The sequence below is a fragment of the Bos grunniens genome, chromosome 5, assembly GCF_055505025.1.
Source record: "Bos grunniens cultivar Pamir isolate PY7600 chromosome 5, Bosgru_T2T1.0, whole genome shotgun sequence".
Taxonomy (NCBI): domain Eukaryota; kingdom Metazoa; phylum Chordata; class Mammalia; order Artiodactyla; family Bovidae; genus Bos; species Bos grunniens.
The window spans coordinates 56266367-56338455 of record NC_141169.1 but is presented as its reverse complement, the minus strand read 5'-3'; the positions used below and the strand labels follow the sequence as shown (position 1 = coordinate 56338455).

The 72089-nt window shown below is 41.7% G+C and overlaps 2 long non-coding RNA genes across 2 annotated transcripts; both read left to right on the top strand.

The window, feature by feature from the left end:
- Nucleotides 1-45083: 45083 nt before the first annotated feature.
- LOC147371959 (uncharacterized) lies at nucleotides 45084-54357 on the top strand. The gene is made up of 2 exons (XR_015164846.1): nucleotides 45084-45272; nucleotides 54211-54357. It is a non-coding gene; the product is annotated as an uncharacterized LOC147371959 (long non-coding RNA).
- Nucleotides 54358-58236: 3879 nt separating this feature from the next.
- On the top strand, nucleotides 58237-59583 carry LOC147371958 (uncharacterized). The gene is made up of 2 exons (XR_015164845.1): nucleotides 58237-58317; nucleotides 58480-59583. It is a non-coding gene; the product is annotated as an uncharacterized LOC147371958 (long non-coding RNA).
- The last annotated feature ends 12506 nt before the right edge of the window (nucleotides 59584-72089 follow it).

Sequence of the window (72089 nt, the reverse complement as noted above, 5' to 3'; positions counted from 1 at the left end):
GAATACACCCCGTGCTATTGGGTGGCTGTTTTTTTTTATGTTCAGATGGTTTGTGCTGGGTGTTGTTCCTGGTTATAAGCAGTGGATGGAGTTTTTAGGCCCATCAGGACAGAGGCAGCAAAGTCTGTGCAGACGTCAGCCAGAAGGAGGAAAAGAGGAATGGAAAGGCCAGTTGCTGTTGAGGATTTTAAAGGCTTAAAATATTGCCAACTGAGAAATGAGTTGTGCTGCTGCCCAATTATCCTTCTACCTTCTTTGGTCCACTGGCTCCATGGGATCCGTGCACAGAGAGAAACAAATGATTCTCGGGCAGAGATTTGGAAATCAACCTTTAGAACTGTTGACCAAATTCTAACATTAAATATGCTGAGATCCATCCCTCTTCAGTTTCTGGAGGCGTCTCTTTGTGTATTGAGCACCTTGTTTAAATGCTTTTATAAAACGGTGACATAAACACATTTCAGATTCCCTTCTGTCTCCTAGATCAAACAAATATGTATTGTTCCCAAACCTTTCCCTTGCCAGGAGGAAAAGAAGAATCCTATCTGAAAAGGAGAAAAAAATATTGACTCTAAGATCCTGCCTAATTTAAACTGTGCTTGTAAACGTCTGTCAAGCAGGTCTCTGGAAAGAACAAACGTTAAAGTGCTTAAAGGCTTCTGTGTTCCTAAAGAGGCATTTGGAGGTAAACCGGTGAGGTATTAATCGAAGCATTGTTGGCTTGGACGGGCAACATGCAGGACTCATTTTGTGGCATTGCTCAAGTCAGGGCTGAAAGGAGAGAAGAGTTCCCACAGAGCAGAATTGAAACGAAGTCAATGATCACAGCCTAGAGACAGGGTCATTCAGGCATTCCAGGGAAGACTTCTGGTGGGTTCCTTCATGGGGAAAAGACACACCCCTTGGAAATCCCTCACTTCAGAGAATTTCTTGGTGGAGCCTCGTCGTTTTTAGTCTTCAGAAACACCAGGCTGAGGTGTGTGTGTGTGTGTGTGTGTGTGTGTGTGTGTGTGTGACACATAGGAGAAGGTGGGAGGATATAAAAACTTGAACAAGGAATTGACTTTGTTGTCCTAAGAAGGAGAAAGGACTGAGCATTTGCTTTGCATTGGCTATATTTTTGGTGCTTTATATGTTACTGTATTAATCTTCATAATAATCTCTGTGGTGGATATTAAGCAATCAGTTCAGTTCAGTTCAGTCGCTCAGTCGTGTCCGACTCTTTGCGACCCCATGAATCGCAGTACGCCAGGCCTCCCTGTCCATCGCTGACTCCCGGAGTTCACTCAGACTCACATCCAGCGAGTCAGTGATGCCATCCAGCCATCTCATCCTCCATCGTCCCCTTCTCCTCCTGCCACCAATCCCTCCAAGCATCAGAGTCTTTTCTAATGAGTCAATTCTTCGCATGAGGTGGCCAAAGTACTGGAGTTTCAGCTTTAGCATCATTCGTTCCAAAGAAACCCCAGGGCTGATCTCTTTCAGAATGGACTGGTTGGATCTCCTCACAGTCCAAGGGACTCTCAAGAGTCTTCTCCAACACCACAGTTCAAAAGCATCAATTCTTCGTCGTTCAGCCTTCTTCACAGTCCAATTCTCACATCCATACGTGACCACAGGAAAAACCATAGCCTTGACTAGACGGACCTTTGTTGGCAAAGTAATGTCTCTGCTTTTGAATATGCTATCTAGGTTGGTCATAACTTTCCTTCCAAGGAGTAAGCGTCTTTTAATTTCATGGCTGCAGTCACCATCTACAGTGATTTTGAAGCCCCAAAAAATAAAGTCTGACACTGTTTCCCCTGTTTCCCCATCTATTTCCCATGAAGTGATGGGACAGGATGCCATGATCTTCATTTTCTGAATGTTGAGCTTAATCATAAGAAACTTAAAATATTGATTTATTTACTTTGGGCCGCACTGGGTCTTTGTTGTTTTGCGTGGCCTTTCTCTAGTTGCCGTGAGCAGGGGCTACTCTTTGTTGCGATGTGCGGGCTTCTCATTGTGGTAGCTTCTCTTGTTGGCAGAGCAGGGGCTCCAGGCACGCGGGCTTCAGTAGTTGCGTCACACAGGCTCAGTGGCTATAGTGCTCTGGCTCTAGAGCATGGGCTTAGTTATTCTGTGGCATGTGGAATCTTCCTGGACCAGGGATCAAACCTGTGTCCCCTGCATTGGCAGGCAGATTCTTTTCCACTGCACTGCCAGGGAAGTCCCACAAGAAATTTTAATATGAAACTAGAGCTGGAAGTGAATTTGATAGATGGAAAATTTTCTTTTCCTCTTTCTCCATTTCCCCTAAGGACATTAGAGCAGAATGGCTTTACGTAGCTATGTATAGCCTGGTATTGGTGGAATGCCTGTTTGTTTTATCTTTCTGTTGCTCCAAATAATTTCTTTAGGAAATCCTTCTTATTTCTTAACAAAAACCTCTTTCCCCATTTCCCTAATAGGAACCAGACTCACTAACATGGAAAATACAGGTAACTGCCTTCTTTAAAGAACAATGGCGAATGTAAATTGGTTCTCTTAAATCATGGGCTGTCAAAGAAAATAACTCCCCTGGACAAGACACCCCCAGGAACCTCTTTTCCTTCCCATTTTATTATATGAGTGGTTGAGAAAGGGTGTTTTCTCTGATAAGACTGGGAAAATATCATAATGTTCTGGATTATAAAACCTTTGCGACATGGCCTGACTCCCAAGGCTGGTCTTTATTCTTTCAATAAAACCTAAGATTCTTCTTGACCAAACATTTTTGTCTGTCTTTAAACCCTCAAGGACTCTGATAGCTGAAGGTGGGTCTAAACCCTAGAGCTATAAGTATTATTTTGTAGATGCAGAATTTGAGGCTCAGAAAGTATACAGTATTAGTTTGCTAGAGCTGCCATAACAAAGACCACAGATAGGGTGGCTTAAGCAGCAGGAATTAATTCTTACAGAAGACCAAGATCAAGGGGTCTGCAAGTGTGGTTTCTCCTGAGGCCTCTCTCCTTGGCTTTTCGATGGCTCTTTCCTCCGTGTGAATGTGCCCCTGGTGTCTCTCTCTTTATAAGGACACTAGTGATCCTGCGTTAGGGCCCACCCTGATGGCCTCTTTTAAGCTTAATTACCCCTGTCAAGGCCCAAGTACAGTCACATTCTAAGGTATGAGGGATTAGGGCCTCAACATGATTTGAGGGGAACACAGTTCAGTCCATAGCAGGTAGGTAAAGTGGCCACTGGTAAGGGATGGAGCCGAGGCAAGAACCCACATGTGTGTGACCATGGAACCTGCCCTTTTAATACCACCCTGAGGTTGTAGGGTCATTTCAGAAATGAGGCATTGTGGGTCAAAGAAGCTGTATTAATGTAGGCTCCTAAGTCTTTTTACTTCATTCTCCAGCAAGTTTTCAGAATTTGTGAAGTGTTTTAGAGATAATCAAGATGTCTTCCTGTACTTCGTTACTTTGCTGGTCTGATTCTGATGAAGACTGTGTCTAAACCCACCTGACCCATATAATCACTGCCCCCCACATTCTCCACTCGCAAATATTATGTGAATTCAGTAAGTACAAATCTAATAAAACTCAGCTGACCTTAGACATTTCACTTGTTATACTTGATTACAAATAACTTGTTCCATCAAACCAGTATTAGTTCTCAACAGCTGGGTAACACTTTACCTCAAAACCCAAGTCTTAAAACAATGATGAACATTTATTATATTTCTCAGTCTCAGTGAGTTAGGAGTTTGGAGTGTGTTGACTTTGCGGGGCCAAACTGTGTCCTTCAGAATTCCCTTTCTAGTATGTTTCCAGATAGGGTGGGCACGTAGAGATGCTGTCTTGTGAGAGCTGGAGGATAGAGAAGAAGCATAAGCATTTTGTAGCATGCATACACCTCCTCCCAGTTATTTAATAGAATGAATCTGGATGCTGCTGGGGAGGGATTTTGCAATGTAATTAAAGTCTTTAATCGGTTGTCTTTAAATTAGGGAGATTATTTTGGGTGGGCCTGACTTATGCAGTTGGAAGGGAGATTATCCTTTCCTTTGTGGGCATGAGTCAAACAGTTGGAAGGCCTTTTAAAAGAGGCTTGGGTGAAAGAGGGCTGGGAGGAAAAAGAGAGAGTGTGCCCACATGAACACAAGAGAGACCCTTCCGTCTGTAGGTGACATCCCTGCCTGCATCCATGGAGCTCCACCTTGCTTGCTTTGCTCACTTGCTATTTGCTTTTGATCTTCTCTTTCTGCCTGTAAACGAACAGCTTCGGTCTGTGTGCCTGGGATTTCGGTCTGCTTGTGACTGTTTCTTCCTGATTGGCTGCCTTCCCGATGGACTTCAGACTTGCTAAGCCAGCCCCCACGATTTCATAAGCCAATGCCTTGTTTTAAGTCCATATATTGCCTACTGATTCTGCTTCTCTGATTGAACCCTGACTTATATATAGAATGGTTTCAGTTCAGTTCAGTTCAGTCACTCAGTTGAGTCCTACTCTTTGCGACCCCATGAATCGCAGCACGCCAGACCTCCCTGTCCATCACCAACTCCCTGAGTTCACTGAGACTCATGTCCATCGAGTCAGTGATGCCATCCAGGCATCTCATCCTTTGTTGTCCCCTTCTCCTCCTGCCCCCAATCCCTCCCAGCCTCAGAGTCTTAGCTGGGCTGTTCTGGCTTGGGGTTTCTTCTGAGGCTGTAGTCAGAATGTTGGTCAGTGCTACAGTCATCCAAGGCTTGACTGGGACTGGAAGATCTTTTTCCAAGATGGCTCATTCATACAGTTGGCAAACTGGTATAGGCTGTTGGCTGGATGCCTGGGTTCCATGCTGTAGAGACCTCTCCATAAAGCCATTTGAGTATCCTCAGGACACTTAGAGTAAGTGACCCAAAGAGCAACGCATAAGCAGATATGTCTTTTATTATCTAGCATTAGAAGTCACACAGCATCACACTGTTTCTGTTGGTCACCCAGACCAACCCTGAAACAATGTGGAAGCGGAATGGGCAAGGGTGTGAGTACCAGGAAGCAAGGGTCAGTAGTAGTCATCATGCAGGCTGGCAACCACAAAGTTCTCAATTCCCTTTTTTGGTGTTATGTAGCCATGGGTATAATAATACAATGGGTAAAAAGCTGTAATAAAAATTTAAATGTTTAGCTACAATTTAATACATTTTAAATAATTACTTAATTTAAAGATAATTTAAATAAAAGTATAAATATGTATTTTAAATAAAAAAGTAAAGGATTAGTAAAGTGAAACTCATATACTTATTGGCCAGATTCAACAAGTATAGAAGTGGTCAATTTTGCCTCATCTATTTCCTTTACCACAACTTTTTTTTTTTTTTTTTGGCTAAAGCATTTTAGAGCAAATTACTGAAATCGGGTCATTTCACCTGTACTTTCATTTGCATTTCTAGTAAGTTTATTTTATTTTTAAAATATAACCTCTGAGCTATGATCACACTCAGTAGAATTAGCAATTCCTTAACATCATCGGATGTCCAGTCTGTATCCAAGTTGTCCTCATGTCTTCTTGCTGTTGGTTTGTTTGAAATAAGGGCTAAGCAAGGATAAAACAGTGCATTTGATTGTATGTTCACAAGGTTTCTTTTAACAAATACATTTCCTCCTCCTTGTTTCTCCACAGCATTTCCACTTTTTCACTGCTTCCTAGCACTGGTGAGTTTCAACCCATTACCGTTACCATTTTTCTGATTTCCTTTAAGCCAGTGGGGATGCATTTAAGGGCTTCTATTTACCTGTGATGCACATTCATTCATTGTTGAAACTTCTATCAAAAAGGTCTTCCTGGAATGAGTAATTTATCCAAGAAGCCCTTTTCCTTTTAGTGGGGAATGGTAAACAAACTGCTTTTATGGGTGCTCATCACTACTGCAATATTTTGGAAGGTTATTTTATAACCTACTCAATAAGGCAGCAAATAAAAATAGCTGGATGTTCCATTTCTAATTTAATATGATCTGACATATTGTAATACATGTTAAAGAAACAGAGACCACTGAACTGAAATTTCAGAAAGGAGGTCTCGAAGGTAGAGTGGGTTACTACCAGGTGACATTATAGATAGAGTTCTTAGAAGTCAAACTCAAGTGAAGGCCCACTCGAGGCAAAACTGAAGCTGACGTCATTCTTTTTGCTTTTGTTTTTTTTTTTTTAAATATTTATTTATTTGGCTGTGTCAGGTCTTCACTGTGGCATGCAGGATCTTTGTTTATTGCATGAGGGCTCAGTAGTTGCAGCTTGGAGCTCAGATCCTGCGGCATGTGGGATCTTAGTTTCCCCATCAGGAATCGAACCTGCATCCCCTGCTTTGGAAGGTGGATTCTTAACCATTGGACCTCTAGGGAAATCCTGGCCTTATTCTTCTGACACCTCCCAGCCTCCTTATCTGTGTCCTTTCACCTTTTCCTGTGTCTTCATTTCCTCTGACTCAGTGTTTTCATGTACTGATTTTTTTTCTCTCACTTAGGAAAACCCCTCGACCATCCTCTAATGGAAGCAGTATATAGTAGGGGAAAAGTGCAAGAGTGTTGCAGCAAGGAACTGAGTTTCAATCCTGGCTCTCCTTTTTGCATTTTACAAAAAGGGCACTCAGACAGAGACTGCTGAACCCCAAATAGCACATAATTAATGGAGAACTTTCAGGCCTTCTGAAGGAAGACATTTTTAGCTTGAGAGTACCTTCCAGATGTCTCCCAAATTCTACCTTTTAATTATTTAATTCTGTTTGATAAGAACTCTTCATCAAGTTTTGCCCCAGGAAAAAACCCCTTCCATAAGTATTAAAAAAATCTTAAAAATTTTTCCCAGTGTAGAAAGGCTTTTTGCAGAAAGACTCAGAAGATGGAAAACCATACATCCCATGATTCCAGGGGTTAAAGTGAAAAGGACTTTTTTTTTGGCACCAGAATAAATATGTCAAGTACAGTTATATTTGCATATGTTGTATTTTAAAATCATGCTTAAAATTGCCTCCTGTATTCTGAATCTGGCAAGTGGAAGGCAAGGAGGTCACCTGTACAGCTGGTGCAAGTAATGGAATTCCCCCAGGCACGTTTAGAAACTCCAAACTAATATGACAGACAGAACACTCCATCTGTTGGTTGCCCATTGAGATGAGCACCAGATCTACAGACACTTTAATATGGGCGGTGTGTCTTGAGAATAACCATTTATATTAAGTATCTTTCATTTTTACTTCCTTCTCATCTAAGTGTTTTAGAAGTAGTCACAAATATGAACTCCATAGGCATACATGTGCTGGCGAGTGAATATAATATTTCAATCTTAATTATACTACATAAAGGAAAAGTGGGAACATATTTTGACACACGTTGCTTTATAAATCATGCCTACTGAAAAGTGTTTAATAAAAGCTTGGTGGCAGTTAATTCATGATATTCAAAATAAGTGTGAGCAGCTCCATGAAGAATGTTTGAGATAAGAAAATGTAATAAACTATTTCTGAAACATGCTGTCCTTTTAAATACTTTGGATCACTGAAGGAAAAACTTAGGTAGTTAAACAGAATTTTAAAAGTGGACTATAAATTATAACAACTGAATATAGGTGATAGGATAAGTAAGGTTATTGCAACTTCCACTAATAACACTTAGCATCAATATTTTTAACTGATTTCAGTGTCCCTCACCTGGAGCAGCACTTCGCCTGCAGCAGTTCCCAACAGAGATCTGTCCTTTGTGAGGTGGGTCACAGGCAATTTGTGATTAATAATAATTCCTATCAAAGTTCTGGTAAAAGTTTTGAAATGAATCACTCACTTGGAATTAGAGCAAACTCAAAGTGATCTGTACAACGAGGTCATACAGGGACGTGGGACTCACTATTTCTTCCCGTGATGATGTGAGCTGGAGGAGGGTGAATGTAAACCCTGTGTAGCATATTCCATCTGTGCCAAAGCCCTCACTCTTGTGCTCCCGTGAAGGTCATCCGTAATGGGTGTGGCAGTGGGTATAATAAGGCTGGGAACTGCCAGATGCTTGTTGAGCAAAGGTTGATCAGGGCGCTGGAGACCCTTTGTGGGCTGGACTCATACAATCACCCTTGCTTCTTTCTTAGCTTTTAATGGTTCTCCAAAATAGATGATGCTTAATATTTTGAGAGGCCCTATTGTTTGTCAACTAAACCTCTTTCTACAGCACTTGTATGAAGTGTACTCTCAAAAGAGAGTGCTTGGCTGCCCAGAAATGTATATTTTCTTGGACTATTGAGTAAGGATCCAGGAGAAGCAAAGTGTGACATCAACAAAAGTAAAAAATAAAGTCATAAAAAGTAATAATGGGCTCTTTCTTGAGCTCTTTCTAAAATACACAATGTCATACATCCATTAAATGCTTTGTGTATACATTTATCCTTACAAGACTCCTCTGAGGTATTATTAAGAGGTTTTATTATCTACCTTTTACAGATGGGATAACTGAGCCTGAGGGAGGTTAAGACCCTTTCTCAGGGTTCCAGCTGGTAAGTGACAGAGCCAGGTTTAAACCCAAGTCTTCATGACACCAATGGCCATAGTCTGGTTACTCTGTTCTATTATTGCCAAGTAGGGGCAAGGGTCCCAGTTTTAGAGATGCAATAAAAGTGGTAATTCTATACTAACATTGATTTACACTTTTAAAGCTTATTACACATTACAAAACTTTTCGCACATACTGTCTTTGTTGTTGTTCATTTGCTAAATTGTGTCTGACTCTTTGTGACTCCATGGACTGCAGCACACCTGATTTCCCTGTCCTTCACTATCCTGGAGCTTGCTCAAACTCACATCCATTGAGTCGATGATGCTATCCAACCATCTTGTCCTCTGGCATCCCCTTCTCCTGCCCTCAATCTGTCTTCAGTTCAGTTCAGTTGCTCAGTTGTGTCCGACTCTTTGCGACTTTATGGACTACAGCACACCAGGCCTCCCTGTCCATCGCCGACTCCAGGAGTTTACTCAAACTCATGTCCATTGAGTCGGTGATCCCATCCAACCGTCTCATCCTCTGTCGTCCCCTTCTCTTCCTGCCTTCAATCTTTCCCAGCATCAGGGTCTTTTCCAATGAGTCAGTTCTTTGCATCAGGTGGCAAAGTATTGGAGTTTCAGCTTCAGCATCAGTCCTTCCAATGTATATTCAGGACTGATTACCTTTAGGATGGACTGGTTGGATCTCCTTGCAGTCCAAGGGACTCTCAAGAGTCTTCTCCAACACCACAGTTCAAAAGCATCAATTCTTTTGTGGTCAGCTTTCTTTACATTCCAACTCTCGTATCCATACATGATTACTGGAAAAACCATAGCTTTGACTAGATTGATCTTTGTTGGCAAAGTAATGTCTCTGGTCTTTAATATGCTGTCTAGGTTGGTCATAACTTTTCTTCCAAGAAGCGAGTATCTTTTAATTTCATGGCTGCAGTCACCATCTGCAGTGATTTTGGAGCCCCCCCAAATAAAGTCTTTCACTGTTTCCCCATCTATATGGCATGAAGTGATGGGACCAGTGGAGAAGGCAATGGCACCCCACTCCAGTACTCTTGCCTGGAAAATCCCATGGACAGAGGAGCCTGGTAGGCTGCAGTCCATGGGGTCGCTAAGAGTCGGATACGACTGAACGTCTTCACTTTCACTTTTCACTTTCCTGCATTGAAGAAGGAAATGGCAACCCACTCCAGTGTTCTTGCCTGGAGAATCCCAGGGACAGGGGAGCCTGGTGGGCTGCTGTCTATGGGGTCGCACAGAGTCGGACACGACTGAAGCGACTAAGCAGCAGCAGCAGATGGGACCAGATGCCATGATCTTCGTTTTCTGAATGTTGAGCTTTAAGCCAACTTTTTCACTCTCCTCTTTCACTTTCATCAAGAGGCTCTTTAGTTCTTCTTCACTTTCTGCCATAAGGGTGGTGTCATCTGCATATCTGAGGTTATTGATATTTCTCCCGGCAATCTTGATTCCAGCTTGTGCTTCTTCCAGTCCAGCAGTTCTCATGATGTACTCTGCATATAAATTAAATAAGCAGGGTGACAATATACAGCCTTGACGTACTCCTTTTCCTGTTTGGAACCAGTTTGTTGTTCCATGTCCATTTCTAACTGTTGCTTCCTGACGTGCATACAGATTTCTCAAGAGGCAGATCAGGTGGTCTGGTATTCCCATCTCTTTCAGAATTTTCCACAGTTTGTTGTGGTCCACACAGTCAAAGGCTTTGGCATAGTCAATAAAGCAGAAGTAGATATTTTTTCTGGAACTCTCTTGCTTTTTCTATGATCCAGAGGATGTTGGCAATTTGATCTCTGGTCCCTCTGCCTTTTCTAAAACCAGCTTGGACATCTGGAAATTCATGATCTAATAGTTCATGGTTTAATAGTCTTACTGACTATGAAAGCAACTGAAGAATACCTGCCTATGTTTAAGATCTGTGTATGTATGTATGTGTGTTTTGAGAAAGAGAAAGTGCATTCTATTCCTTGTTACTGAGAATCTGAAAACAACATGAGAAATTGTTAAAGTTCCAAGATCCTCATTTAGATTGACTTGAAGATAGTTAGATATTTCCTCATAAAATAAGAAATAGAACCTAACCCTGACTCTTTAGACATGACCCAATTCTTAGCTTCTTTTCAGTTCTTGATTGATTGAGCATTCCTGAAGGACCAAGCTTGTGCTCCAGTTGGTCCTAAGTCTAGCATCTGTGAACCTTAACCCTCAGGTGATGTTGCCCCTGACCTGTGGGCAAAAGGCATCAGTGGGCTCTGCTCTAAGGACCTGGGCTGGGAGGAGAAGCAGAGGAAACATAGGGGAATGACAACTGGGAACTTTTCAAAGTATTACTTTAGGGATCATCCATTAAGTATTCCAAAAATATTAGTTAGGCCCTTGTGTATCTATTAACCATTTTGGGGAACAAGAGATAAGTTCCATGAGCTTGACCTTCAAAGATTGAGTTATAGAGGCTCCTTGTGTTAAATACTTACATGTAAAATAACTTGAAATGCTGGACCACAAGTTTAGCTTTCCTTTCTTTGTGACTACTCACCCATGCATCCCCCAAGTCCATGCCCATGATACTTGTCAGATTGAGCCAAAATGACTGTACTCTGAGAAGAGCTGGCTCAACTTCCTGCCTGGAGGGGAAAATATAAAGCCATCTGGGAGAGGAGGAAAGCATTCCAGAGGGCAGGGTTCATGGAATGTTACATGAGGCACCTGGTCCCTTCCCCTTTCTCCCTTTTGTAGGGGTTCTTGACCTGTTCTCTCTGCAATCCCTGCCAGCCTAAGGGTTCCCAAGAGTGGCACATGGGGTCTGAAGGGTGATTCTAGAACCTGAAGCTCATGCCTACTTCTTGGCTGGAGCTCCCATGAAGACTAGGGGCTTGCAGATGTGCCTCACCTGAGTATGAAAGGGATGGAAGGGGTGCTGGGTCCCCACCACCATGTAACGTGGCAAGGATGCTTGAGTTTTTCTATGGGCCCAGAGCTCACCTATGCAAGTGAGTGGAGCAGTGGCTGGCTCGTTTGCAATCTTGCCTTTTAGGTGTAGAGTCAGAGGGTGGAGAAGGAAATGGCAATCCACTCCAGTATTCTTGCCTGGAAAATCCCAGGGACAGAGGAACCTGGGGGGCTACAGTCTATGGGGTCGTAAAAGAATCAGATACGACTTAGTGACTAAACCACCACTACCACCAGAGTCAGAGGGTAGGAAAAGAAGGAAGCTAGAAAAGAGACTTGGATGATATTAACCGAGACAGTAATTCCTGAAGTGGATTAGAAGAAACTGCTGGACTGTGCAAAGTTTGGTGGATTGGACTACATTTAGTTTTCTTACTGTCAAGTGGGAGTGGAAGTTTGTCAAAGAAAAGTGTGTAAAGACATAAAAATGGACAGAGTACCATGTTTTCACACAGATGATTTGTCATTGTCCAGTTTATAGCATTTACACTAGATTTGTTAAATCTACAGTGATGCAGTTATTGAAAGCCAGGCTTGGTTGAAAAGAACATCCTTTCTAAATTCTAGAAGCTTCCCTTTAAATATCACAGGCCCCAGATTTGGAGGGTTGCCCTTAGTGCTTGGAAGGAGCAGTTGGAGAGGACAAGTGCAAAGGAGTTGGCCCAAGGGCCTTTGTCCACCTTCTGCCATGATGGTTGAGAGTCTCTAGGGAAGTAATGATAGCGGGGCTTCCCTGGTGGTCCAGTGGCTAAGACTCTGCACTCCCATGCAGGGGCCAGAGGTTTGATCCCTGGTCAGGGAGCTAGATCCCACATGCTGTAACTAAAAAGACCCCGCACACTTCGTCTAAACATCCCGTGTCCCACAACTAAGACTCAATGTAGCCAAATAAATAAGTAAATAAATAAACATTAATAAAAGTAATCAGAGGTCTTTAGGGAAATCCTGGGCAGCAATCCCATCACTGGGAACTAGGCTCTAGCGGGTCTTGAGATCAATGCTAGGAAATAAATGGAGTTACTTCTTCGTTTGATGTTTGAGTCTTAGTGTGGTTGATGTTTTGGCTCACAGGCTTGCAGTGACCCCCCTGAAGGGAGGATTAAGCAGTCTCGCCCTGTTAAGCTCTGGTACCGCCATGTGATTCACTTTGACAAATGAAATGTGTGCAGAAATGGAGGGGGACTCTTTCGGGCTGAAATGTTAAGAAATATGACTGGTCATGCCTAAAATTTGTTATTATTATTATTTAATTTTATTTATTTGTTTTTATTTTTAGCTGTGCTGGGTCTTTGTTGCTGTGGGCAGGTTTTCTCTAGTTGAGGTGAGCGCAGTTCCTCTCTAGTTGCAGCACACGGGCTTCTCGCCGCGGTGGCTTCTCTGGTTGCTGCTCACAGGCCATGGAGTGCACGGGCTCAGTGGTTGTGGTGCCTGGGCTTAGTTGCCCCGAGGCATGTGGGATCTTCCCGGACTGGGGATAGAACCATGTACCCTGCATTGGCAGGCTGATTCTTAACCACTGGACCATGAGGGAAGTTTCTTAAAATTTTTTTTAAAATTAAAAAAAAAAAAAAAAAAAAACCGCTACCTCTTATCCCTGTGGAAGCATGTGTTGAGATGGAGCTCATGTCAAGTGACCAAGATGGGCAGAACTCCCTTGTGAATTTATGGTGAGTGACAAGGAGACTTCCTTCTTAGAAGTTATTGCAACTTTTGGCTTGTCACGGCACTATAAACTACCCTTTTCTGACCAATATATAGTGTGAAATTTTATCCCCATGATATAGTCTATATAACTCTATTAGCAATAATTATCCTTAATTTAAGCTGAAGAGTGTAGTTGGATTAAATTTCCAGTCTAAGGAGGAAGCATGTAACCAGGGTTTCCACAAGGCTTATTTAATGCCTTTTTAATGGCAGTAAATACTTTCTACTCCTATTACAGTTGTTGATAATACATTTTAACTCTTTCACTAGGAAGATTCCTTGAGGAGAGGAAGCAAGTCTGTGTCACTTCTGAATGAAATTTCATTCTTGGCAAAAATCATGTGAGGTCTTTGCAAAAATCATAGTAGAAATGATTGATAGAATCTTGGTTCATCTGAAACCACTGAAAACAGAAGCACAGCAGATGTTTTGGAGGTAACGGTTTCCTAAAATACAAATTCTTCTTGTTACATTACAGATATAACTATTAAGTAGAAAAGAACCTTCCTCAAGCATGCTGAATAGAAGTTTTTGCAATTATAAGCTCTTTAGGTAAAGGGAAAAATAAAAAAAATATCATTCAGTTCAGTTCAGTCATTTAGTCGTGTCCGACTCTTTGCAACCCCATGAACTGCAGCACGCCAGACTTCCCTGTCCATCACCAACTTCCAGAGTCCACCCAAACCCATGTCCATTGAGTCGGTGATGCCATCCAACCATCTCATCTTCTGTCATCCCCCCTCCTGCCCGCAATCTTTCCCAGCATCAGGGTCTTTTCAAATGAGTCAGCTCTTCACATCAGGTGGTCAAAGCATTGGAGTTTCAGCTTCAACATCAGTCCTTCCAACGAACACCCAGGACTGATCTCCTTTAGGATGGACTGGTTGGATCTCCTTGCAGTCCAAGGGACTCTCAAGAGTCTTCTCCAACACCACAGTTCAAAAGCATCAATTCTTCTGTGCTCAGCTGTCTTTATAGTCCAATTCTTACATCCATATATGACTACTGGAAAAATCATGGCCTTGACTATATTGACAAAGTAATGACCTTTGTTGACAAAGTAATGTCTCTGCTTTTCAATATGCTATCTAGGTTGGTCATAACTTTCCTTCCAAGGAGTAAGTGTCTTTTACTTTCATGGCTGCAATCACCATCTGCAGTGATTTTGGAGCCCCCCAAAATAAAGTCAGCCACTGTTTCCACTGTTTCCCCATCTATTTGCCATGAAGTGATGGGACCGGGTGCCATGATCTTAATTTTCTGAATGCTGAGCTTTAAGCCAACTTTTTCACTCTCCTCTTTCACTTTCATCAAGAGGCTCTTTAGTTCTTCTTCACTCTCTGCCATAAGGGTGGTGTCATTTGCATATCTGAGGTTATTGATATTTTTCCTTGCAATCTTGATTCCAGCTTGTGTTTCTTCCAGCCCAGCGTTTCTCATGATGTACTCTGCATATAAATTAAATAAGCAGGGTGACAATATACAACCTTGACATACTCCTTTCCCTATTTGGAACAAGTCTGTTGTTCCATGTCCATTTCTAACTGTTTCTTCCTGACCTGCATACAGATTTCTCAAGAGGCAGGTCAGGTGGTCTGGTATTCCCATCTCTCTAAGAATTTTCTACAGTTTATTATGATCCACACAATCAAAGGCTTTGGTATAGTCAATAAATCAGAAATAGATGTTTTTCTGGAACTCTCTTGCTTTTTCTATGATCCAGAGGATGTTGGCAATTTGATCTCTGGTTCCTCTGCCTTTTCTAAAACTAGCTTGAACATCTGGAAGTTCATAGTTCACGTATTGCTGAAGCCTGGCTTGGAGAATTTTGAGCATTACTTTACTAGCGTGTGAGATGAGTGCAATTGTGAGGTAGTTTGAACATTCTTCGGCATTGCCTTTCTTTGGGATTGTAATGAAAACTGACCTTTTTCCAGTCCTGTGGCCACTGCTGCATTTTCCAAATTTGCTGATATATTGAGTGTAGCACTTTCACAGCATCATCTTTTAGGATTTGAAATAGCTCAACTGGAATTCCATCACCTCCACTAGCTTTGTTCATAGTGATGCTTCCTAAGAACCACTTGACTTCACATTACAGGATGTCTGGCTCTAGGTGAGTGTGAGTGATCACACCATCATGATTATCTGGGTCATGAAGATCTTTTTTGTATAGTTCTTCTGTGTATTCTTGCCATTTCTGCTTAATATCTTCTGCTTCTGTTAGGTCCATATAATTTCTGTCCTTTATTGAGCCCATCTTTGCATGAAATGTTCCCTTGGTATCTCTAATTTTCTTGAAGAGATCTCTAGTCTTTCCCATTCTATTGTTTTCCTCTATTTCTTTGCATTGATTGCTGAGGAAGGCTTTCTTAGCTCTCCTTGCTATTCTTTGGAACTCTGCATTCAAATGGGTATATCTTTCCTTTTCTCCTTTGTTTTTTGCTCCTCTCCTTTTCACAGCTATTTATAAGGCCTCCTTGGACAGCCATTTTGCTTTTTTGCATTTCTTTTTCTTGGAGTTGGTCTTGATTCCTGTCTCTTGTACAATGTCACAAACCTCCAACCATAGTTCATCAGGCACTCTATCTATCAGATCTTGTCCCTTAAATCTATTTCTCACTTCCACTGTATAGTCATAAGGGATTTGATTTAGGTCATACCTGAATGGTCTAGTGGTTTTCCCTACTTTTTTCAATTTAAGTCTGAATTTGGCAATAAGGGGTTTGTGATCTGAGCCATTAGCTAACATTAATATTTACCTTAGGCCAAATATTGTTCGAAGCCTTACATCCTCAGAAAACCCCCACAAGCTAGGTGTTTTCATGTTTCTCAATTTCCAGATAAAGACAATTAAGAGCAGAGAGGTTAAGTAACTGGCTAAAGGTCACAAAGTAAAGTGGTGAATTTGAGATTCAAATCTAGTCTGATTCCAGAAATCTTGCTCTAGGCCCTGTCTTGGACTACTTAGCACAGAGCAGAAATGTTTGTTATGTTTCTGACCATAACAAACTTTGACAACAAAAGCTAAATAGAGGCATAGTAGTGCTTTTCTTAATGTTTCTACATTTCTGTTAATTACCTTTTTAGTCATATAAATGGTCTACAGCAAAAGAGCCAACTCTAATTAAAGTGTGAATTAGCTGGTCATTCTGGCATGTGTCAAAAGATAGAAGTTACACAGTAGATTTGCTTAAAGTCAGTTCTCCTTCAGGATGTCATTTGAATACTATTACAATAGAGACTATTAAAAAAAGTCTGGGACAACCCAAACAAGAAAATCATCTTTTTTTTTTTGTTAATTCTATTTTTTTTATTTTTTAACTTTACAATATTGTATTGGTTTTGCCATATATCAAAATGAATCCACCACAGGTATACATGTGTTCCCCATCCTGAACCCTCCTCCCTCCTCCCTCCCCATACCATCCCTCTGGGTCGTCCCAGTGCCCCAGCCCCAAGCATCCAGTATCGTGCATAGAACCTGGACTGGCGACTCGTTTCATATATGATATTATACATGTTTCAATGCCATTCTCCCAAATCATCCCACCTTCTCCCTCTCCCACAGAGTCCAAAAGACTGTTCTATACATCAGTGTCTCTTTTGCTGTCTCGTACACAGGGTTATTGTTACCATCTTTCTAAATTCCATATATATACGTTAGTATACTGTATTGGTGTTTTTCTTTCTGGCTTACTTCACTCTGTATGAACCTGGGTCTCCTGGTGGCTCAGAGGTTAAAGCATCTGCCTGGAATTCAGGAGACCTGGGTTCGATCCCTGGGTTGGGAAGATCCCCTGGAGAAGGAAATGGCAACCTACTCCAGTACTCTTGCCTGGAAAATCCCATGGGTGGAGGAGCCTGGTAGGCTGCAGTCCATGGGGTCGCAAAGAGTCGGACACGACTGAGCGACTTCACTTTCACTTTCACTCTGTATAATAGGCTCCAGTTTCATCCACCTCATTAGAACTGATTCAAATGTATTCTTTTTAATGACTGAGTAATACTCCATTGTGTATATGTACCACAGCTTTCTTATCCATTCATCTGCTGATGGACATCTAGGTTGCTTCCATGTCCTGGCTATTATAAACAGTGCTGCGATGAACATTGGGGTACATGTGTCTCTTTCAATTCTGGTTTCCTCAGTGTGTATGCCCAGCATTGGGATTGCTGGATCATAAGGCAGTTCTATTTCCAGTTTTTTAAGGAATCTCCACACTGTTCTCCATAGTGGCTGTACTAGTTTGCATAGTTTTGGAAGTTTTGGCCACAGCAATCAGAGCAGGAAAAGAAATAAAAGGAGTCCAAATTGGAAAAGAAGAAGTAAAACTCTCACTGTTTGCAGATGACTTGATCCTCTACATAGAAAACCCTAGAGACTCCACCAGAAAATTACTAGAACTAATCAATGAATATAGTAAAGTTGCAGGATATAAAATCAACACACAGAAATCCCTTGCATTCCTATACACTAATAATGAGAAAATAGAAAGAGAAATTAAGGAAACAATTCCATTCACCATTGCAATGAAAAGAATAAAATACTTAGGAATATATCTACCTAAAGAAACTAAAGACCTATGTATGCTGTTGCTGTGTCGCCTCAGTCGTGTCCGACTCTGTGCGACCCCATAGACGGCAGCCTACCAGGCTCCCCCGTCCCTGGGATTCTCCAGGCAAGAACACTGGAGTGGGTTGCCACTTCCTTCTCCAATGCACAAAAGTGAAAAGGGAAAGTAAAGTTGCTCAGTCGTGTCTGACTCTTCTCGACACCATGGACTGCAGCCTACCAGGCTCCTCCACCCATGGGATTTTCCAGGCAAGAGAACTGGATGGGGTGCCATTGAGAAAACTATAAAACACTGGTGAAAGAAATCAAAGAGGACACTAATTGATGGAGAAATATACCATGTTCATGGATTGGAAGAATCAATAAAGAAAATCATCTTTAAGGAAAATCTTAAAACTATTATTTCCATGGACATTGGGGTACATATGTCTCTTTTGCTTATGGTTTTTTTCAGGGTATATGCCCAGTAGTGGGGTTGCTGGGTCATATGGTAGACGTGTTCCTAGTTTTCTAAGGAATCTCTATACTGTTCTCCGTAATTGCTATATCAGTTTACATTCCCATCAACAGTGTAGGAGGGTTCCCTTTTATCCACATCCTCACCAGCATTTATTGTTTGTAGATTTTTTGATGATGGCTATTCTGACAGTGTAAGGGGATACCTCATTGTAGCTTTTTCTCTTATAATTAGTGACGCTGAGCTTCTTTTCCTGTGTTTATTGACCATCTGCATGTCTTTTTTGGAGAAATGTCTGTTTAGGTCCTCTGCCCATTTTTTGATTGGGCTGTTTGTTTTCCTAATATTGAGTGGTATGAGCTGCTTATATATTCTGGAGATTAATCCTTTGTCAGTTGTTTAATTTGCAATTATTGTCTTCCATTTTGAGCCAGAACATGGAAGCAACCTAGATGTCCATCGACGGATGAATGGATAGAGAAGATGTGGCATATTTATATGATGGAATATTACTCAGAAATAAAAAAGAATGAATTTGAGTCAGTTCTAGTGAGGTGGATGAACCTAGAGCCTGTTATACAGAGTGAAGTAAGTTAGAGAAAAACAAATATAGTATATTAATGCATATATTGGAGAAGGCAATGGCACCCCACTCCAGTACTCTTGCCTGGAAAATCCCATGGATGGAGGAGCCTGGTAGGACTGCTCCTGCAGTCCATGGGGTCACTGAGAGTTGGACACAACTGAGTGACTTCACTTTCACTTTTCACCATCATGCATTGGAGAAGGAAATGGCAACCCACTCCAGTGTTCTTGCCTGGAGAATCCCAGCGACAGGGGAGCCTGGTGGGCTGCCATCTATGGGGTCACACAGAGTTGGACACGACTGAAGTGACTTGGCAGTAGCAGCAGTAGCAATGCATATACATGGAATCTAGAAAAATGATATTGATGAACCTATTTGCAGGGAAGGAATGGAGACACAGATGTAGAGAAGAGACTTTAGGACACAGTGAGGGAAGGAGCCAGGGGTCAAATGGAGACAGTAGCATCAACATAAATACACTACCAGGTGTAAGGTGGTTAGCAAGTGAGAAGCTGTTGTGCAGCACAGGGAGCCCAGTCTGGTGCTCTGTGATGACCTGGAGGGATGGAATGGAGGCAGGGGAGGGAGGCTAGGGAGGGAGATGTATGTATAATTATGGTTTATTTGTGTTGTTGTATGGCAGAAACAAACACAGCATTGTAAAAATTAAGAAAAAAATATTTAAATAGAAAAGACCATAATTTTATACATTTTTAAAATGAACGACATGACCACTAAGCTTTGCCAGGCCATGGTCAGTCATGGATGCTAAGTGGTTAAACCCTGCACTGCATTTGTCATATTATGTGAATTATGGGATGCGAAGTGACAGAATTTATGCAACCTTATGAAATATTCCAGAGCAGTGTAGCATTTAAGTGAAGATATTTTAATGGCCCAATTTGTTCAGACTGCTTAAGGATAAAAAGTGATTTCACAGGATTTGTTACTATTAATCACTGCAACCCTAGTATTTAGTAGATGGTGGGCAGGTGTTTTTAGGATTATACTAATAACAAAGGAAAACAACAGATAGGTTTTAACTAGTCTAATTATAATTAGACACAATTAATGTAGCATTTAAATTTAGAATAAAAGGGCAAGGTTAACATATTATAAAATAATGTGTTAAATGTAGACACAATAATCTTCATTTTGTAATTAATCATTCTGCTTACTGTAAGTCATTAGTAACAGATTCAAACTAAGCTCTGGAGAAAATGAAAAGCGTCATTGCTGAATTCCTGGTGTCTAGAAGGAGACAGGATGAATCATATTTTAAGAGACCTCTGAAAAAAGTCCGTTTTAAAAAATGCCAAGACTTGGGTTTGTTATTCTCCTGGGGCACACACTTTGAAATGGTATTTTCACACAAGATGGAATCAAATTTGAATCCTGTCATAGCCACAAAATGCAGAAAGTCCAGATCTCACAAGGAGTAACATTTAAATATTAAATGTTTGTGTCCGAGGCAGAGATGACAAGAATAAAAATCATCCCGTTTCAAGTGAAATCTCTGTCCACTTTGTTTTTTAAACTGGGTTATATTAGCATTTCTGTTCAGGTTGGCCTGAATGAATACAAAGTAAATATGATAAGCAGCAAAGAGTTTGAAATTATAGGGTTCACACAGTCAAACTGTTTCTCCATTTCATGGAAGGCTCTTCTTTTCATGGAAGCATAGGATTGTTATTTATAGGCTGTGGGACCAAACTGACTGATGGGCCCATCAGTCAAACTGGGTGCTTAGTGCAGTGAGAAAGACCAAAGAGATAATTAACGGAATTTTTTACTTTCTGATAAATTGTTGGCATCAGATAAGTAGTCTTAGGGTCTTCACTGTTCAGCCCTTTCCTCCATTTTAGGACCTATTTCTTACACATGTCAGATTATCTTACACGTGTCAGTGGGGGTCCTGAAGAGCTCCTGCTTCAGGGAGCTACCCTTTCCTTATACATTTAAATAAGAGAAGCCAGAGTCTCCGCATCCCGTATGTTAGAGTATTTGAGGAACATACAACAAAGAGTCCATTTTTCCTTACTTAAGTTCTAAATTAGTGGAGTAAAAAAACCCAAATGATTGTGTATCATGTGTATATTCAAGTGACTGTAGAAATAGGCCAAAATATCCCTTAGCAAAAAAGAAGTCTTTGTAAATAAGTCCAGATTGCTGTGTAGGGCACTCTGCCATGTGATCTAATGGGTCCAATGGTATCTGACATGTCTCTGTAGATCAAAAAGTGATCTACAGTGAAAGTGAAAGAGTTTTACAGTGAAAGTGAAAGAGGAGAGTGAAAATGTTGGCTTAAAACTCAACATTCAAAAAACTAAGATCATGGCATCCAGTCCAATCATTTCATGGCAAATAGATGAGGAAACAATGGAAACAGTGAGAGACTTTATTTTTGGGGCTCCAAAATCCCTGCAAATGGTGAGCGCAGCCATGAAATTAAAAGACGCTTGCTCCTTGGAAGGAAAGCTATGACCCACCTAGACAGCATATTAAAAAGCAGAGGCATTACTTTGTCGACAAAGGTCTGCATAGTCAGAGCTATAGTTTTTCCAGTAGTCGTGTATGGATGTGAGAGTTGGACTATAAAGAAAGCTGGGCGCAGAAGAACTGATGCTTTTGAACTGTGGTGTTGGAGAAGACTCTTGAGAGTCCCTTGGACTGCAAGGAGATCCAATCAGTCAATCCTAAAGGACATCAGTCCTGATTATACATTGGAAGGAATGATGCTGAAACTCCAATACTTTGGCCACCTGATGTGAAGAACTGACTCATGGGAAAAGACCTTGATGCTGGGAAGGATTAAAGGCAGGAGTAGAAGGGGACAACAGAGGGCAAGATGGTTGGATGGCATAGCTCCGGGAGTTGGTGATAGATAGGGAAGTCTGGCGTGCTGCAGTCCAAGGGGTTGCAAAGAGTCAGACATGACTGAGCGACGGAACTGAACTATAGATGAAGATGTATGTGGCACCTTGGCAGCCTCTACAGGTGAACTGCAGCATATATTGCCTTCAGAATTTTGGAGCAAAACTCTGCTATCTTTTGTAGATGACTGTTTTTCTTTGGAGAAACAGCTTATGGCTTATAACTAGGTCTTACTAGTGACTCAACACTTAACTATGGGCCATCAAATGAGCCTGAGCTGCCTGTTATAAACTGAGTGTTGGCTGTCCCCCCAGATCATAAAGCTGGGCCTGCAGCACAGCTTGAGAAGTCCTGAAAGGACAGGTGAGTTGAATGAACAGGTGGCACAGATGCCCATGGCCCCCACTCTTGCTATCTTGCTTCCATTTTCTCAACTCACATGAATAGCCTCATAGGGAGTTCCCCATGACTAATGTTGACTGAGGAAGAATAAAATTCAGGCCTAGTTTATAGATCTGTATGATATGTGGCCCAAACCAAAGCGGATAGCTCAGTAAGTACTACTAGCCCCCTCTGAGGTGGCTCTGAAGTACAGTAGTGAAGGAAAGTCTTATTGTTGGACAGTAATTCAAGGAGTACATCTAGTTATTTCCCTGGAAGAAGAGATGCCTTGAGATATGGCTCTTTGCTGATCCATGCATGCTAAGTTGCTTCATTTGGGTCTGATTCTCTGAGACCCTACGGATCTCTGTTCATGAGATTCTCCAGGCAAGAGTACTGGAGTGGGTCGCCATCCCCTCCTCCAGGAGATCTTCCTGACCCAGGGACTGAACTTGCATTTTTTATGTCTCCTGCATTGCTAGTGGTTCTTTACCACTAGTGTCACCTGGGAAATCCATGCTGATTCATAGACCATGGCTAATGTTTGATAAGATAGTCAGTGTTATGGGCTGGAATGTGTTTGCCTAAGAAGCAACACAACTGGAAAATTGATGACAAGGAGAGGTGTGGATAGATCTTTCTGAATGGTCATAGGGCATGAAGATGTGACCGTTCATGAAAGAGCAACCTCAGTAGAGGAGAATCTTAACAATCAGATGGAAAAGATGCCCTGCTCTGTGGACGTCAATCAGGTTCTTTCACAAGTCAATCCATCCTTGCCCAATGGGCTCATGAACAAAGTGGCCATGGCGTCAGAGATGGAGGTTATGTATGAACTCAACGACATGGACTTCTGCTCACTAAGGCTGATCTGTTTACAGTCACTGCTGAGTGCCCAACCAGCCAATAGCAGAGACCAACTCTGAGCCCCACTACATGGCACTAGTCCCCAGGATGATGAGACCTAGTGATGGGTTGATTATTGTACATTGGACCACATCCATCTTGGAAGAGGCAGTACTTGGTTCTTACTGGAAGTGACACTCTTGATATGAATTTGTTTTCCTTGCTGTCAATGCTTTTGCCAAAACCACCATCTGTGGAGTTACAGAGTATGATTCATGTCAAGGTATTCCCACAGCATTCCTCCTGACCAAGGAACTCATTTACTAGTAATTGAAGTGCAGCCGTGGACTCATGCTAATGAAATTCACTGATCTTACTGTGTCCCTCGTTGACCAGAGGTCACTGGTCTGTTAGAATGCCAGACTAGCCATTTGCTGATTTATTTTCCATGCCAGCTGGATAGCAACACCTTGTAGGTTAAGCAACAGCTGGAGAACAGCTGGAGAACACCAACCCTCCAGGGTGTGGTGTATGCTTTAAATCAGTGACCAGTGTATGATGCTATTCCTTGTATTACTAGGATCCATGGGTCCAGGAAAACACTGTGAAAGTTGGGAGTGATTCCTTTCAGCATTGCCCATCATTGTTGTTGTCACTCACTAAGTCATGTCTAACTCTTTGAGACCCCACCAACTGTAGCACACCCAGCCTCCCTGTCCTTCATCATCTCCTGGAGTTTGCTCAAACTGTCCTTTGAGTCGGTGATGCCATCCAATCATCTTATCCTCTGTTGCCCCTTTTGCTTCCTGCCCTCAATCTTTTCTAGCATCAGGGTCTTTAGCCACCAGTCACCCTTGGATTTCAGGCATGCTGTCCCTGATCTATTGGCACATCTTGGTAGTACAAGGCAGCAGCCAAACCCATAGCTCCTCCAGCTCCTGCTGGATCACCTCCTTCAGTTTCTTGGAATCCTGGGCCAGGTGTATGTGTGGTTCTGTATGTGTGGTGAAGAGCACCAGCTCCTTCTGTAGACCACCTATGTCACTGAGGTCAGAGGTAACAAGGCATGAGGGCTCCAGTTTGTCCTCGCTCTCCCCTTTTCATGCCCAGCTCTTCCTCCCAACCGATGGTTCCGAGGCTCTACAGAGACTTCAGGCCCACAACAATCAAGGAGACCAACAGCCTTCCGCAGAATTCCTCAGCAGCTCCCACTACTGTATAAGAGGCGATCCCCATAGTAAATCCCACATGGCGGTTCTGCTTGTCTGACAAAATCCAAGTGACACAGCATCCCTCTGACAATTTCCAGGGGAGAACTTGGTCTTCTTAGTCATGTATTGGTCTATTTCCTGCTTCTCAGAATTTTCAAATTCACTGTTGTCTCGACTCCTGTGTCTGTCCTCTTGTTTATGTCCTGAGTCAATCAAAATGCAGAGCATGGGGACTTCTCCTTCATCTACCTCAGACACTGCTCACAAAAACAGGGAATTTCATAAAAATTTTATGGTTAAAAATGAGGATTGCATTGAAACAAAATACCTATAGCAGATGACTTAAAAACTGCTTATTTTTCCTTCTTGTTTTGAAAAGTCCAGCACCCTGGCCCTCTGCCAACTGCCAGTTTCCTCTCCTCCTTCTCTCCTCTCTTTGCCTCTCTAATCTGCAATTCCCTCCTTGCTTCTGGCAACTCAACATTCCTTTCACTAAAATGTGTGGAACAATTCAGCTCTCTCATTGTCTTGTCCTTGATCACCCTATTGTGTGCTTTCCCTTTCATAACCAAAGAGCCCATCAGAGAAAAGCCGATTTCTCCTGAAGAGGAAGTTTGCTGCCAGTCTGTGCCGCCTGTGCCCCCACCTCCGTATGGTGAACTCTCTTACATTAGCTCTCAGTGGAAAGGGACACCATACTCTGTCATCCTATCACAGGTTTACTCTACATCAATCCTATAAACCAAAACCTTAAAAGAAAGATTGGCAAAATGATTGCTTTAGATGTAGGTCCTGCGAAGGAAGAGCTTTGAGAACGTTTTGAATTGCAGGCAGTTTGTAGCAGCTGTGGGTTGCAACCATTTTTACCCTGGTGGGTTGTTTAGGAGGTCATTATGTTTAAATTTCAAGCTACCCTTCTAGAAGCTTTCACTTAGAAAGTTAATATTTCACTTTTTTAAGAGTAGAAAGGAAACCCCAGGCTGTGTTTTGGCATGTGAAATTCTGTGCAAATTGTAGCATGTCTTTCTCCCCTTTGGAGATATATGTATTTACCAATTTAAAAAATACAATTTAAGAAAGCAACAGAAGTATAGCAAGGTGGGTATTTAAATATAAAGAAGGAGGTGAAAAATACAGAAAATTGAGGAAAGTGGGAGAGTTATTATTATTTTTTTTATTTTTTAACTTTACAATATTGTATTGGTTTTGCCATATATCAACATGAATCTGCCACAGGTATACATGTGTTCCCCATCCTGAACCCTCCTCCCTCCTCCCTCCCCATACCATCCCTCTGGGTCATCCCAGTGCACCAGCCCCAAGCATCCAATAACGTGCATTGAACCTGGACTGGTGACTCATTTCATATATGATATTATACATGTTTCAATGCCATTCTCCCAAATCATCCCACCCTCTCCCTCTCCCACAGAGTCCAAAAGACTGTTCTATACATCAGTGTCTCTTTTGCTGTCTCGTATACACGGTTATTGTTACCATCTTTCTAAATTCCATATACATGCATTAGTTACTGAGCCTATTATACAGAGTGAAGTAAGCCAGAAAGAGAGTTATTTTTTAAATTTATCCAAACTTGAATATAAGCACCTTATTTTAGCAAAAGCATGACTTGTTGTAGCTATGATGAGTTTATCATTATATTATGAATTTTTATATGGCCTCACAACTTTCCAGGATATTTAAAAAAAGACTCTCCAAACTGAGAGACTGATAATGTTTCAGTGCCTCTTTACTATTTTTGTGCTACAAGTTAAGTTATAATAAAGTTACATTAAGGTTTTGAAATTTTATTTTGTTAAATTAAAATATAAAGTGAAAGGGAAACTTAACCTCTTTTTGATTGGAGAGATTTTAATCACAGATTTTTATGCTCTCAGTGTGTGATGTCTTGTCTACCTCTTTCTTCCCCTACATTGAAGAGCAGAAAGAGGAGTTTTGAGGGAGAGAAAGCCTAGGGGAAATGCCTTCAGTAGTTGCTGTGCAGAAGGACAGACAGAAGACCCTGTGGGCTCAGTATCCATAGTGCTCCTGGCTTGGTACCCAGAGTGTTGCATGTTCTGTACCCATGGTACCCTGGCATCAAGTTGACTTCATGTCTCTTTAGTGGTATGACCAGAGCCCCAGGACTCAGAGTGTGAAGAAATCCTACCAGATTCTCCCTTAGGAGTCCGTTCATCACAGTTGCTCTAAAGCAATGGTTTCTTAACCTTACCTGGTTCATGGAGGTCTGGAGATTCTAAAGACCGTTTCCAGAGTAAAATGCACAGACGTATATGCACAAAAAATTTGCAAACAACATCAGAAGATTTGTAGGCCCCATGAAAGCTATCCGAGAGCTAAGGCAAAATCTCTAATCGAAATCATTATCTACTGGATAATTGTATGGGCCTTCCTATTTTTGAACATAGAATAAACTTTTCCAAAACTTTCTGGCTTAGTCCTGAGTGGCACTCAGCTTTTCTGGAACTTAGAGAAGAAAAATGTAGATTCATATACCCTTACAGCTGTTTACTCAGGCTGAATGAATTGTAAGTGAGACCAGCCACAGAAAAGCCACATTTATCTCTTCTTTGCTGCTGAATTCTAGGTGCATAAATGGTGCTTGGGCTTCCCTGATAGCTCAGTTGGTAAAGAATCCACCTGCAATGCAGGAGACTCCTGTTCGATTCCTGGGTCAGAAAGATCCGCTGGAGAAGGGAAAGGCTACCCATTCCAGTATTCTGGCCTGGAGAATTCCGTGGACTATACAATCCATGGTGTTGCAAAGAGTCGGACATGACCGAGCAACTTTCAGTTCACTTCAAATGGTTCAGTTTAGTTCAGTTGCTCAGTTGTGTCTGACTCTTTGCAACTCCATGGACTGCAGCACACTAGGCCTCCCTGTCCATCACCAACTCAAATTCAAACTCAAACTCATGGCCATCGAGTTGGTGATGCCATCCGGCCATCTCATCCTCTGTTGCCCTCTTTCCTCCTGTCCTCAATGCTTCTCAGCATCACAATCTTTACCAATGTGTGGGCTCTTCACATCAGGTGGCCAAAGCATTGGAGTTTCAGCTTCGGCATCAGTCCTTCCAATGAATATTCAGGACTGATTTCCTTTAGGATTGACTGATTGGATCTCCTTGCAGTCCAAGGGACTCTCAAGAGTCTTCTCCAACACCACAGTTCAAAAGCATCAATTCTTTGGTGCTCAGCTTTCTTCACAGTCCAACTCTCACATCCATAAATGACCACTGGAAAAACCATAGCTTTGACTAGATTGACCTTTGTTGGCAAAGTAATGTCTCTGCTTTTTAATGTGCTGTCTAGGTTGGTCATAGCTTTTCTTCCAAAGAGCAAATGGTACTTCAGATGGTATTTCCAAGGTGCAAATGGTACCCAATAAATAATTGTTGAAAGCTTTTGCTTTAGATTATAAGTTTACAGTGAGCTTCCCTGGTGGCTCAGATGGTAAAGAATTCACCTGCAATGCAGGAGACCCAGGTTCAATCCCTGGGTTGGGAAGATCCCCCGGAGAAGGGAATCGCTACCCACTCCAGTATTCTTGTCTGGAGAATCCCATGGACAGAGGAGCCTGGCAGGCTACAATCCAAGGGGTTGCAGAGTCAGACACAACTGAGCAACTAAGCATGTACACACACATGTAAAGTGGGTGAGAGAACAAAGCGGGCTGTCGTGTGCTCATGGAGTAAGAGGAGTGCACTTGGAACTTGAATGATGGGTGAGATGTGTAATTGGGTGTGTGGACCCTCAGAGAACCTGGGCTAACCCATCAATAAGGGACTCCCACCTCCTCTACTTAGTCATAGTGGAAGGAAACCCAGATTATATAAGAAATTTGAACTGTGGGAAGGCTGCTGGAGGACCAGGGAAATTAGGGAGTCCTTGATATAGTGATGACCCAAGTGTTGAGGAAGAAAGTCTAGTCACTGGACAGGAGAAGCATGAATGCTCCCTAACTGAGCTAAGTGTCCCCAGTTTGGAGTAAATTGGAAAGACAGGGTTATCTAATTTCAATCCTTTATCCTACTTCAGTAAAAGCGGACAAGGTCAGTGTTGGGGTTTCTGAGGGAGCAAGCAATTTGCAACCCTTTCCATCTAAATTCTGAAACAATTGAGAAACAGACACAGGAGTCCGATTGGAGTAACCAAATAACTTCATTATTCTTAGAGCTCGGTTAGTGAAAGTGGCTTGAAATGTATACCCAAATGGACTAATAAAACTTGTCACCTCCCCTCCCCCACAGTCTCCAAGATCATGGGGCTCGCTTGGGGAAAGTCAGAGCAGACTACTGAGGTTCAACTCTCAGCTTTGCCACTTAGTAGTTCATTTGCTGTGGAATCCTGGGCAAAGCATTTGCTTTTCCTCTCTAGCTTTTCATCTATAAAATGGGGATGATAATTATAGTAGTCCCCAACATACGAACAAATAAGAGCACATTCCTAAGTCCAATTTGCTTGTAAGTCCAACAAAGTTTAGCCTGGGTACACAACTAACACAATTAGCTTTATAGTACTGTACTGTAATAAGTTTATGATACTTTTCATGCAAATAATACATAAAAACCAAACAAATATAAAAATAAACAACAACAAAAAAACCCCATGTATAATGGGGTTCAGAGTACAGCACAGTACTCTGAAAAGTACAGTAGTATAGTACACCAGCTGTTTCACCCAGGGACTGGTATCAAGAAAACAGGCAAGTATAGTCACTAACTGGAGGAGGTGGAGGAGGTGGGAGACGGTCGTGTTGAAGGATCTAGATATTTAAGGCTCTTGATAACAAGCTGGTCTGGGGAGGAGTCATTCTGTTTAGCTTCTTCTATCCCCTAGCCCAAAACCTTGAGAAGGTACCCATACACTGTTACTAATTTTTACATTTTAAAGCTGTTAAGTAGGAAAAGCAATGGCATTTTAGAGAAGGTAAGCAGTTGCACAAATATCCTCTCTGTCCGAGACTCCAAATGACCTGCTTTCCTTCACACAGCCCGTGCCTCAGTGGCAGGAAAGGTGACAAGACTAGACTCGGGGCCAGTTCCCCAGGGGAACAGAGCTGGGGGCCAGTTCCCCAGGGGGGACAGAGCTGGGGGCCAGTTCCCCAGGGGGAACAGAGCTGGGGGCCAGTTCCCCAGGGGGGACAGAGCTGGGGGCCAGGCCCGGGGGGCTCGATTCAGGCTTCAGGGATGCGAGGAGAGGCACCAGCACTTTCTCTTCCCAGGCTTGGGAACATCCAGACACTTCTCTGAGCACACTTCTCCAGTCTGCTTTCAGCCGACTTTCACGTTCTCAAGTTTAACCTTGTCAGGCTTGATGATCAACAAGGTTGCAATGAGTATTCATAGAAATTGGTACAGAAGTTAATGTCCAGATCTGCATGAAACGCAGGCAGCAATGAAGACAGTGACACTCACCAACCTTGACAGAAGGGACAAAAGCCCAAACTCTACAAGGAAATGTTTGTAGCCCTCGTCAGCCCGGTGCTGTGTATTGCAGACAGTACACGCACTTTAAAATCTCAGGATCTAAGCATTATGGAAATGACAATGACAACTTGAGGAGAGCTGTTGTCATTGTGAGAAGATTCTTAGAAACGTGCACTGCTTTTCAGCATTCTTAAGAATCCCTTTGTCCTTGGTTTCAGGTACTTTCTTCTGTAAATTTATGACATATATCAAATTCTAACCGAATCTTTGTAGTTTCTGGATATTTATGGTCAATTATTAATAAGTAGAAAAATGAAAGGAGGAAGAGAAAGAAGACAAATTTTACAGATTGGTTTTGCTTTTTCTATAGTTTCCAAAAAATTGTAGTAATATGGCACACACTCATATAACGTAGAGGATAATCTCTGTTTAAGGCATGGTGAAGAATAGATGAATTCGTGGTATACAAAGGGAAAGAAACCCCCCTTAATGAATGTGCTTACTAGAAAAAAATGTGCTCACTAGAAAATTTCCAATTTTCTGGTTTTAGTTGGCTTTGGGTGCTCGGTTTTTACGTCATACAGGGGGAGGGTATCTGCTCTTTTGCGCTTCACTGGTATGGGCTGGATTATCAATGTGTCCCAGATGCATTGTGTTATCAATGCACCCAATCCACAGCTGGAGGAATCCTTCTTAGGATTCTAATTAGAATCGAGCATTCACAGGAAAGATAGCTTCTAACTCCTTTACCTTATCCTTTTTTTCTGGAAATGGTGGGGAGGGTATTATAAAAATTGTAGAAAATACATTCCGAAAAGAAAATAGGTCAAAATGCATTTTTATTCACATAATGAAAAGACTCTTAGATAATTATTACAGTCAATAATAACTATTATTGTTCATATGTCTGCTTTTTCATTGAGTGATGGCAACTATTGGTAGACATTATTGTTATCTCCATTTTATAGACAAACTGAAGCTTGGAGAGAGTTAAGTGGGTGGCTCATGTCTGTACAAATAGTGAATAATGAAGAGAAGATGTAAACCTTGATCTTCTCTTCTTTAAATCTTGATGAAATGATTTGCTTTCTTTGTTCTCCAGTTCCCTTGGTTTAAGCCAGGGTGTATAGTTGAAGTATTCATGCTTAAATATTATTTTATTTCATCATTATTGTGCTTTTGCAAAAGATGAAGGGGCTTTAGTCTTATAGGTCAAATGTTGCATATGTTTCCAGCTAAAAAGTAAAAAGCCAGGAAGTGTGAAAATAAGACCTGAGCTTTGGCCATTAGGATGTGACAATTATAGACCAGTCTAGTAGAAATTCCATGGGCAAAGAAGAAAGCAAGTATAAGGTAGGAAGGCATTTGATTACAAGTAATAGAAGAATAGAAATATCTGACCGCATGCCTTAACCAAACAGGGGTTTTATTTATTTTTTCTTATAATAAGTCCAGAGGTGGGCAGTCCATGGCTGGGGAAGCACCCACACAATGCATCAGAGTCCTAGCTCCTTCTTCATCCTTAGTGTTTATCTTCAGGTGTGTTGCCTAATGATTGTGAGTTCACTTTTCTATCTCTGGCTCCAACTACACATTCTATACTGGAAGAAGTGCCCAGCCTGTTTGCCTCTATCTTTGGTGTTTGGAAAGGGATGCTCTCTCCAAAGACTTCCTTCTGCACCTAGAGTTAAGATCTGGGTCTCAGGACTTCCCTGGTGGCCCAGTGATTGAGACTCTGCTGTGGGTGCAGGGAAATGGGTTTGATCCCTAGTCCAGGAAGATTCCACATGCCCTGGGGGCAACTGAAGCCTGTGTGCCACAATTACTGAAGCCCATATACTCTAGAGGCTGTGCTCTGCAACAAAAGAAGCTACCACAATGGGAAACCCCTGCACCGCAAGTAGAGAGTAGCCCCCGCTCACTGCAACTAGAGAAAGCCTTTGAGCAATAATGAAGACTCAGTGCAGCCAAAAAAAAAAAAAAGGCAACTGTGTCTCAGGGCCACCCTAACTGCAGGGGAGTCCAGGAAGGAGAATTTTTCAGCTAGGTTCACTTCCATACTGAACAAAATTATGTACTGAAGAAAAAATAAGGGAAATGGATGTTCAGTGAAAAAATATATAAGAAACATACAATTCTTAGATTTTTGCTTTTTGGTTGGAGAGGTCAGGAGTGAGTGTAAATGGACAGTGATGATTGAAAATCACTTAAACCAATTGCTCAGTTGGGAGAGGCTACTGACCAGGGCGGCTGCTGCTAAGTCGCTTCAGTCGTGTCCGACTCTGTGCGACCCCATAGGTGGCAGCCCACCAGGCGCCCCCGTCCCTGGGATTCTTCAGGCAAGAACACTGGAGTGGGTTGCCATTTCCTTCTCCAATGCATGAAAGTGAAAAGTGAAAGTGAAGTCGCTCAGCTGTGTCCAATCTTAGCGACCCCTTGGACTGCAGCCTACCAGACTCCTCCATCCATGGGATTTTCCAGGCAAAAGTACTGGAGTGGGGTGCCATTGCCTTCTCCGCTGACCAGGGCACTAGAGCATTGAACTTAAGTGTATTCAGATGGATGAGGCACTAATTGGTTCAGCCTGGGGCTTGGCTCACTGGTAACCAGCGCTGCAGAGCAGTGTCTGGAGTGATGGTGAGAAGCTATAAGAACAAGGTGGAATCAAGTCAGGAAATGGCCAGGGAGGATCAGCACCAAGAGAAAAATATCAGCATTTATGGGGCATAGTTTTTAAGGCCAAGTTAAACAGTCAAACTGACCTCTCTACCTTCCCAAGAGGCAGTATCCTGCCTGTCTCAAAGTGGTTTGCAAGTTGCTCACTGACAACAGATGAGCATCTTAGGAAACTGGTTAGTTTCTCAGCAGAAAAGCCCCCCATGCTGCTAGTTTTTTGTTTTGTTTTGGTGGTGATATAAATGATTACAAGAGCAATACAGGCCTGGGGCTAGATTTTGAGCAAGAAGACCACAATTACTCAATGCTGCATCTCCTAGGAAGATTGTATTAATATTTTGCTACATTTCATTGCTTGCAGAACCTACCTCTTGGAGCTATTTGTCCAGCCACTAATTGCCTTCACGTCCCCTCTGTGTTGAAGAACGTGAAGATGACTAGCATTGCTGGCTGGTCACTGGGCAGTACAGCCATGGCCACAGAATGGCAAGGCTGTCTGGGGTCTAGGTCTGTGATTCTGTCCTCCTTACCCCGGTGTTCAGGCCATCAGTCATATAGAAGTATGTTAGAGTCCACTGCTACAGGAGCTGCTTGCCCTCAAGTGGCAGCTGGGGCCATGCAGATCCAGACTGCAGGTGGGCTGGCTAGCGTCTAGCCTATGGAGTAATGTGTGGGAATGCTGAGTCTCAGGCTGGGCTGAAAGATGATCAACAGTTCCCATGTGGAAGGAGAAGTCAGGAAGGAGACCTGAGGCCCAGAAGTCCAAGGTGAGGAGGAGAGTCCTGTGTTTAGATATGCTAATCAATGGTAAGAGCAGGGAAGAAGATCTAGTTTGCAGAAGCCAAAGTCTAGGAAGACCAGAGCCATTAAGGGCTGAACCAAGGGATGAGTGCTGGGCCCTATTAATAGAAGGCATAGGGCTTCCCTGGTATCTCAGATGGTAAAGAATCTGCCTGCAGTACAGGAGACCTGGGTTTGATCCCTGGGTTGGGAAGATCCCCTGGAGGAGGGCATGGCAACCCACTCCAGTATTCTTGCCTGGAGAATCCCCATGGACAGAGGAGCCTGGCAGGCCACAGTCCATGGGGTCACAGTCATACATAACTAAGCGACTAAGCACAATCCTGAGGTAGGGATAGGCGGTGTGAGAGGTGGTGGTAGTTGGTAGTGGTCTGGGTGTAAAAAGGTGCAGGGTCAGTGTTGAAAATGGGGAAGTCTGGTTCTCCCAATACTGAGGCTCGTCTGTTTTACAGCAGTGGTCTGAGTTGGCCACTGTGAAAGTGTGGCACCTGTGCGTGGTCAGCAGGGTCTGCACTCTTGGAATCTCTCTGAGTGGATTGTTGGAAGTTCTGCCATTATTAGGAAAGTATTATATTTTTTAATCTCTTTGGTGCCAGATGTGGTTCAATCTCTATATGCCTCCTCCTTTTCCGTTGTTTAAAATGGAGATATTTCTTACTTCATGGTTCCTGGGAGAGATGTTATGAGTCTAAATGAGATTATGTGGTCTTGGAATTCCACTGAGGAAATAGCTATGTAAATTCAACGTATTGTTATTCATGACATGTGTGGTGGAGCTGAAAACTCTAGCTACTACCCAGTCATGCAGACCATAAAATTAGACTTCCTATACTGTGCACAGTAATTCTCTTTCTTACAGTAGAAACCACAAACCAATTTTGCCTTACGGAAATGTGCTCCCATACAAATTTTTTAATACATGTTTTAAAGACTGGCTCAGTTTTACTGTGAAGTTACATCTGAGAAAAGTGATGCCATCTAGGAAATGTGTTTTACATACAGGGCCATACATGTTTTAGATGCTTACCAGGATCTGACTATGAAGATCATTAATCCAAATGACCTCACAGTTTCCATTTTTACATCACTAGTTCAACTAAGAAATAATTTTCAATAATATAATTGCAAATGTATTACATTTCTGATCCTACTTATATCCAGGCTGTAGGCATTATCTGATTTTTTTTGGATTACTCTTTAATTCTTTAACAGTTGCAACGTTTTCTTTGCAAGTGCATTATGGGTAATTTATGTTGTTTTGACTGTTTCTTTGACGTAATTTGCAATTCTGCACCCAGAGTTGTAATATACTACAGTTTAGATAAACGGCACAGAAATACAGAGGTTATCTATGTAAAATGATTCATATTTCATAATAGGGACTTCTGTAAAATGAAAAAAAGTATACATTGCTATTAATCAACTTTTTATATTACTTTTTTTCCCTCAACTGAGATTTGTTGCATTTACTATTGTAACATATTTCCAAAACACATTAGTTAAATGGAGCTGAAAATCATGCATGCATATTTTATGGAAAAAATGTGCAGATATATTTTCAATTTTAAGCTATAAACTATGGCTTTTCTTGGATGATTAAATATTCTGGCCCATTTAAAATGAGCTACATAATAAAAGTGATGTGCAATAATAATTTTACAATGCTTGATAATACAAAGTGTTTTATCTGAAAAAATGCCTTTTAAAAGGTTTTATGCATAATTCAAGCACTTCTGCTCTGTATAAAAAACAAGTGAGTGATCTGCAAGTGGAATTAGAAATTGAAAAGAAGTGAAAAAACAATTAAAAAACCAGACTTGGAGTTTTCTGCCTCTGTTTGGTAGAATCAGGAAGCAGGGACACATTAAAAGGTTTTATGTTGACAACTAAGGCAAGTTGGGCAGAGTGACACAGTAGAAAACATTAGGTCCAAACTTTCTCTAATACAGGTTTTCTGGCTTAAAAAAGTGGGTACAAAGGGTTATTGAAGTTTATTGAATATGCTTCTTATTTCAATTCATGTCACTGAAGAGAGTTTGCCCTTGTACACACAAGAGAGGAGCTTTTAGATCTTCAACCAGACACCTGCCAGTACTACCTTTAACATGCAAACTAGCCAAGGGAGTTTGGCTGCTTCTAGTCACCATCAAAGCACAGAAGCTGGGGAAAGACTGCACACATCCTCCCGACACTGACCCCGAGCACCCCTGATGAAGAGGTGAGAGAACTGTTAGGCGTTTATTAATGAAGCTCGGCCTATTGCTATTTAGAATGGTCCAGAAGATGAAATAATTTGGAAAGAAACTTCCAGTATGAAAAGAGGTGTGGAAAATCAACTTCAATAGGAACAGATTAATTACTAACTCAAAAGAAAACCATGACCCACAATATTTTTTTAAACTTGAAGGCATGGTAAAATAATGGTGGATTAAAAAATTACATATTTAACTAATGAGTAGATGGTCAAATATAATAAAATTCCAAAACATCCTAATCGTTTCAGTAAGAAAATTTGATATATAGGTTTTATCTTCTCAACACCATAATTCTGTTTGGGTGAATTTTTACCCTTGATGAAGGTTTTGGTTGTGTTGCTTTGGATTGGGCAGTCTTAAATCTTTTGTTTTGACTCAACTTCTCATGACCTAATTTCTAAAAGGACACAGTTATAAATTTGGGCTTTTCAAAGATTTTTTTCTTTAATAATGTAATTTTAAAAAGGCATAAATAAAGCATGAGTCTGCTGAACATGGTCTAGATACAATCTCATTTGGAGGCAGGGTTTTGTGTGTGTGTGTGTGGCTTACTTCATTAGAGCCACAGAAAATTTGGGCAGAGCTTTGCAAATGCCATCCAGAACTTGTTTACAAGAAAAGTTGGTTGCTCTTGTTTCTATGGCCTTATCCTTGTTCATGCTATTTAAGACTCTTTGCGACCCTGTGGACTGCAGCATGCCAGGCTTCCCTGTCCTTCACTGTCTTCCAGAGTTTGCTCAAACTCATGTCCAGTGAGTCAGTGATGCCATCCAACCATCTCATCCTCTGTCTCTCCCTTCTTTTCCTGCCCTCAATCTTTCCAAGCATCAGCTTCTTTACCAATGAGTTGGTTCTTCACATCAGGTGGCCAAAGTATTGGAGCTTCAGCTTCAGCATCAGTCCTTCCAGTAAACATTCAGGACTGATTTCCTTTAGGATTGACTGGTTTGATCTCCTTGCTGTCCAAGGGACCCTCAAAAGTCTTCTCTAACACCATAATTCAATAGCATTGATTCTTCAGTGCTTAGCCTTCTTTATGGTCCTATTCTCACATCTGTACATGACTACTGGAAAAACCATAGCTTTGACTATACATCACTTTGTCTTTGCTTTTTAATATGCTCTCTTGGATTGTCATAGCTTTTCTTCCAACGTGTAAGTGTCTTAGTTTTGTTGCTGGAAAAGGAATGACAGACCACTTCAGGATTCTTGCTTTGAGAACCCCATGAAAAAATGGTATGACAATGGCTTTATTCTATTTCTGCTTTAAAAGGTCTGATGGCACCCATGTCCTAATACATCAAGTTCAATTTGATGGGTGGTGGCTGGGAAAGCTTTGGGGATAAAACAGGAGAAGAAAGGGATATATAGATACACCTCTCTTTCCCTCCACGCTTTCCATCCTTTTGGATTTGGCCTTCTTGTTGACAACTTTGTATTAAGGGGTCTTCAATCATCACTTCTTTGAGTCCATTTATGACATTCTCTATAGCTCTCAACATAAGACAGAGTAAACAGTGACTCTCAACAAAGCTAGTGAGGTGATGGAATTCCAGTTGAGCTATTTCAAATCCTAAAGATGATGCTGTGGAAGTGCTGCACTCAATATGCCAGCAAATATGGAAAACTCAGCAGTGGCCACAGGACTGGAAAAGGTCAGTTTTCATTCCAATCCCAAAGAAAGGCAATGCCAAAGAATGCTCAAACTACCGCACAATTGCACTCATCTCACACGCTAGTAAGGTAATGCTCAAAATTCTCCAAGCCAGGCTTCAGCAATACATGAACCATGAACTTCCAGATGTTCAAGCTGGTTTTAGAAAAAGCAGAGGAACCAGAGATCAAATTGCCAATATCCGCTGGATCATCAAAAAAGTGAGAGAGTTCCAGAAAAACATCTATTTCTGCTTTATTGATTATGCCAAAGCCTTTGACCGTGTGGATCACAATAAACTGTGGAAAATTCTGAAAGAGATGGGAATACCAGACCACCTGATCTGCCTCTTGAGAAATCTGTATGCACGTCAGGAAGCAACAGTTAGAAATAGACATAGAAAAACAGACTGGTTCCAAATAGGAAAAGGAGTTCATTAAGGCTGTATATTGTCACCCTGCTTATTTAATTTATATGCAGAGTACATCATGAGAAACGCTGGGTTGGAAGAAGCACAAGCTGGAATCAAGATTGCTGGGAGAAATATCAATAATCTCAGATACGCAGATGACACCACCCTTATGGCAGAAAGTGAAGAAGAACTAAAGAGCCTCTTGATGAAAGTGAAAGAGGAGAGTGAAAAAGTTGGCTTAAAGCTCAACATTCCAAAAACTAAGATCATGGCATCCGGTCTCATCTCTTCATGGCAAATAGATGGGGAAACGGTGGAAACAGTGGCTGATTATTTTTTTGGGCTCCAAAATCACTGCAGATGGTGAATGCAGCCATGAAATTAAAAGACGCTTACTCCTTGGAAGGAAAGTTATGACCAACCTAGACAGCATATTCAAAAGCAGAGACATTACTTTGCCAACAAAGGTCCATCTAGTCAAGGCTATGTTTTTTTCCAGTAGTCATCTATGAATGTGAGAGTTGGACCATAAAGAAAGCTGAGTGCATAAGAATTGAGGCTTTTGAACTGTGGTGTTGAAGACTCTTGAGAGTCCCTTGGACTGCAAGGAGATCCAACCAGTTCATCCTAAAGGAGATCAGTCCTGGGTGTTCATTGGAAGGACTGATATTGAAGCTGAAACTCCAATACTTTGGCCACCTGATGCAAAGAGCCAACTCATTTGAAAAGACCCTGATACTTGGAAAGATTTAAGGCAGGAGGAAAAGGGGACAACAGAGGATGAGATGGTTGGATGGTATCACTGACTCAATGGACGCGAGTTTGGGTAAACTCTGGGAGTTGGTGATGGACAGGGAGGCCTGGTGTGCTGTGGTTCATGGGGTCACAAAGAGTCAGACACGACTGAGCAACTGAACTGACCTGAAGTCAATAAATATTTGATGATCGACTTTACCTTAGAGAAACTGCATTGTCCATTTCTGATATACCCTAAATAGACAAGGAGATTTTTTTGTATTGGAGTGTCAACAATAGCAACAACCCTGTCCCCCAGTGCAGAAGGCTGCAAATAAGAAAAGAGCTTTATCTGGAATCACAAGAACTGTAATTCTGGAGACACAGATTTAGGTAAAAATGAAAACATTCTGGGGAAGAGAAAGAGTCAGAGGCTTACAAGGCCAAAAACTGTGTCTGACACAGGGAAGGAAATATTTGTCCTTAAGGGATGGCTACCATGAGTTGTTTCAGGGTAAGGATGCAGTAAATTGGCTGTCACGAGCTGTTTTACAGTCGAGGTCTGATACCTATCTTGAGTCTCTGGAACACTGGGTAGATGTCTGGTTGCCAGTGATGAGATGATGCAGCCTAAAGGTCTGATTCCTTTAGGGTACCTGGGTTCCTCGGCTCCAACACACCTCCCACCAGACAAGTGAGCCTGCTTTCTGGCTTTGCACCCCCAGCCTCACCTCCCTCCAAATGGACCCCAGCTGCTCCTGCAGCTGTGAAACCTACAGATACACCTCCTGCAAGAAGAGCTGCTGCTCCTGATGGCCCCTGGATGTGCCAACTGTGCCCAGGGTGCGTCTGGCAAGGGGCAGCCGACAAGGGCTGCTGCAGTGCCTGATGTCAGGGAGAGCCTGTCCCAGGTGTTAACAGAGCAACCAGGACAAACCTGCATTTTATTATTTTTTCATACAACCTGACCTGATTCCCTGTTCTTTTTTTCTATGAGATATGTGATTTGAAATATAAGTTGTTGATTAACAAAAAGGTTAGATACCATCCAGTCGAGATGTGTACATGCACATTTTCTCAGTGGTCTCTCAGCTCTATTTTAGAGAGCTCTCTTAGCAGTACTAATTCCATTTTGACTTTTACAGGAGTAATATTTAAAAACTGTCCAAAACAGCTTGAATAGTCAAAATATATTTTAATGTAGGTTGTCTTGGTCCACCCTTTGATAAATTAATACCGAGAGACAGTTTCGTTGAGGACCACTTGATTCCCTCTACCCTGTATGTACAACACTCGCTTTTGAAATGACAAGACTTTCTGGAATGCTTAGCTAAGCATTTAAATCAACTCTGAAAAATCACTTGTTTCATATTGCCTTCTTGCCATCTGTTGTCACTTATTTTGGTTTTATTTATTGATTTTTTTACCCGGAGCAACTTCTTAGGAGAGCATTACATGGCTAGAAATAAATAATTGTTTGTCGATTGATTATGATTAGAGAGTGTGTGTTCTGACAGTGGAAGTTAAATAAGCCAGCATCGCAGCTCTGAAGAGCTTGGATGAAGGGTTGGTTTGATAGAGGAAGACCCCAATCCACAGCTGAGAGGGCCAAGTGAGATGCCTGGAGGGCTTTGCCTACTCTTGATTCCTAATCTACATAAATTACTTTGGAACTGACTGTAAATGAGTTAAATGGTTGGCTGGTGACAAAAAGATGAAGAAAATAATGAATGCATACTAGGCGACACGAAAGATTTAGAGGGATTTGTATCAGCTTTGTAACCAGGCTGTCACGTGGGAAATAAAATTTATTGTTGCTAAACATTGAACATTACTCCTGAGGACTAAAGTAATGAACACAAGTAAAAATAAATAGCATTGAACTAACTAGAGCAGCAAGACTTTCAAAAGAGCACTCTGGAGAGGAATGAAGGGTTTCTCTCTAACACTGTCTAGGTAACATAAAAGCACAGTTCACCTATGCAATATCACCTAGGCTAATCACAACTGACCAGATGACAGGTCAAAGTGTTTAGTTCTATCCAATTCATTTAGTTATATCCAATCCATTGACACTTGCCTCCCAAATTCCAAAGAAAGCATCAATATTTGTTAAAATATACACATCAAGGTTTTATATCCCCAAGCTTTTGAAAGCATAGCAAAAAATTAGAATACAGTTTGGGTATTATTAGAAAGGTTTCAATTCAGCATCTGTGTAGAGTGGTGAGTAAACCTATTATACCTTGAACTATTGCCTGGAAAACATGAATGACAATGAAAAGTATTAGCTTAGGGATAGTCCCTACCTCCCCCAAGGAAAGAGTCAGAAATTCTTATCACTTGAGACATTCAAAATGGGCATAAAATGTACCAAACAAATTATGTTCTCCCTGGTGTAATTCTTAGTAAACATAATGAAAGAAATTTATTTTATTTTCTCAATGTGTTTCTCCTCTCTCAGTTTACCATTAAGTACGTCATAAATCAGTTTTGAGCCTCACAGTAAGTGTTTTGCAGTGCCTCCCCAAAGGCCCATATAATCATAAATATATTGTTTAGGACAATGTCAGGATTGTCACTTACCCAGGGATTGAGTCTCAAACTGTACCTCTCCTTAGGAATAAGATTAGTTTGTTTGTTTGCTTTTTTAAAAAACGCGTTGGCCTCTCTCCATCAAGGTACCCTTTGCAGGGTCGTGTGGAGTTCCTGGGCACAAAGCCTTCCTGTGTCCCTTGTTTTTTTGATTTTTGGAAAATCAGCCTCCAGACCTTCCCTGAATTCCAATGGGCATATTCAAGCAGTTGCTAATTAGGGAAAGGAGGGAGACCAGGGAGAAAGTCAAGAGAAACAATAGTGCAACTCTAGGGCATGGTCCTGGTTCCCTATTAAAAAGTGTGTTTAGTTGCTAAGTCGTGTCCTATTCTTTGCAACCCTTTGCACTGTGGCCCGTCTGCCAGGATCCTCTGTCCATGGGATTTTCCAGGCAAGAATACTGGGGTGGGTTGCCATTTCCTTTTCCAGGGGATCTTCCCAACCCAGGGATCAAACTCACATCTGCTGTGTCTCTTGCATTGCAGGCAGATTCTTTACCCACTGAGCCATCAGGGAAGCCCTTCCCTATCAATGGATACACACAACAATATCTTTGAGCTGTTTTGCAGCTGAACTACAGTATCTCTGAAACCCACTACAGGTGGGAGAAGTTTACGGATTAAGGATGGTACTCTGCCCACAAGCATTTAAGACCCCAGACCAGTTGGAACCTGAAGGTTGGTGATGCTGGCTCCTACTTACCTCACCACCAATCCATCAGAAGTACGTCCACAAGCTGATCACACCCTCTTTGCACCATTACTATAAAACTTCTTACTATCCTCTCCAAGTTGGGACACAGATTCTTCCAAGGTAGGAGTCTGCTGTGTCTCCCTTTACCGACTTTTGACCAGCCAATTAGCACCTCTAAGACCCTTGAGAGTCCCTTGGACTGCAAGGAGATCCAACCAGTCCATTCTGAAGGAAATCAGCCTGGGATTCTTTGGAAGGAATGATGCTAAAGCTGAAACTCCAGTACTTTGGCCACCTCATGTGAAGAGTTGACTCATTGGAAAAGACTCTGATGCTGGGAGGGATTGGGGGCAGGAGGAGAAGGGGACAACAGAGGATGAGATGGCTGGATGGCATCACTGCCTCGATGGACGTGAGTCTGAGTGAACTCTGGGAGTTGGTGATGGACAGGGAGGCCTGGCGTGCTGTGATTCATGGGGTCGCAAAGAGTCGGACACGACTGAGTGACTGAACTGAACTGAAGCCTTAGGTTCTTCTTCTTTTTTTTAAATGTCTTCCTGCATTTAGCATTCTCTTTTGGAACTTAAAAAAATCTAACCATCAGGCATTATAGAATCCAAGAGATTAAAAAAAAGAAAAGGAATGTACTGAGCAGTGCTGCCCCCTGGAGGTCTCAACTAGAGGAAAGAGTGGAAACCTTTTTCTTAAAGGGCCAGAGAGTAAGTGTTTTAGACTTGGCAGGCTAAGAGGAAAAACTGGGAGTAATATGTAGATATTTATGTAAAAAATGTAAAAACCATTCTTGAGGGTGATACAAACACAGGTGCTGGGCTAGATTTGTCCCTGTTCACCCCTGGTCTAGAGAAATAACATAAACAGCCCAAAGTGCAAGCTGTAATGAGGGATGTATGAGGAAAACTATTCATCTGAACTACTTTCTTCCTTGAACCGACCACAGGTTTTAATTAAAACAGCCTTTCCTGCTTGTGTGAGAGCCCCGTGCCTCACTGGGGAACAGGGAGGCTCTCGCTGGGCTGTCTTTTCATCCTGCTCTCTCATCTTTCTCTTTGCTTTCTTCCACCTCAAACTACCTTTTCCTCCAAGAGCTCATTTATTGGGGACAAGATGAGGGGGCCTGGAGGGTGGGAGAAAGCGAAGGGAGAGGCCAACAAGAATTTTAATTTCCCATGCGCCAACATAATTACAGAACAGATACAAATCCCTCCAAAGCTTTTGTGCTGCTTTATATGCATGCATTATTTTCCTCATCTTTTTGTCACCAGCCAACCATTTAACTAGTTTACAGTCAGTTCCAAGGAAATTTATGTAGATTAGAAATCACCGACCTAAACTGAAGCCCCAAAGACATCTTACCTGTTACCACCTTGATAGATAATGTGCTTTAAAAAATTCACTCTCTCTTTTGGAAACCTAGTGTCAGCGGCGCTATCTGTCTTGTCTCAAAGGCCTGTGAATTGGCCCAGATATGAAGCGTGGGTGATCAGAAAGCCTCATCTCAGATTGTTCTGGAGTTTTTTTGCCAACAAGAGCCCATCACTTTGGGAATTCACTCAGAAAAGTAGAATAAAAGTATTAATAGCATAAAAAAAAATGCATTTAACTCAGTTGCATTTTCCTTTGCCATGATTAATTTCATTTCCCCTGGGAAATGTTACCCTTTGACGTTGTGGATGAATTAGAATTTTTCTCTCAGAATTATTAAAACATACCATTCCTAGCAAGCCAAGTGTTCCCTATGGCGATCTTTGATTTGTCTCACAGTTAAATGCAGTTAATATTGAACAAACAATTTGTTGTCATTATTAGTGTTTATTGTTAAGGCGACTTGAACACCAATGATATTTTCTTTTTGGAGAAGGCTCTTTTTTTTCTAACACATTCTGACCAGTGTTTTTTCTATGTATCAAAAACAATATGCTTGTCAATTTGAAGCCCAGCTGTGTCAAGGCAAAAATGAGAAGTGATACGACTGGGCTGGTAATCTGCGGCTTGAGGCCAAATGATGACTATTATGAGGTATAGTATACACAGGTACGGTGAGCTCATTTCTCAAACTGGAGGGGTGCCACTGCGAGGAAGCCATTTTATGACTAGGTGAGCGATCATATTAAGAGACAGGCTTAATAATGGTTGACCCACTATCAAAGCCATAGACACAGCAAATGTGTATGTGTAACATAGAGGGCAGATGTCTCCCACTTAACCTTGTACCTGGCCGGTTCCCCAGGGGCACAGGTGTGGGTCACAGAAGGCAGAGAAGCTTTCAACTGCTCTGCCTGTGTGGGAGGCAGTGTGGTGGTATCAGAATCTGGCAGCCATTGTGGGTTACCTCTCCACCCCCAATAGCCATTTCTCTCCTTTATGGTAAACACAATTTTTTTTTTGGGGGGAGGGGGCCGGCAGCACCAAGTTAGGGACTAAAATCATGATGGGTTTTAGTCATGAATGGCAATATCATTCCTTTTTTTAAAAAAACAATTTCTCACCTGAGCTGTGGGGCATGTAGCAGCTTAGTTCCAGGACCAGGGTTTGAACCTGTGCCCCTGGCATTGGAAGCCCAGAGTTCTAACCACTGGACTGCCAAGGAAGTTCCTTGGCAATCTCATTCCTTTCAACAGGGTTTTCCTTTTCCAGTGCTCTCTGGAGTCAGGGTGGCTATGTATGTAAGGCCAATGTTATGGTGGGAGATATCTGCAGTTGGGCTTCTGGGAAAAACGTCTCCTATTTTTTTACCCGACTGTTGTTGTATGGGGATATACTGCTTGGGCTGGTGGCCATTATCTTGTGATAACTCAGAATGAGAAGCTGACAGAGGAGAACGACAAAGTCAAGATAGAAAGAAATAAGATGTTTGATGGTGTTGGGGAGCTGTGCACCCAATCTGGAGTTCAGCATATTTGGAATTCTTGTCACATGAGGTAAGAAAATGCTTTTATTGCTTAAGTCACCATGAACTGGGTTTTCTCTTTCAGTTGCTTGAAGCCAAATGACTTTGAAACGGAGAGACATTCTCACTTATATTGTTGTTGTTGTTTAGTTACTAAGTCGTATCCAACTCTTTGCGACCTCATGGACCTTAGCCTGTCAGGCTCTTCTGACCATGGGATTTCCAGGTGAGAATACTGGAGTGGGTTGCCCTTTCCTTCTCCGGGGGATCTTTCAGACCCAGGGATCAAACCCATATCTCCTGCATTGACAGATGGACTCGTTACCACTGAGCCACCTGCAAAACCCCTCTCACTTATTTTTCCTCACAGACCTTGGAGGCGTTTCAGTACTTTATGGGCTCTAGCTGGAGAGGTAGCAGCATACAGAAAGGGTGGTGGTGTCAGGTCAGAGCATATGCGGTACCCAGATTATGCAGAAGTACCAGTGGAGGCAGAGGTACTCAGTGGCTGTGGCAGCCAGTCTGGTGATCCCAACAGAAGCGGCACATGTTGCTGACTGAGGTCATGAGGAGGGAAGCCCAGTAGATGTAGTGGTACCTAGTTGACAATGGGATGCCTCATGTTCAAGGAGTAGAGCAGAAAATAGAAAAAAGCTATGGTACACAGTAGCTGACTGGATAGTGGATTTGACTTGTCTATGAGTAGCACATACACGTCATCTCTGGTATCTTACAAAGGATAACTTGCTGCAACATATATACCCAAAATGCATAATGGCTCAGATGCAGTAAGAATTTATATTTTGTTCACATGCAGGCCAGTGGAGAGTGGATGGTTCTCCATGCGTTGATTCAGGGGCCCAGGAGACTTCCACCTGGAGATTCTGCAGTTCTCTCGGATCTAGTTGTCATCTGCATCGAGCTGGTAGAGGAGGGAAAAAAGAGAGTCTGGAGCAGAGATGCCTGCCTTCTTAAAAGCCCAGGTCCAGAAGTAGCACACTTCACGGTGAGAATGGGTTATGAGTTTCTACCTAGGTGCAAAAGGAGTGGGAACTGGGTTTTCCAGGCTGGGCAGATGCTTTCCAGTTACAACTTTGTATTACGAAATGGGAGACCATTCTGATGGGTAGTCTCTTCCACCCTGATTAGACATACTTGTTCAGGGGTGGAACTGGGGTAGGGTAGCTGATACTTTGCAGAACCTTGGCGTTTCCTAAGTGGCTGGTGGGGTAAGCCAGTGACACACAGGTGACAAGACCAGTGATTTATCCATTTATCTTCTAAGTGAAGAAGTGGCTTTTCTCCCCTCCCCCTTCCTTGAAATTATCTGCTTGCCTATATAAAATTACTGATTAATTAAAAAAATCCTTTCTTTTGCTAATTATTTTGATATGGTATGACCATAGTACTGAATTTCATTTCTGATTTAACTTAAACCATATATCAACAGTCTAAACTGTTATACTTGCACCTACTAAGTCCTTTTATTTAAGAACAAAGCCCTTAAAAGCACTAAAAGCATGCAGTTTTTTTTTTTTTTTTCTCTTTAAGGGATTTTGATGACTGCATGGCTTTTGACTACTAAGAAATGGAATTTCATTTCAAAATGAGTGTCAGACTTATTTTTCAAGTGCCTTGTCATAAATGCATTGCTATCCATGTAATAAAGTAATTTTCCCTTGTGTGACAAATATAGCACTAAAGAAGAATGAGCCTTGTCTGATAAAATGGCTTTTATTAATCCCCTAATGTTTTTATTTTGTTGTAGAATTATGATTAGTTTCAAGAGAGTAGCAAACGGGTTATGATCAGAGTTGGATATTATTACTATCCAGATATCTTTGGTTAATGCCTGCTGTTTATTTCAAAAACAAAATGCTCCCATTAAGAAAAACCAACGATAATGGCCTGACTTTATTATCAAGAAATTATACCTGTTATGTAAACCTTGCTAATTATAAGTGCTTGAATTCATTTGGGTGATATAACAGATGAAAAAGGCCATTTATTAGGAGGAGTACTTGGCTTTTGTACCAGCATAATAAAACTGAAATAATAAAAAACAATCTAAGGAAAGAAGAAATGTTAATGAGGAGCGGAATTTGCCCAGGAATGAATTATACAGGGAGACAACATAGTGTGTGGGATTCACATGGAGTGCTTTGTCTTGGAAATGAGGGATTCCCCTCAGCCTCTCTGAGCGTTGTCCTCAGTTCCCTTTCTTCTCCTTTCCTTACTTTTTGTGGAGGACCCGATGCATGCACTGGCTCCAGCTTCTACTGACTCCTAACTCCTCATAAATTCAGCTCTGTTCATGGTCCAGTGTGCCTTGTGACCATCCCCACCTGGATGTCCTGTCCAAACAGAATTGATCTCTTGTCCTCTTCTTTTATTGACTTTCGATTGGGGGTACAGTTGCATTACAATGCTGTGCTAGTTTCTGCTGCACAATGAAGCGAACCAGCTACATGTATACATGCAGTCCCTTCCTTTTGGACCCCCCCGCCCCCCATTCCACCCCTCTAGGTCACCAGAGAGCACCGAGCTGAGTTCCCGGTGCTATATATCAGGTTCCCACTAGCTATCTGTTTTGTGCACGACACTGCACATACCTCAATCCCAGTCTCACAATTCATCCCACCCTCTTCCTCTGTTCCGTGTCCACATGTGTTGTCCTCCTCTTGAATCATCTGTCCCAACCTGTATATCATAGTGTCACCCTTGACTCCTCCCTCCCTCATACCACATATCCAATAAGTCACATCCTCTTGTTTCCAGCCAGACATCTCTCTCTCAAACCTAGCTTCTACGCTCACTGTCACTGCCCTAGCCCAGGCCATTACCATTCTTGTTTAATGATTATGAACTATATGTGTGTGCCAGGTGCACGCTCAGTTGCTAAGTTGCATCTGACTCTTTGTGACCCCCGTGGACTGTAGCCCATCAGGCTCCTCGGTCCATTAGATTCTGCAGGCAAGAATACTGGAGTGGAGAAGACATACAGATGGCACAAACACATGCAAAGATGCTCAGCATTGCTTATTATTAGAGAAATGCAAATCCAAACTACAATGAGATATCACCTCACACTGGTCAGAATGGCCATCATCAAAAAGTTTACAAACAATAAATGCTGGAGAGGGCGTGGAGAAAAGGGAATGCTCTTGCATTGTTGGTGGGAATGTAAACTGGAAGGTGGTATGGAGATTCCCTAAAAAGCTAGGAATAAAACCACCATATGACCCAGCAATCCCACTCCTAGACACATACCCTAAGGAAACCAAAATCGAAAGAGACACATGTATCTCATTATTCATTGCAACACTATTTACAATAGCTAGAACATGGAAGCAATCTAGATGTCCACGGACAGATGAATGGATAAAGAAGTTGTGGTACATATACACAATGGAATATTACTCAGCCATAAAAAGGAACACATTTGAGTCAGTTTTAATGAGGTGGATGAACCTAGAACCCATTATGCAGAGTGAAGTAAGTCAGAAAGTGAAAAATAAACATTGTATTCTAACAATATATCTGGAATCTAGAAAAATGGTACTGAAAAATTTATTTACAGGGCAGCAATGGAGAAACAGACATAGGAAATAGACTTATGGACATGGGGAGAGGGGAGGAGAGGGTGGGATGTATGGAAAGAGTAACATGGAAACTTACATTACCATATGTAAAATAGATAACCAGCAGGAATTTGCTGTATGTCTCAGGAAACTCAAACAGGGGCTCTGTATCAACCTAGAGGGGTGGGGTGGAGAGGGAGACAGGAGGGAGTTTCAAAAGGGAGGGGATAAATGTATACCTATGGCTGATTCATGCTGAGGTTTGACAGAAAACAACAAAATTCTGTAAAGCAATTATCCTTCAATTAAAAAAAAAAAAAGAATACTGGAGTGGGTTGCCATTTCCTCCTCCAGGGGATCTTCCCGACCCAGGGATTGAAGCCATGTCTCCTGCATATCCTGCATCGCAGGCAGATTCTTTCCCACTGAGCCACCTTGGAAGTCCTATATATTGAACCATATTTAGGATGTAATCATTAAAGCAATTTGATTTCTATCTTCTGTAGACCTTTTATTTTTAAATTGTTCCTTCAACTTTTTATTTTGAAATATTTCAAATCTACAGAGAAATGGAAATCCTAGAACAATGAATAGATGTATAAGCTTTGTCTTCCAGATTCATCAAGTGTTAATACTTTACTGCATCCCTCTCTCTGAGCTTATTCCCCGTGTCTGCACAGAACTGAGCCCTGCTTGGGCTCCTGAGGGATATGTGGCTTGGGATTGGCATGGCCATCTGTTGCTGTTGGTCTGACTCTGAGAGTAAGTAAAATGTATTTTAGGCAGCAGGGAGGGAGACAGCAGAAGAGAAGGGATCACTTTGATGAAGGATGTTGCGAGCCTTGGCGAACCAGCTGCTCCTGCTTGGAAATCTGGGTGTCAGCACTGGGCATGAGGCCATTCTCCCGGGGTGGCCCTCAGAGTATGAGGACATGGGCAGCTGTGGCAGGGTCAGGATACCTCCCTCAAGTGGCTCTTTGACAGTGGACATTTGGAGCAGGGGGATGTGAACAGACTTCTGTCTGAGCATAACAACACGCGGAGAGTCTCAGAATGGGAGAGGCTTTGAAGTGGCAGCTGCATAGCCTAATAGCACTAGGCTAGGAAACAGCAATATGTGGGTGTTGTTACTGTGACCTCATGGGCTGGTGTGGTTTGCAGACATCCGGGTTGCTCAGGGACAGAAATAAAGATGTTTAAAGAAAGCTGCACAGGGAACATTTCATTTTCCCTGCAGTTCTCCATACCCCTAATTGTGGAGAAACAATTTCTCAAGTGCCTACCTTTCCAGTCTTTCCTGTTGATTGTATCCATGGGATATGGACACATGTGACAATCTGCCTCTTTGGCCAGTTGATTCTCAAAGCCATTGAGGACTATTAGCTTTGATTTTATTTTGACAGAAGTAGAGTGTTTTTAAAAATATTTATTTACTTCTTTGGCTGTCGTGGGGTCTCACTTGTGGCATGCAGGATCTTCAGTCTCCATTGTGGCATGTGGTAGCATGCGAGATCTTCAGTTGCTCATGTGGGATCAAGTTCCTTGACTAGAGGTTGAACCCAGGCCCCCTGCACTGGGAGAGTGGAGTCTTAGCCACTGGACCACCACGGGGAGTCCCAGGACCTTTGCAGTTTAAAGATCTTATGTTCTCAATTTTTTCCAACTTCACAGTACAAAGTAAGCTCTTGAGCCTCTGTTACAGGTTTCATTTGTAGGTGGTGCTGTGCAGTGGCTCTTGCGCTAGCTCTTTCATTATATAACCTTCTCTTAAGGTTTTTCCTTTGGGCAAACTCATTGATGAGCACTGTAATACTGGCCTGATTTAAATTTCAACCACAGAAAAAGGGAGATAGAAATTTAAAGCTATTTTCTACTCAGTCAATTAGGCACAGTTCTGAGGCTTGTATGATAGTGACAAGTCTTATGATAGATGACACGAGATTATAATGTTAATGACTTAAAAAATAAGAAATCTCTATTATGGTTTATAGTTTGCTTTCCCTGAGGTTATATCTATTAGTCCCTGACTGATGTGATTTGTGTGAAATAGTGCACATGAAAATAAAGATTAGAGTTATTTGCTTTTCCTTATCCTTATTATGCAGTGATACATATAGGTATTATTTGGTTATGATTTAAAAAATCATGTTTTTATAATTCCTATTTAAAAATTCTTCTGTAACAGTAAGATTGATAGCTCATTGTTTTTTAAAAATTTGCATTTTAGGATTGTGTATGACAATATCCATCATTAAGTCCTATTGATTTCACTCTGTCTCTTGAACCTGTCCACTACTGTCCATCTTTACTGCCACATTTTCTTGCCTGCGTTACTTCTAAGTCCTCTATTTATTTGAGGGAAAAGCACAGTCATCTATAAGAGTGCCCTCAGTTTCAAGCGCCAGCTGCAAATTCAGAGGTCCCATGGCCATTTCTCACCATGCTTTGGTGTTTTTATCAAGGTGTCATACATAGGTATGGTTGATTTAATCACTGGCATGTGGCTAAATCTCCAGTCTCCCTTCCCTACCTAGAGATTGGGCTAATAGCATGTGTTTTAAAGCACAGCCCTCTAATCACACAGTTGGTTCTTTCTGGTATGGCCAGCCCCTATTCTCAGTCACCTTAGAGGTCCACGGGAATCACTTTGTTAGCATAAACAATGATGTGTGGTCTGATGGGCCCACCATGAATACCAAAGACAATCCTATCATCAGGAAATTCTGAAGATTTAGGAGGCCATCTCCTAGAAATTGGGGACAAAAGCCAGCAAAAGTCTTTTAGTATTTACTACCTACTTTGGCCTCCTTCTACTCTATTAAGTGTTTATCTGGTACCCTGGAAGGTGGCTCTAAGGGGAATGGAGAAAACAGACCACTAGGAACTGCAATCTTGAGAGCCCCAAGAAGTTTGGTGCTCTTGACTGAACTTAGCACAAAGAGTATTCCTTGAAGAAGCTGCCTATGCAGAAACCTGGATCCACAAAAATCTTACTGTAGCAGTGGGCTAGCAACAGCTGGCAAAATATATAGAATCCTTTTTTCAGTAAGACTACTGTATTACAATGAGAAACAATGGAAACAGTGACTTGATTAGACCCAGTTCCCATTCTGCTAGGATGAGGGTGGCAGACTGAACCCCAATTCTCTTGGATGCTATAGGCCCTTGCAGTTCCTGAGCAATTTGGCTGGAATGAAGGAAAATCTGAAGATTATGAATTTCTTACTAATTTCTTACTAAGGTGGGAAACTTGAGCAATTAGTTAGACAAGTAGAAGAGCTGTAACTGAATTTATACCTAAGTCTATGGAATAAGCCACATTAATTCTTTTTTTAAAAAAATTATTTGTATTTATTTGGTTTTATTTTTGGCCACACAGGGTCTTCACTGCTGCGCACTGGATTCTCTTCGAAGTGGCTTTTCTTGCTGCGGAGCATGGGGTCTAGGTTTGTCAGCCTCCGTAGCTGTAGCACATGGGCTCAGTAGCTCTGACACACGGGCGTAGCTGCTCCATGGCATGTGGCATCCTCCCGGAACTGAGATCAAACTGTGTCCCCTGAATTGGCAGGCAGACTCTCAACCACTGGACCACCAGGGAAGTCTCTACATTAACTTTTATTTAAGATTTTTTTCATAGTTTTCTACTCGAAACTATGGATTTATCTTGAGTCTTAGGCCAGTGCTATCCTGTTTTAATAAATTTGGTTTTACAATAAATTGTGATGCCTGCTTGGGATTAAACAGTCCTAGACATCTTTGCTGTAGGTCCCTGAGAAATTTTTGTCAAAGGGCTTGTTCTGACTTGGAGTTGACCTGAGAATGCATGAACCTTGGTTTACTCTCCCTTGAGATTCCATATAAATTTTAGGATGGATTTTTCTATTTCTTAAAAATATATCTTTAGGATTTTGATAGGGACTGCATTGAGTCTGTGGATTGCTTTGGGTAATACTGACATTTTTGTTAAAATTAAGTTTTCCAACATTAAGTTTTCCAGTCCATGAAGTTATCACATCCAAAGGATATTTTCATTTATTCATGTCTTCTGTAATTCCTTTCAGCAATATTATGTAGTTTTCATCGTACAAATCTTTTACCTACTTGATCAATTCCTAAGTATTTTATTTTTTGATAATATTTTAAATAAAATTATTTTTATAATTCCCTTTTTAGATTGGTCACTGTTAGTGTACAGAAATGGCAACCGATTTTTGTGTGTTAACTTTATATCCAGCTATTTGCTGAGTTTATTAGTTCTTTCTAAATTTACTTTATTATTTTTAATTTTTTTATTTTTTGGCTGGACCATGCAACATGTGTGGGATCTTAGTTCTTTGATCAGGGATTGAACCTGCAGCCCTGCAGTGGAAGTGTGGAGTCTTAACCACTGGCTGCCAAGGAAGTCCCTGTTTATTAGTTCTAACAGCTGCCTCACCCCCAATTTCCTTCTTTATTAAAGTCCTTTTTCAGATGAGGAAACAGAGTCCCAGAGTTAAGTGACTGGTCACCAAAGTCACATGTTCTCTGCTGACTCACCGTCTCTGTTGAACTCAAGGGATGTTCAGTTCAGTCCTCTATACTCTGCGTTGGCAAGGACCTAATGGCAAAGAATTCGCCTGCAACGCAGGAGACCTGAGTTCAATCCCTGGGTCAGGAAGAGTCCCTGAAGGAGGGCATGGCAACCCACTCCAGTATTCTTGCCTGGGAAATCCCACAGACAGAGGAACCTGGTGGGCTACAGTCCATGGGGTTGCAAGGAGTCAGACGGAACTGAATGACTAAAACACACTTTCACTACTGAATGCTCTCTGTTGATGTGAGTGTGAGTGTGCTGTGTGCAATCCATATAAATAGAAAAATCTAGGAATATTCCATTAATGATAGAGACTTGTGTAAAATGGCAATTAGATCCTGACATAAAATGCTTGGACAGTTGTCTTTGTTTTTTCTTCATCTTTTCTTATCCCTTTAAATCTTCTGGTTGCATTGTGATGTGAATCTTTACAATTCTAGCAATTCTGCCTGTTCATAAGGTAGCATTTCTGTTTTAAAAGGGAGGGAGCAGGTTTCAGTGAGAGCATCTATAGCAGCAGTGGAGGTCCTGGACCTATTAGCTAGTGCTCTCCTGGTGGCAAATGAAAGAAACTGAACTTGAACTAGGGAAAGTAGACAAGGGCAGGGCCAGAGTGGGCATTGGGGAAAACTGGCACCAGGGACTTGGGCATGTAAGGGCTCTCCTGCTCTTCATTGCTTGTCTTGGCTTCTTTGAGCATCACCTTTGAGCATCTGCTCAGACTGGCTTCTCATGTGCCTGGGGTTGCAGTTGCTGTAGTTCCAACCTGGCATATTTACATTTCCAAGATGAGAGGAAAGACTCTTTCCACCTCTCAGGTTTGAAAAAAATCCAGAGTAAAATTCTGATAGGCTTGACTTGGGTCACATGTCTATTCCTGGGCCAATCCCAGTGATAGGGTTGAGACTTTATGATTGGCCCATCTTGGGGCAGGCGCCCTCCTCTTGGGACGTGTTGGAAACACCCACTAGAACCACACGGTTTGAAAAAGTATTAACCTGCAGATGCTGTTCTGGGCATCATTTTAGTACATTTTTTCTTTGAAGCTCTCTTCCCTCTGACTCCTTATATTTATAAAAATGACATCACAGAGAGAGCCTCTGTTAGGTCCTAAACTCCCTTTAGCACATGGTTGCTTCTGAACATTCTTAACAAAAGTGAGTTGCCAATGCCTCTTCTGATAAGAAGAGAGGGTGTGCTCAGGGCAGGAGCCCCAGGAGGATAGGGCAGGTTGCAGGCTGTCTGTCCCCAGGGAGCAGGACCCATTGAATGTGTTGACTGGCAGGACACGGAAAATGGACTTTTGGGGTATAGTAGAAATCCTGTGATCCTGGGGCGCCGGGAGGGTTCTGTATTTCTGGCTGTTAGTAGATAAGAAAAAAGCTTCTGTGTGCTGAAAACTAGAGCACAGATACAGAGAGATTAGCGCTTTATTGAGTGGGAGAGAGGGGAGGGAGAGGAAGAGAGAGAGAGAAAGGGGAGAAACGGTGCCTATTTTGAACCCTTGTGCCCACAGCCTTCCACTCTATTATGGTGTGTCTCCCAACTCAGGAGTTTGCCTGGGGGCTTCCCCAGCCAGTTTTCAACTCCACAAGGCAGGAAGAAAATGCTTATTAATCTTTTGGTCTCATTTTTAATTGGCTCAGAAATTTAATCAGAAAATTCCAGATACATGCAATTGTAAAAAAAAAAAAAAAAATCTATTAATTAGCTACCCACAGGCTTGCCTCCTCACGTTAGGTTTAAATCCTGAGGAGAAAATGACATGGAGCTCTGTTCTGTACCTGCAGGTATAGAAACCACCACCCAAGATGAAAGCATCAGTGCACATCCTGCTTTGGAAGGATTCGGATTTTAGAAAAGAAGAGAGGCGGTGAGAGCTCATTACCGCATCGCTGAAGTGGTGAGAATTATAAAGAGCTCCCTTTTCTCTTTCATTTTCTGTGTGCGTTGAGTGCATTCTTCTGGTGGGACAGCAGTGCTCACAAACATTCACTCTGCTAATGACACTTGACATTGCTTGTCACCTGAGAAACAAGGATGCCTAATTCAGGAAATGGGCACAAATGTGGTAACAGCCCACCGTAGAGACTCTTGCAGGGGCGAAACACTCAAAATGTACTCAGGCTCCGCTGAGCTCAGAAACACATTTCAAATACGCAGGTAAGCCAATTTGCTTGACATCCCTCACTTTTCTTCTTGCTCATGGCCTTTGGTTTATATACCCTAAAGATAATTCAATCAAGTGTGACCTCTTGCCTCAGGGGTGGTCAGTCCATTGCCAAGGACCCCGCCTATTATATCGTTTCTCTATCTCTCTATGTATCTCTCTCTCCTCGTCCAAGGATCTTGCTAAAAGGCAGATGCTGGTTAAGTAGGGCTGGGGTGGGGCCTGAGATTCTGTATTCTGACAAGTTCAGGTGATGCAATGATGTATGTTCCAGGGCCACACTTAGCAATTGAAGGGACTAAGTCACAGAGACAGACAGAAGAGCCCAGACATTTTTACTGTGGTGTTGGTGTAAAGGTCAGGGAACTTGTGCTGCAGAGGGTCCCCAACAAGCTCTGGTTTTGTCCTCTGAGGTTTGTTTTTATTTTTGTCCTGATTTTCCAATTTTCCTATTTTTTGTCCTTGGATTCCCCAAGAGATATACCTTTTGAACAGAGCTGCTTTTCTTATGCTAATTTGAGGGAGATTCTGTTTCTTCTTCTCAACCAGATGGGTCAAAAACTAGCATTTAGAGAAGAGCTCGATGTGGGTCCAAGTCACTGAGCATTGCCTCACCTTGGCCATGGCCTGACACCTTCTCCTGCTGCCCCATCCTTGTCAGAAACACGGAGTCTGTGCCTTTGCGGGGCAAGGCCTTCTTCTGGCCATGTTAACTTGTCCATTCGTTTAGTGCCAACTCCTCTAGCTAAGAGGTGCAATTTCAAAACAAATATTTTTCTAATGCCACAAACTGAAGAAGGCAGAAACTTTAGCTGTCCGATACAAAAACAACCAGAAAATACAATAAATGAATCAGTGGTTAGAATGCTTAAGAGTAGATTTATTTGCAACGTGAATGGCATATTGGTTGTGATTATCCTGTGGCCCACAATGACTTCCTGTTATACAGATGCACACCAAGTAGGAACTAACTTGTGTTCTATTTAACATACTCACAAAGTGGGGGAGAAGTCTAGGAATAAGTGAGTATTAATATGTGACTGCTTAGGTTGTTTTATTGCTTGACCTTTATGGCATCACACTCAGTTTGGCTCAGGAAGTGAAAATGAAATGGGCAAATATATTCAGAGACATAGAGAACAATGAAGAGAATAGTTTCTACTCAGCACTTGGCTTGTGGAAGTGAAAGAAATTCAATTCCTTCAGGGTAATATGCAGTCACTCAAGACATATTTAATGAGCACCATTTTTGTGCAAGTCACCATGGTAGGTGAAGTAAGAGCTCAAAGTGAGCAAAATGCTGTTCCTTCCCTAGAAGCTCTTACAATAAAAACAAACAAAGAAAAACCAATTAAGAAACAGTCTCTTCTCCTTCCGTGTTCTATTAACTGAGAGCTACATTGGGCCTCTTTTCCTTAAGCCAATGGAATGCATCTCTAATGGTGAAAGCATCAGGCCAACGAGAGAAACGTTTTTAGAAGACGTTTCCAGTGCTTCTCAGATCTGAGGATGCAGGTGACAATCCACTCTGAAGTGTAACCCTGTGTTCATCCTTCCACAGTCAGAGCACAGTCAGAGCCATTTTTTTGCTCAGATAATCACGGCTAAATCTTTTGGCTAACTGACACCTTCCATACTCCATCAACCCTTACAGTTTCCCTGAGAAATTTATGTCTTGGTCTCTGCAAGGGGCCACCTGGAGAAGTTATTTCAGGAGCCAAATGACAAAAATGGTGAGTTGGCTGAGCCTTGCTACCTACCAGCCAATCTCCCCACTCAGGGTATAGATTGTAATTGAGGATGCCAGGCCACGGGAGGTATGAGCTGAATTGTATCCCCCTCCCATTCACATATGGAAGTCCCAGGCCTTGTGTGACTGCATTGGATACAGGGCCTGTAAGGAGGTGATTGTTTAAATGAGGGCACAAGGGTGGGACCTTGATCTGATAGAACTGGTGCCATTATAAGAAGAGGAAGAGACATCAGAGGTGTCTCTTCACCACTGGAGGACATGGCAAGAAGGCAGCCATCCGCCACCTGAGGAGAGAGCTCTCCCCAGAACCCAGCCATGCTGGCACCCTTGTCTTTGTCTTTCAGCCTCCAGAATTGTGAGAAAGTATCTGTCTGTCATTTAAGCCACCCAGCCTGTGATATTTTGTGATGACAGCCTGAGCAGACTAATACAACGGGTGATTCAGTGAATGGGAGGCAGGATGAGATGAGCAGGGAGACAACTTAGGTTACTGTGAGAGAGGATGGTGCTGAGGGTTGGTGATCGGGAAGTTTCCCAGTGGAGATGAACTTTATTCTTTTCTTCAAAGAGTTCAAGACCCACAGCTGTGAACCATGTCTTCACTTCTTATAGATGGGTAGCAAGAAAAACTGCCATTGACAAGATGTGTATTTAATTTTAGGGCTTCTCAGGTGATGCTGGTAGTAAAGAACCTGCCTGCCCATGCAGGAGGCATAAAGAGAAACGGGTTCGATCCTTGGGTCGGGAAGATTCCTGGAGGAGGGCATGGCAACCCACTCCATATTCTTGCCTGGAGAATCCCATGGACAGAGGAGCCTGGAGGGCTACAGTCCATAGGGTCGCAAAGTGTTGGGTAAGACCGAAGAGACTTAGCATACATGCATGCACATATAATTTTGGGTGTATTGGCAACAACATTATTTTACTCTGAACTTCAAAGAAGATGTATCTCTAATGACACAGATAGAGAAGAAGTGATGTAAAAACAGACCTTTGGCCACAGAACTTAAGGAAGTTAGAGTTTGAATCCTACATATTTCTTAATTTTCGACGGCCCCAATAAACTGCATGTTAAAACTACATCCTCCCAATCCACTTATCTGATCTTTAGGGTTTCCATTTCTCAGGAGTTGTTAGGAGGAAAAACAGCTTTATCTCAGTTACTAGGAGATGCACAACCACCAATAATTAGAAAGGAATAAAATCGATGACTTAATGAATGTGCAGTTTACGCTCAAAGGTAACCTTTATTCTTTCCAATTAGGATGTTGTTTCTCTGTAGACTTGGTAGGTGCGGCTGTATTATAAATAGAGGTGATATTTTGTAGGGTTCTTCTAACTGAAATGTGCATGAGGTCAAATTATAATCAAGGTAATATATATAAGTAATGAGCTGAGCCCACATTCCCAGCCATTTATCCATTTAACGGTAATAAATGAGCAAAGATGAAAAGAATGCTTCCGGACAAACACAGCAAAATAGTTACTTGTGTGGTTGAGCACAGCAGCTTATCTCTTTGTAATGAATGCTTGCCAGTGATAATCAACCTCATTTGTTAATTGTATTCATGATATTAATGAGCTCATTACCATAATAGTCACATCCTGTTCTCCTGTGGTCCGAGTCAGGGGATTCACAAGTTTTGCACACCTTGTTGCTATAGATATACTTATGCATCCAAATTATGTACAAATTCAAATGCCATTTGTGTTGACTTTATACAAGGATACCCCTAAATCATTCCTTGCCTGGTTTTAAGAGAGCTCTCTGAGAATTTGGTAGAGATCTTTTCTTCTCAGAAAAATGAGGTTCATCTTTACGATAAAACTTCAAATTTGGTTTATGTTAGTTGGTAAAGATGATCTTTTCCTGTCTTGAATTCTGTTCTCCAGGAAGGCTTAGCCATGAGCCTGCAATCTGGGAGGAGGAGAATGAAGCGATGATGGCAAGTCCTAGCAAGTGAGGAAAGGGAGGTAAATAAAAATTCACCTATTTTGGCTTTAGGGATTGTGAAAAGAAAAAAAGGAGGCAGGTGGGAGATGGGTGTGTTGGGTCATTACCTACCAGGATGGAGGGTGATGGTTCATTTTAGTCTTGGGACTCTGGAACGTGACTGGATTATCTCCTTTTCCCAGGCATTTCCTGTATCAAGTTATGTGGTATGACTCGAGGAGACTGAGAAGGGTCCATGTGCCTCCCCCGACCTGATGGGGAAGGAGGCCAAATCGAATGAGAGTCATAGGCCCTGCCTTGGCATCTGGCACGACAAGAGGAAGGCGAGCCCCCTTTGGCCACATAGACCGGCAGCCAGAGGAAGGATGTGGCAGAGCTCATGTGAGTCAACCAGGGAGAACCACCAGGCCATCATGAAACTGCTCAGCTAGGGTCTTCTGCAGGAGACACTAGAACCCTCCAGTGGCTGTCTGCTTCCTGAAGGTTATCAGTTCAGGAACAAGTCCAGGCTGGGCATTTTGAAGCAGGGGACACTGTCTGGAACCAAGGATTCCTCCTCTTCCTTGAACATCATTTTGGTGAAGAGAAGAAGCAAGGACATCTGAACATCTGAATATTTATCCTGTGCATGCTAAGTTGCTTCAGTCATGTACTGACTTTTTGTGATCCCATGGACCATAGCCTGCCAGACTCCTGTGTCCATGGGATTCTCCAGGCAAGACTATTGGAGTGGGTTGCGATGCCCTTCTACAGGGGATCTTCCCAACCCAGGGATCAAACCCGTGTCTCTTATGTCTCCTGTATTGGCAAGCATGTTCTTTACCACTAGTGCCACCTGGAAAGTGCAGAATATTTATCCTAAAGACATCAAATTATCTAAGGACTTTGTTTAGATTTGAGCATTGGACTGAGATTATAGGCTTGAACTAAAATGTCTCGTTCCCTCTTTCTGCTTAGAAGGGAGATGGGAACTTGTAAGAGAGCTTAATTAAATACAGCAATAATGAAACTTCATTTTCTCAGGATTTATGAAGTTGATATAAGTCTACTTGGAGCCCTTCTACAGATGAAAATACTATGAGGAGACAACCTGTTTTTGTCCTGCTCCCTCTCCGGGTCTTTTCTTTTACTTAAAACGACTGCTCTGTATAACTACAGAAAAGCTAGCAGCTTTGGAAATGGTTGTAACTGTCCTGTTACCATGAACTAAGCAGTTCAATGCCTACAAAAGAATGAAATAATGCCATCTGCAGCAACATGAATGAACCTGTGTACTGTGCTTAGTCTCTCAGTCGTGTCTGACTCTTTGTGACCCTGTGGACTGTAGCCTGGCAGTCTGCTCTGTCCCTGGGGATTCTCTAGGCAAGAATACTGGAGTGGGTTGCCATGCCCTCCTCCAGGGGATCTTCCCAACCCAGGCATCGAACCCAGGTCTCTTGCATTGCAGGAGGATTCTTTACTGTCTGAACCACCAGGAAAGCCGAAGAATACTGGAGTGGGTAGCCTATCCCTTCTCTAGGAGAACTTCCTGACCCAGGAATTGAACTGGTGTCTCCTGCATTGCAGGCAGATTCTTTACCAGCTGGGCTACCAGGGAAGCCTCATGGATGAACCTAGAGATTATCATACTAAGTGAAGTAAGTTAGACAGAGAAAGGCAGATACCATATGATATCACTCATAAGTGGAATCTAAAAGTGAACTTATTTACAAAAGCAGACTCACAGGCATAGTAAACAAACTTACGCTTACCAAATGGGAAAGGAGGTAGGGAAGGATAAATTACGAATTTGGAATTAGCGGATACAAACGACTACATATAAAACAGATAAAACAACAAGGTCCTACTGTGTAGCACAGTGAACTATATACAATATCCTGTAGTAAACCATACTGGAGAAGAAAAAGAATATGAAGGTACAACTGAATCACTTTGCTGTATACCAGAAATTAACACAACATTGTAAATCAACTATACTTCAATAAAAACGGGACAAAAGAGCATGGGCTCTGAAATTAGACGCCAGTTCAGGTTCCTGCTCTTCTGTGGGATCTAGAATAATTTAATCAACCTCTCTGTGTCCTCTGATAATTAACGGAGACAATACATACAAAGCACTTGGCGCATTGCCTGGCACATAGTAAGTGCTTAAACATACAGAGCTGGTTAGTGGTAGGGCCAGAATTGGAGCCCAGGCAATCTGCTCCTGGATATATGGTCTGTTCCTTACAGGATGCTGCCTCTCTATTACTATTGTGATATTATTATTCTTCCCATGGGAACTCAAACTGGTTGGGGTCTACTTTCTCCTTACTCCCCTCAATTGCAGTAGTTCTATTTTATTTTATTTATTTATTTTTTAAATTTTATTTTATTTTTAAACTTTACAATATTGTATTAGTTTTGCCAAATATCGAAATGAATCCGCCACAGGTATACCTGTGTTCCCCATCCTGAACCCTCCTCCCTCCTCCCTCCCCATACCCTCCCTCTGGGTCTATTTTAGCCTGCTTTTGGATTTCCCAAAATATTGAATTTGAATAAAACTTCTGTGGCTAAAAATATTTGAAAAATGCCAGTATAAAATATTATTCTCTTAGATGACATAGTTGCATTTTAAATTTTTACCAACTTTCCTAACTTTAGTTACTTCTACTGCAACCTACAAAATGTAAGGCTCAGTGAGGGAGATTAAGACTAATCAAGGCTAAACTTCCATGGTTGAAATGTAAGGGCATTGATGGACAAGCCCTTAACTTTGCAGGCACATAGCACCTTTTCTATCCTTTGCTGTTGGTGTTTAGTCACTAAGTCATGTCCGACTCTTTTGCGACCCCATGGGCTATAGTCCAGGGCTTACCAGGTGGCTCAGTGGGTAAAGAATCCCCCTGCAGTACAGGAGACTCAGGTTTGATCCCTGGGTCGGGAAGATCCCCTGGACGAGGGTATGGCAACCCATTCCAGTTGGACAGAGGAGCCTGGTGGGCTAGTCTATAGCGTTGCAAAGAGTTGGATATGACTGAAGTGCCTGAGCATGCATGCATGGATTATAGTTCACCAGTCTCGAACATGGGATTTCCTAGGCAAGAATACTGGAGGGGGTTGCCATTTCCTTCCCTATGGAATCTTCTTTACTCAGGGACTGAACCCGAGTCTCCTGCACTGGCAGAGGAATTCTTTATCATTGAGCCACCAGGGAAGCCCTTTCAATCCTTACCCCAATTAATAAATAAAAGAAATTTCTTATTTCTTATTTATTCATGTAACATGTTCTTTGTAGGAAAACCAGAAACAGAACATTTGCAAAAATCTATCACTATCATTTTGGCATTTATCTTTCCAGATTTTTTAACTTAAAAAAGTGAAATCATACTATATATGCTGTTTTGAGACTCACTTTTTCATTTAATGTCTCATAACTATCCTCCAAAATCAATAAACACAGGTCTTCATAATCATTTTAATGTCTTCATGGATTTCAGTTACATAGGTATTCCATTCTTGATTTAATATATGGCATTTTGTGACATTTAGATTGTATCATTTTTATGCTATTAATTAGGACAATTTAATGATTTACTTTGGCTGTTACTTTTCCATCTCCTTTACTGGCCTTTCCATCTCTAACCAGACTCTAAATGTTGGTGACCCCCAAGGCTTTGTCTTGCTCTTCTTTCTTTTTTTCTACATCCTTCCCTTGGGAAGAAAGTGGGATAAGTTTTAGCATAAACTATAATTATTTGGGGACCAGTAAGACACAGGGAATGGAGGTTAAGTAAGAAAATCTGTTTTCAGCCATAACAGTAATAAACAGAAGTAGAAAGCCAGTATATTTTAGCAAGAATAAATAATTTAAAATTTGGAATTTAAAATAGGGACTATAATACTTAAAAGTATCCAAATCACTGAAAGTTTGTGAGGAATCCATTGTACCTGGAAATTGGACCAGGCTCCCTCTTCATTTAAAAGTAGAGAAAGCACTAAATAGGCTAAAAAAAATTTCCCTTCTACCCTGGCCCTCTGCCTTCTGTTAGTCTTATGTGAAGCTTTTAAGGCATGGTCGGCTGCACAAAGCAACATCTGTCTGACAGACTTCCTTTTGTCCTGGAGCCTGTTACCCTGTTCTCTCTCACTGAGCTTGTTTATCTGAAAGTATGAACAAATTCTAGAGGAAATACAGATGCATTTATTTAACCAGAGGCTTGCTTCTTTTGAATTGCCTGTTCAGATGAAGGAAATGGTCTGGGGCTGGACAGGATGAATGACGATGTCCATTTGGGAGACATGTTGAATGACGGATAAGGTAACAGCTGCAATGAGCATTTGGCAGAATGAGAAATGTTCTAGATTTAACTCCTTCGTGCACATGGCCAATTATCATCAGCACTTTGGCACAGTGAGGTCAGAAAGTTATTTTTAGCCAAAATACTCACGAAGGTCAGAAAATGAACTTTTGGTAGTTGCGTTTTTAAGGGCTAGCACAGATGTTTGGTTTTTCCTTTTGAAGGTCACTTTCCGAATTCATGGATTTCTAATTGTGTATATGGCCCAGGATGGGCTTCCCCCATGGCTCAGTGGTAAAGAATCTGCTTACGGTGCAGCAGATGCTGGTTCAGTCCTTGGATCAGGGAGGTCCCCTGGAGGAGGGCATGGCAACCCACTCCAGTACTCTTGCCTGGAAAATCCCATGGACAGAGGAGGCTTGTGGACTATAGTCCATAAGGTCGCAAAGAGTGGGACACGACTGAGGACGCAGAGCATGCACACAGATATGGCCCAGGATATGGATTTCAGTGAAAATCTAAAAAGTACCATTTTAGAAAGACATTTATTGATTTTTTTTCAGTAACTCCAAAGGCTCCTTTCTTCTCCCAGCATTTATTAGGTTGAACATATATAATTGCCAATATTTGACCATTTTGACCTTAGAAAGGCTATTTTTGTAGTTCAATTGAATATATACTAGATTTCAATTCAATTCAACACCTTAACAACTATTTATTAAGTTTTTGCTAAGGCACTATACCATGTGCTGAGGTTACCATGGTGAACAGAACAGTAATGTGTTTTGTCCTCGCAAAGCTTACATTTTAGACGGGGTGGCTGACAATTACACAGCAGGTTTAATAGGTGAACAAGTTTCAAATTTAGAGCAAGTGAACCTGATCCGTTCTAGAGAGGTCAAAAAAGTCCTCCCACGGGAATGAAAGTTAAGGGAAGGGTGAGTAAGAGGTAGGCGAGTGGGATGGGGATGAAGAGATTTAAGGTAAAGGGGATAATAGGTTGTGGAGGGAAGAGCAGGATACAGGGTGTGTGTATGAGCTGACCAGAACTGAGGGACATTCACTGTGGCTGGAGCAGAGAGTGGAGGGAAGCTGTGTGGAGAGATGGTGCTGGAGGGATGGACAACCATGGTGAAGAGAAAAATCTGGTAACTCAGTAAAAGATTAACCTCTTCAATAAGAAATTGCTGGGTAGGGAGTGACAGGATCATAATGGTGCTGTGTAAAAAAGACCACACAAAAAGGACTATTTCCGGTGGAAAACAGACTGAAATCTGGGAAATCACTGAGGAGGTTGTTCCTGGAATCCAGGAGGTAATGGTGGCAGCTTGGACTGGGGTGGTGAGCATGGGGACCAAGTGTGGAAGGTGGAAGACCCTGAGAGCTGTTTGGGAGGCAGACAGGCAGGTCTTGGTTATTGAGGGATGATCGAGAGACGGGCGGGAGGATTGCCCCTCTGTATGAATGTAGGGCCACTTTTGGGACAAAGGATTTTCACTGGCCTCACTTTCACTGGAAGACCCAGTGGGCTGCAGTATCTCAGTTTGCCAGCAGGTGCTGCTCTCTAACATCTTCTGAATCCTAACTTAAAGTTGCCAAGATTTCAGGCCATGTCATAGCTATTAGTTTTTTTAGCTTTATCAATTCAAAAATGTGAGTGTGGAGTTTATTTAGCATCGAGGAATACCAGCAGAGCCTTTTGGTTTTTTAACTTAAAACTTGATGATTCAAGTTTCAGCTAATAGTTCAGTCCTGTGAGCACGGCAAGACTTCACTGGATTTTAACTCCGTGCTGTTCTGCTTAGGCATAATCTGGACTTATTTCAGTAACGACAGGCAAGGGGTGGAGCTGGTCCATTATCAGCCTTTTGAGATATGTGTGGTATGTGGATGTGGGATCTTAGTTTCTCAACCAGGGATCAAACCTGAGGCCCCCCTGTAGTGGAAGTGCAGAGCCTTAACCACTGGACCACCAGGGAAGTCCCTTCAGGTATATCTTTTTATCCTCATCTTACAGATGAAGAACTAGGAAAGGGAGATTACTTAACATGCCCACGGTCACACAGCTGCCAAATCAGAGAACTGAGACTTTGTTCTGAAGCATACTTTCCCCCTTCATTGTGTCATCTCTGCTATACCTTACACTCACTGCAGGTCATCATGAAAGACACATGATTAGAAGAAAGCTTTTTGATATCCAAAGCGATTTACAGTTAACTATCTTCTAACATTTAGTTAGGTATGGTAGCCATCTTCGGAGAAGGCAATGGCACCCCACTCTAGTACTTTTGCCTGGAAAATCCCATGGATGGAGGAGCCTGGTGGGCTGCAGTCCATGGGGTCGCTACAAGTTGGACACGACTGAGTGACTTCACTTTCACTTTTCACTTTCATGCATTGGAGGAGGAAATGGCAACCCACTCCAGAATTCTTGCCTGGAGAATCCCAGGGACGGGGGAGCCTGGTGGGCTGCCATCTATGGGGTCGAACAGAGTCGGACACGACTGAAGCGACTTAGCAGCAGCAGCAGCCATCTTATTCGGTAAGATTAGTAGATTTATGCTGATAATAATCTTGATAGATGAGTTAGTAAAAGGATACTGTTTCAACTTAAGATATTTGGAAGAGGTTGTTTGTATGCTTTAATTGATAAAAAAGACAACTATACATATAGGACCCTTTTAGGGGCCTTGTTACCCAGAGCAGATGGAACCTCATCCAATGCAGCTTTCAGACAGTGATAATTTGGCCACCAGCAATAAAGGAGCAGTGCCTATATTTGTCATATAGTGGATATAGGCATCTATATTGCCATAGGGCCACCGAATGGAAGCCTGGAGGAGGAGTCTGCCTTGTTGCCATGGGGGCAAAGGTGATTATTTGAAAGTACTTGCAAGGAAAAACCACCCATACTTATTTGGATGCTATCATGCTTTAGCAAGGAAAGAAAAAGGTGCTGGAGTCATTTGGGCCTCTTGATCAAAGAGACTGGGATATGGCTACCATTTTCAACTCCTTATGTAGATTGATAACTATAATAAAGTTCACAAATCAGGATAAGATGATATACTATATCGAGTAAGACAAAAGAGACTTTAAGATAAAGAGTACTTATTATTAGAGATGGAGTGTTGCCACACAATGATAAACGTTCAGTTTGCCATGGAGATATGAAAATTCTCAGCTGATATACACTAACAACATACTTTAAAATATATAAAGCAAAATTGACAGAAAGGCAAAGAGACAAGAGGTCGAGCTGCCAGGCATATCTGGTAACTGAGTTGGAGATTTTAACCTCTCTTTCCCAGTAATTAATAAATTAAGCAGATAAAAAAATCAAAATTGCAGATTTTAGCAATGTAATTGACAATCTTGGTCTAAAGGACATAGGTAGAATATTGTACCCACAATTTTGTAAAATTTAAAAAACACAAATCTAAAGTTTATGGATTAAAGAAGAAATTATAATAAAAACAATGCTAAACAATAACATAAAGCAAACAATTTGTAAGATGAAGCCAAAACAGTACTGTGAAAAAAAGTATAGTCATGAATGCACACACGCTGTAAAAATATAGCAGATAGCATGTAGATATCTGCTATAAAAATACAGTAGATAGAAAACAAAGATATCATAGAAAGTATCAAAAGAGACAAAATTGTATTTTTGAAGGATTAGTAAAATGACAAACCTCTGAGAAGAATGTTAAAAAAGGAGAGAAGGCACAAAAAAAATATTTGGAAGAAAAAAAGAGACTATCACCACAGATGATGTAGAGATTAAAAAGAAAATTCAAGACTATGATGAAAAACATTTTGTCTATAAATGTTTTAGTTGAAATGAACACATTTTTTGAAAAACACAAATTCTCAAAAGAGTCTTTCTTTCTATAAAAAAAATAGAAAACCTAAATGGTCTTATAATGATTTAAGAAATTAAATCAGTAGTTCAACATTGTCCCTGAAAGAAAACACTAGGCCAGATGGCTTTACTGGCAAGTTCTACTGAACATTCAAGTAAAATATTATTAATCACATTTAGACTATTTTAGAAATAGAAAAAGAAGGAATATTCTCAACTCATTTAATACACTTGCATATCTTAATATCTCTAAGTAAGGCCACCTTCCGGCCCATAAGGGGCCCGTATGGTCAGTGATTCAGAGGTGGTGCTGCAGAACTACTGTTTTCCTCACTGAGGAGGCATCCTGGGGTTTAGTGCTTGGGTTGTCAAAAGTCTTAGTAGCTGAAGCTGTCATCTATAGGACGAATGTCAACAGGAACTAGAAATCAGGAAGTTCTGTCTTCCCTTCTTTTGCCTTCCAATCTCTCATTGGCAGAATCTAACAAAAAGTTGGTGTCTGGGAAATGTAGTATGTATTTATAGGTTCCCAGCCTTGGCATCACAGAGCAGGCTATGAAGGGGTGGATCTGGTGAAGAACTGACACAATATTTAATGATGAATGGTTAAAAACATTCTGTTTAAAAGGCAAGAATTATGCTATTACATTTCTGTTCAACTTTGTACTAGATATCTTATCCAAATAACAAGCCAAGAAAAAGAAAATACAGAACTTGAAAGGGCTTAGGGAAATTGTAATTATTTTCAAATGATATGATTGTTTAGCCTCTAAGAACCTATAGAAAATTATTAGAGTTAATAAGAGAATTTTATAAGATTGCTGGTTACAAAACTTTTATACAAAAATCATATGTGTTTCTATACATCAACAGCAAATAGTTAAAAAAACAGAGTTTTAATGTCTAACATTTATATTAGCTAACAAAATAAAATGTTCCTAGATATGAACCTCACCAAAGATACGTGGGACTGTTATGGGGAAAATAATAAAAATTTACTGGAAGACATTTAAAAACGAGGAGTCATATTATTTTCAAGAATAGAAGGAATAACATTAAAAAGCAATTTATCCCCAAATCGATCAATTAGGTTCAATAAAATTCCAGTAAAAAACCTAAAAGGAGTTCATGGTGACCTTGAAAAACTTACTCTTAAATTTAAGTTGAGAAGCAAAGAATTAAAAATGGCTAATATATTGCTGAAGAATAATGAGATGGGAAACAGATTCTACTATAAATCTTGTGCAATGTGTAGTATTTCGATAATGTGGAATTGGTGCATGGAGAGATAAACAGGTTAATGAAGCAGAAAAGAGAGTCCAGAAATAGACCCATTTGTACGTGGAAGGATATATGACATATTTCAGATCTGCAGTGAAAAATGCAGCATTCAATAGAAAGTGTTAGGAAATTGGCTGTCTCTATTGAAAAAAAATGGATTACTACTTGTATAATAGACAGAAACCAATTCTAGAAGGATTAAGGACTTAAAATGTTAAAGGTAAACATTTAAAATTTTAGGTACAGAGAAGCTGCAGCTCAAATTTCATGCAGGAGCTGATGAAAGGAAAATCATACTGGAGGGAGGTTCCTTTTGAGCAGGGCAGGGGGGAATGTGGGGGTGTGTGGGGTGGGTGACAGAGACTGATATTTGGGTTTATATGCAAATGCATGCTGCTGCTGCTGCTGCTAAGTCGCTTCTGTCGTGTCTGACTCTGTGTGACCCCATAGATGGAAGCCCACCAGGCTCCCCTGTCCCTGGGATTCTCCAGGCAAGAATTCTGGAGTGGGTTGCCATTTCCTCCTCCAATGCATGAAAGTGAAAAGTGAAAGTGAAGTGGCTCAGTTGTGTCCGACTCTTAGGGACCCCATGGACTGCAGCCTACCAGGCCCCTTCATTCATGGGATTTTCCAGGCAGGAGTACTGGAGTGGGGGCAAATGCATGAATTCCATATAAATCTATATACCTCTGTCTCTGAGATTTAAAAAACCAACCATAAGAGCCACCTCCTTTTCTCTCTCTGGCTGCCATCCCAAGGGATCTCCCATCCTTTATTACAGCTGAGCAGCCCCATTAAAAGGAAGGATTAGGGACATCACCCCAATTCAGTTTCTCCTTGGGAAGTCTTGGTGTGTTCATAAAATCTCAGCTATTTCCTGAGAACTAGGTTTAGTAAACTTTCATCTCTACTCTCAAATTCCCAAAGGACATCAAGTATCACACAGAGAAGTATTTGTGAAAGAGGTAGTTGTCAACAAAGTCTTGCTGAAAAATTCCTGAACAAAACATACTTAACATATTGAGACTTCTAAAATTAAAATTTAGTTAGCACTGACCTAAGGAATGATGCTAAAGCTGAAACTCCAGTACTTTGGCCACCTCATGCGAAGAGTTGACTCATTGGAAAAGACTGATGCTGGGAGGGATTGGGGGCAGGAGGAGAAGGGGACGACAGAGGATGAGATGGCTGGATGGCATCACTGACTCGATGGATGTGAGTCTGAGTGAACTCCGGGAGTTGGTGATGGACTGGGAGGCCTGGTGTGCTGCGATTCATGGGGTCACAAAGAGTCGGACATGACTGAGTGACTGATCTGATCTGATCCGAAAACACTCACTACTTTTTTTTTTTTTTTCTGAGAACTGTAGGAGACTTAGGTGGAAGTGATAATTTGTCCAGATAATAAACACTTAAGAACAGGAGTGGTAATCGAAGTTTCTTCTCAACCACATCTCAGACTAATGGAGCAGAGTGTTTTCTATTTGGGTATTCTTCACTCCTGCACACCTGGAACCACCCAGGCTGATGAAAGAAACCTATCTGGTATTTAGCTTTGCCAAGTGTTTAATATTTCAATTGGAGAGTTGTGGAAACTCACTGGAAGAGGAAGACAAATTTAAATCAGTGTCTGATTCTCAACCTTCCTGCTTTCTTTTCCTCATGGTGACCAGGTGCTCCCTGCAGGCCAGGGCTTTAGGTCGTTATTGTGTCTGCTGCTGCTGCTGCTAAGTCGTGTCTGACTCTGTGCGACCCCATAGACGGCAGCCCATCAGGCTCTGCTGTCCCTGGGATACTCCCGGCATGAACACTGGAGTGGGTTGCCATTTCCTTCTCCAATGCATGAAAGTGAAAAATGAAAGTGAAGTCGCTCAGTCATACCCGACTCTTAGCGACCCCATGGACTGCAGCCTACCAGGTTCCTCCGTCCATGGGAGTTTCCAGGCAAGAGTACTGGAGTGGGTCGCCAGTGCCTTCTCCATTATTGCATCTAGTTACCACAATTCAGGGACTGCACCCTCCATACAAAAACACTTAAACACTCAGGAAGATGCCATTAATAAACTTCAATAAAAGTTTTATACATATAAAATGTGGACTTTTTTTTAAAGTTAATATTAAAAAAATATAAGATATTCAATGAGTGTTAAAATACCTAATCATTTCTTAAATCCAATAGGATTTTTAGTCTTAACAGTTTGTTCAAAGCAGAATCTAAATAAGGTTCATGCATTGAGGCTGGTTGATGTGTCTTTAAGGCTCTTATCCCCAGATTTTCCCCACCTCTGTCTCTGTTGTCTCTCTTTGCAACTTATTTGTTGAAGAAACAAGATCATTTGTTCTGTAGATTTTCCCGTTATCTGGATCTTGCTGATTGTACCTCCTTGTGATATCTCTCAGTCTATTCTTCTGCTCTTTATTTTCCTACAAATTGGTCATTGGATGGAGATTGGATTACATTCATGGCTGCTTTGGTAAGACTCATTCATGGATGAGTAAACAATCTGGTAAAGAATTCATCTGCAATACAGGAGACCCTGGTTTGATTCCTGGGTTGGGAAGATCCGCTAGAAATGGATAGGCTACCCACTCCAGTATTCTTGGGCTTCCCTGGTGGCTCAGATCTTAAAGAATCTGCCTGCAATGCAGGAGACCTGGGTTCCATTCCTGGGTTGGGAAGATCCCTTGGAGAAGGGAACGGCTATCCACTCCAGTATTCTGGCCTGGAGAATTCCACGGACAGTATATCCATGAGGTCACAGAGAGTTGGACACGACTGAGTGACTTTCACTCATTATTCATGGATGGACTTATGCTTCTACTAGGAGATGTATGATACCCAATTATCTGTCTTTTGTGATGTTAACAACCATAGGGGATCCCTGATTAGATTCATTAATTCATTAGGTGGACCCTGGCTTTTATTTTGAAATAATTATAAGCTCATCCTATCCTATATAGTTGCTCAGTCGTGTCTGACTGTTTGTGACCCTAGGGTCTGTCCGTAGAATTCTCCAGGCAAAAACACTGGAATGGGCTGCCATTCCCTTCTCCAGTGGATCTTCCCGACCTAGGGATTAAACCCGGTCTCCTGCATTGCAGGCAGATTCTTTACCATCTGAGCCACCAGGGAAGCCCCCTATAAACTCATAGGAAGTTGCAAAAATTGTAAAGAGAGTCACATGTACCCTTCATCCAACTTCCCTTAGCTATTGAAGTAAACATATAACCCTAGTTCAATATCAAAACTGGGAAATTGATACCAGCACAATAATAATACATTTAAAAACTCATCTGATAACATTTTCCCTTTAAAAGTCTAGTGAAAGAATCAAAATGAAAACTGTTCATGATTTGGTTAATTATATGTGTTTCACAGTTTTATTTCAGCTTGAAATATGGGTTTTTCTCTGAAAGTTAATTTATGAACCTAGGTTAAAAATACATCAAAGCTAGCTTTATTTTGGGTTGAAGACAGTTTGGCACTGTCTGATCCTATTCCAGGAGACTTATTTGTAATTCAGTGGTATAAATTTGGATTTGAGGTATCCAGCAAAAAAATGCCAAAGGCCCACTTTCCTTTCGTTAGACACAAAAGAAATAGCTTTTCAGAGGCAAGGTCATCTTCCTTTCCCTTGAAATTCAGGGAAGGCACTTATATAATGACTTCATGGAAAAATAGCACAGGCACAGAGGAATGACAGAAACATTTTCTTTAGTGTTTTCTAATTTACAAAGGGCGTTAGTTAGATAAAGCTACACCTTAATTAGGTGTTGCAGCTTAAGAGTCAGTGGAGAACATATCTTGCTTGAAATCTGGATCCCTTCTTTTATGGCAAAAGAAAACTTGGCAGTTTCAACGTGTTCACAGTGCTGCTTACAAGAGTTTAAACATCACTATTTGTTGGGACATTTCTGAGAACTCTTTCTTCTCTAATTTGGAAATTTAGAAGTATTCTTTAGATTTTTAACTTGCAAAAATTGGGAGAAATTTTAAAGATCACGTGGGCTACCTAGTCATGTTATAGATGAGGCCTGGAGGGGTTAAGTAATTCTCTCACACAGTCAGTCATTGGCTGTGCCAGCGAGGCTATGCCTCTGACAAGCCAGGATGTGGGGCAGGTAAAAAGCAGGTGTAGAGGTGCAGAGGGCAAGGAGAGGGTGCTTCCCTCTCCTTGGGGTCCTGCAAGGGCACTCTAAGTTCCAGGAGGACTGGGCCATCCTCTCTTGGCTCACTCTTGTGTCTCTAGGGTTCACTATAGCATTTGACCTAGCAAAAGTACACGTGGCTCTCAGACTCAGAATACATGTCAAGGATAGGATTTGCATGTAGGGATTGATGGGAGACAAGACTGAAAAGCCT